Source organism: Mauremys mutica, chromosome 4, assembly GCF_020497125.1.
Source record: "Mauremys mutica isolate MM-2020 ecotype Southern chromosome 4, ASM2049712v1, whole genome shotgun sequence".
In the NCBI taxonomy this organism is placed as follows: Eukaryota; Metazoa; Chordata; order Testudines; family Geoemydidae; genus Mauremys; species Mauremys mutica.
The window spans coordinates 19,258,809-19,330,897 of NC_059075.1; the positions used below are offsets into that span (position 1 = coordinate 19,258,809).

Below are 72,089 nucleotides of genomic sequence, written 5' to 3' on the forward strand. Positions count from 1 at the left end.
ATAAACACATGGTGCTGAATTAATGGCCAATATGGTTAGGAAACTGCCTGAAATGGGGCAAAAGGGAAACATGGACTAAGGAAAATAGGACAAAATATGTCACCATGTCTCAGTTCTTTGTAGAATCAGCAGGATAGGGAACTGCTCCTATCTTCTACTGGAAGCTATGTCAAGGCACTTGGTATTCTGCTCTAAGTCTTTTTCTTCAACAGCAGTCCAGTCACCATGAACATTTTTCAATTTTTATTCCAAGCATTTTATCAGTTTGGTATTGTTGTACCTTCTTTTTGAGTGCAACAGCATCAGCAAAATAAAGAATGCAAATAATTTTCCTGACCTAGCAACAGCAGCAGCCAAATAGATCACTGTCTCCTTTCATTTAAACTGCATATTTATGCTTTGAATTTTAAATTTCATTTCCCCATCACTTTTCAATAAATGTGTTATTCCTTTCTCCCCCCTCTCTGCCCCCAGATGATTCTTGAGCCTTGACTTTACAATACTGGAGTTAAAAGGGACTGTCTCATTTCCAGCTGGAGACAATTTACTTTAGAATGCTCCAATCGCACAGTGCAAACTCTGGCTGGCCATACAAGTCACCGTTTTGCCAAGAGATAATCAAGTTGAAGCCAACCTTTTTGCCGGCTGATTTTTGGTTATCATTGTGCATCGGTTAAGACCTGAGGTAGAAGATGATGTCTGTGCAGAAGCATGATACAAAAACAAAACAAAAAAAACACGCCCTAAAATTTAGTGAGATCTGTAAGTAGCTTCAAGTGAAAATATGTTTTCATCACAACATCAGACTGGTGTATTTTGTCTGTCAGAGAAAAGAGGTTATTCACTAAGCGTTTCACGGACTGTTACAATAAACTGGATGAAAGCAAGCAATGGAGAATATGCTACAGGGAACAATCACAAACCAGCCAGGGGATGGTCTAATGACCTTTCAGTCTCTGATTCCTATCAGATAGATCATGAGCCCCTTATTCACATTGGTGAGCGACGACTCACCAATGCAGTGTGATTGAAACCTATGTAAATAAGGTCAACATCATCTGACCCTATGATTCTGTACAGTCCTTTTCTATCTAGGTACTTATATTGTTCTCATCACCATAGTATCTAAACACCTCACAATCATTAAACACTCCTGTGAAATAGGGAAGGATTATCCCCATTTTCCATATGGGAAACTGAAGCATAAGGTAGATTAAATGATTTGCCCAAGGTGATACAAGAAGTCTGGGACTGAACGCAAGTCTCCTGAGTCCTAGTCCTATCACTTAGTCTACCCTTCTACAATGTTTTTTATTCACCACCAGGGTTTCCCAAGAATTTAATCTCAGGACCTCAGACACCAGATATACCCTTAGGTCACCAATCCACCTGAGCGAATAAACAGTAGGTTCAAATTGTTGTAGGAGTGTCTACATCTCTACACAAAAACAACGAGGAATCCGGTGGCACCTTAAAGACTAACAGATTTAGTTAGGCATAAGCTTTTGTGGGTAAAAAACACTTCTTCAGATGCATGTAGTGAAAATTACAGATGCAGGCATTATTATACTGACACACGAAGAGAAGGGAGTTACCTTACAAACTACATTTATACAGTTCCATTTGGGTGCTTCATTATTGTTAGATGATGAGCTCTTTGAAATGCTGCCTGTTATACCATTCCAAAAGGGTTCTTTTCCTGAAATTTGGTGTATTATATGTTAACATATCAGTATCATACAGTGAAATGGAAAGGCCTTTAGTACTCATATTTAATACTCTCATTTTCTGTAGGTTAAAGCAAATCAGAAATCAGGACGAGAAAGGACATTTAAAAATGGTGACTTCCTTATATTCTTCTTCCTTCTGCTGTAGTTTTCTGTTTTGAGACTGGAGAAGGCGGGCCAGGCAGAGTTACTCCTAACTAAGGTGACCAGATGTCCCGATTTTATAGGGGCAGTCGTGATTTTTGGGTCTTTTTCTTATATAGGCTCCTATTACCCCGCACCCCTTGTCCCGATTTTTCACACTTGCTGTCTGGTCACCCTGCTCCTAATGGTCAAAGACAATTGAGCCAAAGTTCATTCATCTGGACACTGAAAGGGCACATAGAGAAGCATGAAGAAAAAGAAAGATATAAGGGCTCTTACCATGGAGGAGTTCAAAATCCGGAACTGCTGGCAGAAGAACTAGGGTTTTTCAAACAAGTCCATGGCTAGATTGGAATGAAAGGCTACAGTTATGGTTACTTCTAATTAGAGTTGGGTGAAATATTAGGCCAAAACTTTTTTGGGAGAAGGGTGGAGAGGCAAAAATGCAGATTTCCCTGCACCGAAACATTTTGTTGGGGGAAAAAAAAATCTGAAAAGTCAACAAATTTTATTTAAATTTTATTTAAATTGTTTATTTTTAAAAGTCTCAATTTTGTAATTCAAAATTATTCTTGTTTCAATGTTTCCTTCAATTTTATTTTAAAAAAATAAAATGATTAAAATAATACTTAAAATCTACAAGTATCGGCGGGGTAGCCGTGTTAGTCTGGATTTTTCCACCACTTGCATCCGACGAAGTGGGTATTCTCCCACGAAAGCTCATGCTGCAAAACGTCTGTTAGTCTCTTTCTACCTGAAATAATTTTTTTAAACTTTTCACCAAAAATTTAAATGGTTTCCCCCCCTAGTTTTCAGAATTGACAGCAAACCAAAACCCCCATCTTTTTGCTCACATCTCCTCCTAACACAGAGAGTTGGGACTAGAGGGCCACATTTTCAGTTGGCATAAGTGGGCATCATTTCATTGACTTCAGTGGAGCTACAGTGAATTACACCAGCTGGAAACCTAGTCCCCATACTCCACTTGGCTGGTTGCACGAAGAAATGTTTCAAAGGTTTGGGTTTCAAAATCAAGTTACGGTTATTTCAAACCTATAAAATGGATTTATTCTTTATGTGTTTGTGAGAGTGGAGTTTATCATCTAGTCCTGCAGTCTCTACTTTTAGACAAAAGCTCCCGATGATGTTAATGGAAGGGCTGGTCTACACTGGGTGCAGGGTGGTCGATCTAAGATACGCAATTTCAGCTACGCTATTCGCGTAGCTAAAGTCAAAGTATCTTAGTTTGACTTACTTGGCCATCCTCACAGCGGCAAGTCGACTGCTGCGGCTCCCCCGTCAACTCCACTTACTCCACCTGCTGAGGTGGAGTACAGGAGTCGATTCAGGGATCGATTTATCACGTCTAGATGAGAGACAATAAATTGATCCCCAATAGATCGATTACTACCTGCCAATCCGGCGGGTAGGGTAGATGTGGCCGAAGTGCTTGCTGAGTAGAGGACTCCAGATGAGACTCATTGGGCTACATTCACAAAAAGACTTAGGCATGTAACTACCACTTTAGGCATCTAAATTCTTGATTTAGGTGCCAGTGGCATTTGCAAAACCCCTGCTCAGCTGACACCCAACCTTGTAGGTGCCTAACCTCACACAGCACTTATGATTTTGCCTAGAGGCCTATTTTTCTGCCTCTGGGCATGTGCACTGCTGCCTCCCTCTAGGCATCTAGATAGATAAGCCCCAGTGTGATCCACAAACAGGGGGAAGATAGGCACTCCTCCACCTAACTCATCTGTGGTGCCCAGTCCAGTTCAGAGGCTGCCTCACTCTTCCTCCTCCGCTCCCCTCTGGTCTTAGGTGCCTGACTCCAGTATCGGGAGCCTAAGAACTTAGCCCAGGGTTTGTGAATCGCAATGGTTTTCCAGGTGCCTAAAAGGAGGCATTGCAATCCCTAGGTCCCCTTGTGAATCTAGCCCATGGTCTTTCAAATTTTCATTTTTAGCCAATATTTTAAAATGTGACAGTTAAGATCATAGGAACAAAATAGCATCACCGGAATTATAATAAGTAAATTGTGTAAATTTCATTAATGTAATTATTTCCATAGAACATAATCAAAACCTACATATCTTACAAAATGAAACTGTGTGTATTAGATGAAGGAAAATGCACTAAGGTTAAATTTCCAAGATTATAAAGTTTGCGATATTAAAATTACTATGGTGAAATAAATCCTATGGAATTTTCTGGCTTATGCTACAAAGTTGCCTTATCTTTAACTTCACTGTTTTTTCAACTGTGTCCTGTTTTCTGTTTCAGTGACACCTCGGTTCACACCTAATCAGATAACATTAATGTCTGCATTGGAGGCTCATCCAACAAAAGCTTAAATTCTTAAGTCTCTGTTTGCTTTGCATCATTTAGAATTTTCGGCACTTGCACATTATTCCAGTCTTAGAGCAGATTTTATTATTTTATTTTGCCGTTTTAAAAGAATTTATATTGGTAATTCATGACACACACACCGAACATCTGGCAAGGTGTCATTTGAAACACTGGAATTCATAGCCCTGACCTTATGACATGTTTGCCAACTAGATGAGTGGCTAAAATCAGTAGAAATGGATTGAAAAGGGCATTAGGTCATGCTGAGAAATCAAGAACTTGATAGAGTCTGTAAAAATGGCATTTAGCCTAGCCTTACACCTTCAAAGTACTATAAACTGGAAATAAAGCATTTACACGTTTCTCTATAAAATGTGTCCCTGTGGAATTGCACATTTATGAATAATTGTATTATTGGTCATAGGAAACAAAATCTGTTTTTGTAAAAACGATTGCCTCATTTTTCAATTGAAAGTGAGCCAAAATTGTTTCTATGTGGAAATTAGGAAACATATCTGGCTTTTCATGGGGGTCTGAGAGCATTCTTCATTAACATTTCCTTCAGCTGTTGCTGATACAGATTTTTAAAGTGATGTTTCATGCCCTCTTTCAGACTGTGCATGCTTCCAAACCTATGTCATAGTATCAAGAAACTAGCAGGAAGGAGGAGCCTGATGAAAATGTGAATGTTTTATAGCCTGGAGGCAGCTGGTCTTAGGATACTTGGACTGGCTGAGGCTAGCGGTGAAGAAAAGATCCCAGCTATCATAATGGCCTGATCCAGAAACCATTTAAGTCAATGGAAAGATTCCCATCAATTTAGCTTTGAATCAGGCCCTAAAACAGGTTATGATAGAGGGTTTAGGTGCAATTTTGGAAAGCCATCCCTGTGAATGTTAGTTAAACAAACAGCTTCTATCATAGATACTAGTGTGAATCCCTTGTTTCCATACGCTAACATCCAGGATTGCACTGATTGCAGGTCCTCCCTTTTGAAGATCCTCACCACAGAAGTGGAGTTTCTGGCATCAGTCCTGCAGAGCTCTTAGGATCCACATGGAGCAATCTAAGCTCTGCAAAACAGGGATCTTTCGCAACATTGTTTCCCCAAATCTTAGAAGCTCTACAAGGTTGTTGCTTCCAGATATATAAGAACTCATAATTGTATGAACGGTTTAGATGTTCTACAACATCTTTGCAAAAGTAGGGTTTTGTACTATGGCGATGGGCATAAAGAGATGCAGATAAAAATATTAATTCTGTATCAAAAATGTTAATATTTCTTAACAGCTAGTCCCAGATCAATCATGGAAGAAACTATTCTCCCAACAGCAACAGCGGCACCCCACTGCAGAGAGAATGCTAAAATTTTAGCCACTAAAAGAAGAGGGATGGAGTGGAGTTAAAAATGTGTCAGACATGGAAAATGGAAGCCCAGTTGGAAAAGGTAGACAAAAGACATAGCAACCTCACTCAGAACATGCCTAGCCCCTAACGCTCAAATCAGCTGAACCCTGCACTCACATAGAACTCATCGCAGCTTTGGGGCCTTAGGTGCTGATTCAAAGCCCACTCTGGCCCTATCTGACCACCTTGTGAAGCTCAGACCTTCTGAACCAGAGTCATACAAACTCTTCTCTATACAATTGGAAGGAGAGCCCAATAATGAATGCTTGGCCTCCCTTGAGTGCACTTTAAAAAAATAAACATGTACGAAACAAGGATTATATGTGTACTTGGAAATAGCTTTTTTATTATTTTTTGAAGTTTAGAGAGCCTGGATCGAGGTTTAATATAATAAAGGATAAACCTGGTTGCTATGTAATTAACTCTAAATTTAACGAGCAATAAAAATACAATTATGCTCTTGTAATGCATTATGCCTATATTCCTTCTCAATACATTTGAAAGGGCTCTCTAGGTGTTCACTTGGCATATAACAAGGTAAAGAAATTATGTTTATTACATGTAAATGTATATTTTTAGCAACTGATATCTAATTTCCTAGGACAATCTTGCCAAACTCAATTAAGTGCACAAATGTGATTATGTATTTAATATTTCTATAATTATGAGACTAAATTATCTCTTACATACAGGGCTGACAATTCAAAGGTTTCCTATTATCTCCATAAACAGCAGAAACGAACATAGAACACTCTACTCTGTTAACAGTGCAGGAAATTGTTATGCTGCATTAGCAGCAAATTTGGAAATCCCTCCACGTTGTGTGTAATCCTCGGTAGGTGTTTTTCTTTCATTGTTTTGATATTTAATTAGCATTCAATTACTGCTTTATCAAACCTATATTAGTCTTATTACACTGGCACACCAATGTTTTTTCTGGAGGTTAATGAACCTGCCTATAAAAATATACTCTGAGCCAAAATTCGACCTATAGTGGGGGAACAGTAAAGCAAATCCCATCTCAATACTCAGTAGAATATGTTATAGGATGTACCAGCTAGAGGAGTTCATTATTATTTGTAACTGAGGCCTGGTTTACACCTGGGGCGAGGGGGAGATTGATCTAAGTTACACAACTTCAGCTATGTGAATAACGTAGCTGAAGTCGACGCACTTAGATGTACTCACCACGGTGTCTTCACTGCAGTGAGTCGACTGCTGCCAGTCCCCCATCGACTCTGCCTGCTTCTCTCCCGGCGGTGGAGTACAGGAGTCAACAGGAGAGCACTTGGGGGTTGATTTATCGCATCTAGACTAGACGCGATAAATCAACCCCCACTGGATCGATCACTGCCCGCCAATCCAGGGGGTAGTATAGACAGACCCTCAGATCAGAGTTCTATTATGCTAGGCACTGTATAAACACATAGGAGGAGACTGTCCTTGCGCCCAAGAGTTTCCAGTCTAAACAGATAAAGGAAGTATTAGTCTCCTAATTTTCCAGATGGGGAAATGAAGCACACATAGGTTACATGACTTGCCCAGGTTACACAGGAAGTCTGTGACAGAGCCAATAACTCAGTTAATTTGCATCCTAGCTTAACTGCAAGACCATCCTTCATCTCTGCTGCACAAAACACTACAAAGGGAAACATCAGGACCAAAACTGATGTATGCTGGGACGATGCATATTGAATAGCTCAAAAGTAATCTGCATCTAATAACTGAGATGAAATTTTGGTTTACCATGTTTTAATCATTATCTTAGTCTAAAATAACAGAGAAGGCTTTTATAAAAAAAAAACGCCAAATTATTAGAGCTGGTAGAAAATTCTCTGATGGAACAGTTTCCCATTGGGAAAATGCATCTTTCCCTCAGAAAATGCAGATTTTAGGAAATGTTTGCAGGAACATATGAATTTTGTCAAAATTTTCAATTAAATGTTATCAGAATGCTGTGTTTCAAGAAGATCAAAGTGCTTTAGTTCAACTTTATCATTTCAACCTATTCTATTCTAGTCTCAAAGTAAAAAAGAAGCATTTTGACCTTATTAAAACAAAACATTTTGAAGAAGTTATTTGATATTTCCCAAACTAAAACTTTTGAAAATTTTGTTTCATGTGAAATTTTGAAATTTAAACTTTTCATTTTGATTCAGGATGAAAGGAAATTTCAAAATGTTAGAATTTTCCATGGAAATGAAATTCCATGTTTCAACAGTCTCTGCAAATTAGACTGGCAAATTCCCTTTTCAATAAAGCAACAGCTGATTAATATTATTAATTTGAAGTACACTTTTAAACCACTGTGTTTGTGTCATTATTACGATGCAAAGTGAAACAACAATTCTGAGCTTTTTAAACCCATCCAATTAAAATGGTTTTTTCAAGTCCTTCTTTTCAATATAGTATTTTTCAAGTATTTAGGAAACATAAAAACTCCTTCGTCTCACATTTTAATATAAACTATTCAGAATGATTGGTTTTCACTTTCTTCATTTCCCAAGTGATCTTCAAAAAAATCACTTCCTACTAAGTGGGCTATTTTGTCTTGCATTAAAATCAAAAGAATCAAAACTTAAAACTGAAAGCATTGCCCAGTTATTAAACTACAACTCACCAGAGAGCTGCAGAATGGCTAAAAGAGACCAAAATGATGAGCAACAAATTCTAGCTCCATTCAGGGGATTTTCTGGACATGATTTATTGAGTGTGTTTCCCAAGTATAATGTGTGTGAGTTTGTTCAATGATATCTTGGGAGTATATTTTTTAAGAGAAAAAGATGGGATATTTACATTTTTATAATGTGCTTGCATCCAGAGCATTACATTTGAATGTTACTAAATTATTGCATATGAATTCTAAAAGATCTTTGTAGTTAAACAACAGAATCCTTGAAATATGTCTCTAGGAAAGTTATCACTAATGGAAAACCTACAGGTTTTGATTTTCATTTACATTCAGTCTGTGGCAGTGCAAAGGGCATTAATACCCACTTCAAGTTATGTAAATGAGAATCAAGCCAACTATGTTTCTATGTATTTTAAAGTCAGAATTAGCTTTATGAATAGTGGCATAATAGTCTACGCTTGCTGCATACTACATCAATGGGTGTCAGAGATAATGCCCTGCAGCTGCGCCTGCTCACTCTCCTGACAGCCTAACGAGTACACTGGGCTACCTCAGCTAGACGGCCAGACAGAAGGCCCTGCCTGATTGGCTGAGGAAACTATCAGTCTTGTTCCTAAGCCCAGCAGCAATTTGCTGCTGCTCAAAGTATTTGCCCACAACGGTGTTAGCTTCTGTGCCTGCTTGTTCCCAAGCCCTGCTCATGCATTAGCTCCAGCCTTGCCTCAGTCCAGGGAACCGAATGTTGACACTTAGCTCTGGCATCCAACCTCTGACCCTCTGCTCCAACTCCAGACTTCTGACTCCAGCTCTGATCCCTGCCTCTGGCCTTCAGCTCCAATTCCTGACTTTGGCTCTGACCCTTAGCTCTGGCACCTGGCCTTTGAATTCAGTTCTAGCCTTTGACCCCGACTCCAGTTCTGGCATCTAGCCACTGACTCCGGGTCTGACCCTGGCTCCTGCACCAACCACTGGGCATGACTACCCATGCCCTGGTCTTTGGCAGTGGGCTGGCACTCTGGTTGGGCTATTGAATTGTTGATATTAAAACGTTTTGAACAGGATGTAATTTGGGGCAAAAATTGGCTGTAAAAGCAGAACAAATACATTTGTTGTATACGAATTCTGACCATTCAACCACATAAGTCTGAAAACACGACTAGAAGTTGCGCACTTCAGCCGCAAATAGGGATCCCATTACGTGTGAAGGAATGGACAGGCCACTCTGAGCCCCTCAGTGCTACACATGCAGAGAAATTAAATCTGCCACGTCTTTAGATTCCTTCCGCTACTTTCATAGAATCATAGAATCTCAGGGTTGGAAGGGACCTCAGGAGATCATCTAGTCCAACCCCCTGCTCAAAGCAGGACCAAACCCAACTAAATCATCCCAGCCAGGGCTTTGTCAAGCCTGACCTTAAAAACCTCTAAGGAAGGAGATTCCAGCACCTCCCTAGGTAACCCATTCCAGTGCTTCACCACCCTACTAGTGAAAAAGTTTTTCCTAATGTCCAACCTAAACCTCCCCCTCTGCAACTTGAGACCATTACTCCTTGTTCTGTCATCTTCTACCACTGAGAACAGTCTAGATCCATCCTCTTTGGAACCCCCTTTCAGGTAGTTGAAAGCAGCTATCAAATCCCCCCTCATTCTTCTCTTCTGCAGGTTAAACAATCTCAATTCCCTCAGCCTCTCCTCATAAGTCATGTGCTCCAGCCCCCTAATCATTTTTGTTGCCCTCTGCTGGACTCTCTCCAATTTATCCACATCCTCCTTGTAGTGTGGGGCCCAAAACTGGACACAGTACTCCAAATGAGGCCTCTTTGTAGCTGTGCTCCTCACTTTAAGTCCTTGCCATACATTTTTGTTTTTCATTTGGGTGTTCGAAATTGCAAGCCGAATAGAAGTCTGTGTATTTGTGTACATAGACTTCTATTCGGCTTGCAATTTCGTTGAATTAACTTAGACTTTATTGGCATGACAAGCTGTCCAAGGGCTTCCAACATGTAAAAAAAGACCCAGACTCAGAGGTCTGGTTTTATCCCTGAGGATAAGGGTAAAAACTATGTTTGGTGTTTGAACCCCAAGTCCATTCCTGCTCCAGAAGTAGGCTCTTACACAGCATGATGACATTCCTGCCATCTCTTTCCTTTCTCCCAAAGTCAGGCACAATCTTTCCTCGTTGCTTTTTAATTAGAAGTATTTTTTATGATCCCTGGTAGTTCAAGGAAATATTTTCCTTGCACCCTTTGTATTTTGAACATGGGGGACGGAGGGGAGCAAGTGTTGTCTGTCTCAACCTCTCCTCTGGCATTGCTCATCTCTGGTTTTGCACCATGCTGTGTGCCTCACAATTTCCCTCCCTAGTTTCTGCTCACTGATTCAGGATATGGTCAGAGATTGTCTTCATTTTCCAGTGCAGAAGTCTGCTAGCGATAGCAGCGTGCCAACTCTCCCTTTCATTTCATAGAAAAAGGTGATTTTCTGGCCCTCATGGTGGTGGGGAGAAAAAAATTGAAAATGTGAACTCTAAATGCTCTCAGACCAGAAGGCATATAACTTCCCTCCTCAAAAAAATATTATATTTGAAATCTCATAATTGGCTTAAAAATCTTATGATTTTTGAAAAACCTTTCTCATGATTTTTAACGCTTGGGGTTGGCAAAACGGTGGGAGCTCTCTGCTAGGCTCTGGAGCATTCAAGGGTGTTGCACATTTTGATTTGTTCTTCAGAGTGTCTCCTATATTGTTTTTTTTAGGTTCTTGTCTAGCATCTCAAGCATTTGTTTGTTTGTTTTGGGAGTGGTTTTCTGTTGCACTGGTCAGATGGCCTTGTCTACACTGGCAAGTTTCTGCACAGTAAAGCAGCTTTCTGCATTGTAATTCCCGAGATGTACACACTGCCAAGACACTTAGTGCCCAGAAACGGTAAAACCCCCCCAATGAGAGGCGTACAGCTTTCTGCGGCAGGGGTACAGCACCGTGGTGCTAGTATAGACACCCTGGTCGATTACAGCGCAGCAATTGGCCCCCAGGTGCTGTCCCACAATGCCTGTTCTCACCTCTCTGGTCATCGGTTTGAACTCTACTGCCCTGCCCTCAGGTGACCAACCATGAGGCCCACCCCTTAAGTTCCTCTGGAATTCTAAAATTCCCCTTCCTGTTTGACCAGTGATGCGTGCATGCACCAGGCAATCCCTCACTTGGAGCAATGCTGAGCTGCTGAACCTCATCAGCATTTGGGGAGAGGAGGCTGTCCAGTCCCAGCTGCGCTCCAGCCATAGGATTTATGATACCTATGGACAGATTTCCTGATGCATGACAGAAAGGGGCCATGACCAGGACACACTTCAGTGCAGAGTCAAAGTGAAGGAGCTGCGGAACACCTACCACAAGGCGTCTGAGGCAAACTGCTGCTCTGGTGCTATGCCCATGAGCTGCCAGTTCTACAAAGAGCAGGACGCAATACTTGGTGGTGACACCACCTCCACTGCGAAGGCACTGTGGATACTTCGGTGGCTCGTGTGCCAGTCGAGAGTGGACCGAGCCAGGAGGAGGAAATCTTGGATGAAGATGTGGAGGGGGAGGGAGACCCAGAGGCAGACGACGACTTGGGGTTCAGAGATGCATGCAGCCAGGAGCTCTTCTCTACCCTGGAGGAGGCTAGCCAGTCACAGAGGTCGGAGCTTGGTGAAGCACAAACAGGGGAGGAGACCCCTGGTAAGGGGCTTTGATTTTGGGAATCACTGGAGTGAGTTGTTGGGGGCAGGAGAATTGCAGAAAGCAGGCTTGTGTCTGTATGATGCATGTACCACCACATGCCTAGTCTGAGTGGCGGAACAGGGTGTTGATTGACTCCCTCATTTCACAGGAATCTGCCTCAGAGATCTCCCGGAAACTCTCCTGGAGATACTGGGCAATCCGCTGCCGCAGATTCTTTGGCAGAGCTGCTTTGTTTCTTGCCCCACTCAGGGTAACTTTCCTGTGCCACTCTGCCATCACTGGGAGGGGCAGGGGGACCATTGCAGCAAACAGGCAAGAGGCATAAGAGCCAGGGCGGAAGCCGCAGTCTTGGAGAAGACCCTCCCTTGATTCCCTGCTTACCCTCAGCAGCGAGATATCTTCCATAATGAACACAGCCTGTGGAAAATATGGGGACAGGAATGATTATAAGACCCCCCTACAGTAGGGTCCAGGAACACTGATTTCCTCTGCCCCTGTGGCTCCTCACCATTTTGGGGGTCTTCTGGCTCATGTGTGCATGCCGGGGGTTAGTCAGTTAGTGATAGGTAAGTGAATAGTGGCTGTGTTTTAAATCACTGAATCAGTGTTCTCTGTGTTGCAAACAATGCTGCTTCCGTAAAATGTTGCATTTTGGCTTCATGGATATGACCTTGGGAACCCAGCCTCCCCCTTTGTTATCGCTGGCTGAATAGCTGTGCAGAATTAGAAAGCGGCCAAGAAGAACTAAAGAGGACTTTCTGCGTGATGTCATGATGCACTCCGCAGCTGAAAAACAAGAATTGAAGGAGTGGCAGGACAGCGAGAAGAGGGACCGAAAGGAGAACGCAGCGCGCCAGAATGAAGCCATGGAGTGGCTCTTAAACATTATGGAGCGCCAAGCGGGCATGCTCCAGGCACTACTAGCACTGCAAGTCGATCAGCTCCGGGCCCGCCCTCCCCTGTCGCAAAACTCTTTCCTATGCGCCCCCACCCCCGACACTGCCAACAAACTCTTAACAACCTCCTGGCTCCAGTCTGTACCCGCTGCATTCCACTCCTGCCCCTGCCCAGTCCAGCCCTGCAGACTCCCACTATCCACTGCACTCAACACCCATCCCTCAGCATTTCAGCCCTGCTGAAGTACAGTGCCCACTGCACTGTACTCCAAAGGACAAGGTTGCATATGATACCTGGACATACACAAATCTTTAACGATCCCGGGACCCCACCTCCTCCTGGGACCCTCCCTTCCATCATCCCCCACAGTGCTAATGGTTTTTTTTGTTTGTTTGTCTCTCTCCTCCAACTGTTGTTTTTTAATAAAAGAATGGTTTTGGTTTGAAAGCAAACAGAGCCCTGCAAAGCAACAGGCAATTTTCTTAAACCTTCACAGTGCATCATCTGCACCAATCACAATCACCTCCTCACATTACAAGCACTGCACTCCCAAGAATAACAACAAATTGCTCCTCAGGGCATCCCTGATCCTTATGGCCCCACGCTGTGCCCCTCTAATAGCACCGGTCTCTGGCTGTTCAAATTCAGCCTCCAGGTGCTGAGCCTCAGTGGTCCAGACCTGAGTGAAGCTTTCACCCTTCCCATCACAAATATTATGGAGTGTACAGCATGCGGTTATAAGCATAGGAATATTGTCATCGGCCAGGTCCAGCCTCCCATATGGGCAGTGCCAGCAGACCTTTAAACAGCCAAAAGCACACTCAACTGTCATTCTGCATTTGCTCAGCCTGTTCTTGAACCACTCCTTGCTGCTGTCAAGGTTCCCCCGTGTATGGCTTCATAAACCACAGTAGGGTCTCCCAGGACCACAATGGGCACTTCGACTTGCCCTACAGTGATCTTCTGGTCCAGGAAGAAAGTCCCTGCTTGCAGCTTCTTGAACAGGTCAGTGTTCTGAAAGATGCATGCATCATGCATCTTTCCGGACCAGTCTGCGTTAATGTCCGTGAAACACCAATGGTGATCCACAAGTGCCTGGAGAACCATAGAGAAATACCCCTTCTGATTAATGGACTTAGTGGCTAGGTGGTCTGGTGCCAGAATAGGAATATGCGTGCCATCTATCATCCCTCCGCAGCTAGGGAACCCCATTGGTGCAAAGCCATCCACAATATCACACACATTGCCCAGAGTCATGGTCTTTTGAAACAGGATGCATTTAATGGCCCTGCACACTTCCATCAACACAAGTCCAACGGTCGACTTTCCCACTCCGAATTGGTTAGCAACCAATCAGTAGCAGTCTGGAATAGCCAGCTTCCATGCACTTCTCCAATGACAGGGCAGCTCTCATTCTCGTGTCCTTGTGCCACAGGGCTGGGGCGAGCTCATCATACAGTCCCATGAATGCGGCTTTCCTCATCCAAAAGTTCTGCAGCCACTGCTCATCCTCCCAGATGTGCATGACGATGTGATCCTACCACTCCGTGCTTGTTTCCTAAGCCCAAAAGCAGCATTCCACTGTGGTCAGCACCTCCATGAATACCAGAAACAATCTCATGTAGTAGCTACTATGCGTGGTGAGATCAATGTCGCACTCCTCTTGCCTTTGTAGTTTAAGGAATAACTCCCCTGTCACTCCTGACATGTTAGTGAGAGCAGGCAGAATATTGGTCAACAATGCGGGATCCATTCCTGCAGATCGAGAGGCAGAGCGTGCAGTACGCAAACTGTTGAAAGATGGCACCAAATGCAGACGGACGTACAGGGATTGCTGGGATGCAAAGCAACGCATCACGGGGCATTGAGACAGGACCCAGGATGCCCTGTCACCCCCTCTGCCTTCCCACAACTCTTAGCAGCATAAGAGGAAGAGATGCTCATGGGATAGCTGCCCAGAATGCACTGCTCTGACTACCAGTGCAAATGACACAAGTGTGAACCTGCTATTGTGCAGGCAGCTGACAGTGTGAACACACAACAGCGATTTCCCTTCAGCACTCTCTGAGTGGCGATGTAACTCTGCCAGTGCAGACGTACCCTTAGCATTATTTGGCCCAGGAACTAATGATATATAGGAGTGGTTCATGCTTCCATTAAGATTTAATTTTTCATCCTCCCATTTCTACTTGGATTGATATAGTACTAGAAGTAGAATCATCTTTTCTATACGTTTCCAGTGCTGGTGAAGACCATGCACTTCTTTCTTTTTCATTCTGATGAACTGTTCTCTCCTTTGAGTCTAAGCCACCAATATGAAGGTGAAACCAGAATGAAACCAAAGTAAAATGCAAAAGCATGGTTAGTGCTTGCAATATTTCCCAAAGAAATAAGCTTCAGAAAGTAAGGATCTTATCTACACCAGTCATGGGTACTTTCATTAAGTCATGTGAGGGCCTTCTCTTTCATATGGATGTACACATGCATGCACACTCTTAGGGTACGTCTATACTACCTGCCAGATCGGCGGGTAGTGTTTGATGTATTGGGGATCGATTTATCGTGTCTGATCTGGACACGATAAATCAATCCGCTAATTGACGCCCGTACTCCACCTTGGCAGGAGGAGTAAGCGGAGTCAACAGGGGAGCCGCAGCAGTCAACTCGCTACTGTGAGGACATGAGGTAAGTCGAACTAAGATACTTCGACTTCGCGTAGCTGAAGTTGCGTATCTTAGTTCGAACCTCGCCGCTAGTGTAGCCCAGGCCTTAGGGTGTGTCTACACTGCAAAAAAGAACTCACAGCAGCAAGTGTCAGAGCCCAGGTCAACTGACTTGGGCTCATGGGGCTCACACTGTGGGTCTAAAGATAGCAGTGTAGACATTCAGGCTCAGGCTGGAGATGTACCCTTATGCTCTTTCCTTTTAACACCCTGGCTAACTCCCTTCTCGTCTTCTCTTTAGTACACATCAGCTTTATCCTCTCACACTCAAACTTGCACTCTGAAAACCCAATATGGGGAAGAAATAAAATTCATATTGACATGTACGCTACTTGAAAAGCAGCCTAACTAGTTCAGGAAGAGCTGATCTGTGCAGGATATTGATTATTCTTGGCTTAATCACCATCTGCAGATCTTGCTATTGATTAAGCAAATGGAGAGGATAGATAGTCTTGGGTTAATAAAGCCTTGGCTTGAAATTCAAAAGATGAGGGCTGAATTTCCAGCTCTGCTGCTAATGTTGTATGTGATCTTGGGCAAGTCACTTAATCTCTCTGTGCCTCAGCTCCCCATCTGGAAAATGGGGATAGAAAGTCTTCTTTTTTCTGGCTTGCCTATTTGGACAGTAAGATCTTCAGGGCTAGAACTGCCTGTACTGTATGTGTAAAGTGCCTAGCACCGTAATGATCTCTCAGTGATACAGTTATCTAAATAATAATGCCTTTTAAAATGGAAACTGGTCAGTAGTGAGAAACTGAAGCACAATGCAATACCTAGAATTCCCAAGGTATTTGCATATTTTGTATAAACCTAATATTGACTCTCCAAGTTGAGCCAAAGCTTGTTCACACAAGTAATTTCCTATTAAAATCTCCTTCTGTTTTTAAAATTCAGATTAGATCATCCTTCTGAATGGCCTTTGTGTACTAGTTGCTGTATCTGCAGCGCTGAGTGCTCATAGCTACAGGTGAGATGAAGTGGCTGCCAGTAGGGTAGGGCAACCGTAAAGCAATCAATTAACAGCAGAGAAAAGCGAAACCTTTATTTCAATGAAGTGATCCAGGCAAGTGCACAGGAGCCCAAACTACCTGACCCATAATCAACATTAAACTGAGGCCTTAGTGATGACATCACAGGCACTCTCATATCTGTAGGTGCCTTTATATTTCTGGTGAATTGCAAGCATGCTGCAGAGATGCTCCCTCCTCTTCTGTGCCTTCCTTTCTCAGATTCACAGGGTTTGGTTCTCTTTCACTTAGAGATGCAGAGGGGAGGTCAGGGACCGGGTTACAGACTGCAGTCTGTGACTTTCCTTACAGTCAGGGTGAAAGGATGGACTTGTGGCCTGTTCTTGGGAAACATACGTTGAAGTCTAAGCTCTGCCACAGATTTCCTGGGCAAGTCATTCCATACCGCGGTTCACCATCTATAAAATGGGTATTATGCTGCTTTACCTTAGAAAATGTTTTGAGACTGCCTCACAACATTAGTGAATGTAATCAGTTATAAGTGTTCAAGGCTATATAAGAACCTAAATAGGTAGCTCTCAAAACCAGGGTCAGACTGAAATAAAAAAACCCCACATATTTGCTTGCCTTTTTTTTTTTTTTTAAGAATACCCTCCAACGTACTGAGCTCTGGTGTCATTTTCACACACTGACCTTTCTATCCATGGCACAGGCATTCTCATTTTAAACATAAAGACACTAAGTGAAATTCCAATCAAGCTGTCAGGCTTCATTTTAATTCTCAGACTGTCCATGTGCGAAAGGGAGAGAGAATCACCATTCACACTGATTCTCATGAAGAGAGGGAGAGCGAGAGAGAATAACAAGCTGTGCTGATATATTAATTATCTATTTATAATATGTAATCTTTTCAACTTCTGTCATGTTAAAATCAACAAAGAATTTAGCTGAAGACAGCCATAAAATGAACTGATTACGGCTTGCTAACAACAGTGATGAAAGAGCAAACGCACACAGCTATGCAAATAGGAAATATGACATGACAGAGAGCACAGCCACCGCGATAACAGCAGGTAACTTCTGGGCTCTCCAGCTTTCCCACCAAACTCACTCTGATGTTCCCTTTGTTCTCAAACTGGCACATTTTTGGCATGTGAGGGTGGGGGTGGGGAGAAGTCAGCCGAAAGTTAGCTCCTACTGAAAGATATTGCACAGAGTAATGGAAGAGTGAAGGCTATACAGTTGGTATGAAACACGTATCCTCATCAGGGAGCTAATGTTGTACCCCGCGAGCACATATGTTGTGATAACTCAACAACTAGTGGCCATCCAAATATGCTGGTTTAGGACATTGTTACCTACGCACATGTATACAATTAGTGGAAAACATGATTTAGCATGAAAAACATTTTTTCTGTATCAAAAAAGTAGAGGGGGGCACAAATGTATCCCAAATATGGTGCACTGTTATCCTGTATAGTTAGGAGGTCTATGTACACATTTGCTTTAGTGAGAGTATCTTCTATTGTATGTATCCCTCGCTAAGCAAGCTGGTTTTTTTCCATAAATATAATTTGTATATGCTAATTAATGCATTTGTGGGGTAATGTACCCCACAAGCATATATGTTGTAATAACTCATGAACTATGGGCTATCCAACAACGCAGTTTTAGAGCACTGCATATGCTAATTGAAAATGCATTGCAGCGACAGTGGTTGCTGCATACAGTCACCCTAAGGTAGAAGGTACAGGGATGTGTGACTATTGCATATAGGCTCACACCAAATGAAACTCCTTCTAGTTCTTTCAGTTTATTAGTTAAATAAAGGGTTTTATCACCTAAAACATCAAAGAATTGTTCTTAAATTCTGAATGCATTTGAGGGACAAACTTTCCCCACAACACAGTTAATGCAACTTTTTTCTCTACACTGGATGTTATTGTTAGAGAAGGGCCCAGTTTTCCCAGGAAAATATCTAAAGCCAGACTGGAGTAATCAGTCTGTACTTTTCTGGAGCTGAGCTTTACACCTTTAGATTTCTAGGTACTTTCAAAAGTGTTGACTTAAGAACCTAAGTCTCAACATTTTAAAAAGTGACTTAAGCTCTTAGGGTCCTAAGTCCTATTGATTTTCAGTGAGAGTTAGGCTCATAACTGATAAATCATGTTTGAAAATGGGACTTAGGCACTTCTGAAAATGTTACCCCTATATCTCTCTGGAACAACAGTGTAATGTTTTAGTTATGCACTGCTGCCTTATAATCGGGAACTGTGATGCTATTATAGAGTACCACACCACACATGTAATAAGCTAGATTCTGGTCCATACAAAGTGATTGAAAAAACTGCCTAACTCGAGTCCCTTCCAGACCAGTGGGGGTCATTTCAGGCTGTGTCACCTTTGCCTACTGCCCATCACAATGTGAGAGCTGGCCAATAGTTCTACATATCTCCACAGAAATCCTGTTAAGTAGCCTCACACCTTATTCTCAACTGTCCGAAATGGGCCGCCTTGATTATCACTACAAAAGTTTTTTTTTCTCCTGCTGATAATAGCTCATCTTAATTAATTAGCCTCTTGAGTTGGTATGGCAACTTCCACCTTTTCATGTTCTCTGTATGTATATATATATCTTCTTACTATATGTTCCATTCTATGCATCTGATGAAGTGGGCTGTAGCCCACGGAAGCTTATGCTTAAATAAATTTGCTAGTCTCTAAGGTGCCACAAGTACTCCTGTTCTTTTTCCAAAGATGCAGTCCTTCAGTATCACTTCACTTCAAGGGAGAGTGGCTACGAACAATGATAAAGCCCAATGAATCCTGGACAGGGGAAAGAGAAAAGGGAAAAATAAAGATAATAGGAACAGCCATACTGGGTCAGCCCAGTATCCTGTTGTGACACTCTGTACCTCAAGGTAGCATCATGGAGCCCCCTTATTTACCATTATAATATTATTATGATATGTTTTGTAGAAAGTATGCCTTGTGAGGTATCATTGTAAAAGTCTTGATCTGTTGAACATTAATATCCTGTTGGATTATATGTGCTATCATTGTATATGAAGTTATGAAGTATTGTTATATGTGTTGCGGAAATATGTTGTGAGGTTGGGAACACCCACAACCAGTCTTTCAGTTACAACAAAGGAGTAGCTATCAATAGCCAGATGGGTGATTAATGGCTCATCAACACCCAATCCACTATCCCACAGACTTCTAGGAGAAGGCAGGTATGCTATGGGGGCGGGCACACATCACAGCAAAGATTTTTCCAGCAAACTGAAGAAAAGTATAAAAAAGAGACAGTGACATCATCACTTGGCCTCCCCTTCCCTCCCCCCCCCCCGCCCATCTCAACACCTGGAGGAACATCTGGAGGAAAAAGACTTTGAACTGGGGAAGAGTGATCTCAGGCTGAAAAAGGAGTCCAGCCTGTATATTAAGGAACTGTAACCTGCTTGTCCCATCTGTCAGGGTGAGAAAAGCTCTTTGATTCCTCCCTTGCTTAGATTAAAAGTTTAGGATTTAGAATGCTTGTTTCTATTTTTATTTCTTAGGTTAACTGCTTCTGACCTTTACACTTACCTCTTATAATCACTTACAATCTATCTTTCTATAGTTAATACACTTATTTTAAAGTTTAACCTTACCAGGAGTTTGTCTAAACTGCTTGGGAAATTTGCTCAGGTTAAAAAGGTGGGTGTATATACACTTTCTTATGAAGAAGTGGTGAACTAAGTAAAATGAACTTACACTGATCAGCCTTCTGATCAGTGCAAAATGGTACAGTTTTGAGGAGCAAGACTGGGGAGCTGGCAGGGATAGGGGATTGGCTAGAGCCTCTCTATTGATGCTTCATGAGTGGCTGAGAGATCATTCATGTAACACACTTGGGTGAGTCCTTGCCTGTGGATGTCTGTAAGTGCAGTGCTTAGCAGAGGTTTGTAGCTTGATGTCAAAATCACAATATGAAAGATAGTATTGGGGGTAGCCATGTTAGTCTGTATCCACAAAAACAACTAGGAGTCTGGTGGCGCCTTAAAGACTAACATTTATTTGGGCATAAGCTTTCATGGGTAAAAAACCCACTTCTTCAGATGCATGGAGTCCATGAGAGATAATCCAGGTTGGTGGGACAGAGTGCTCTGTGGCTGCACAGTCTAGGTTGCACCCCAGGGACCATGTCACACCTGTCTTCAAACAGTGGCCAATGCCAGGTGCTTCAAGAACAGTGCGCTCCGAGTGATGCATTCCCTGTTATCCACTCCCAGGTTCTGGCAATCAGAGGCTAGGGAAACTGAAAGCCTGGGGTTCCATCCCTGATCATCTTGGCTAAAAGCCATTGATGGACCTATCCTCCATGAACTTATCTAGTTCTTGTTTGAACTCAGTATCCCCTGGCAATGAGTTCCAAAGACTGATTGTGTTGTGTGAAGAAGTACTTCTTTTGTTTGTTTTAAACCTGCTCCCTCTTAATTTCATTGGACTAGGAGTTCTGGTGTTATGTGAAGGAGTAAATAATATTTTCGTATTCATTTTCTCCACACCATTCATGATTTACAGACCTCTATCATATCCCCTATTAGTCATCTCTTTTCAAAGCTGAAAAGTCTCAGTCTTTTTAATCTCTCCTCATACAGAAGCTGTTTCATACCCTTAATAATTTTTGTTGCCCTTCTCTGTACCTTTTCCAATTCACATATATCTTTTTTGAGATGGGGTGACCACACCTGCACGCACTATTCAAGCTGCCGGTATACTATGGATTTATATGGTGTCATTATGATATTTTCTGTCTTCTTATCTATCGCTTTCCTGATGGTTCATAACATTGTTAGCTTGTTTGACTGCTGCTGCATGTTGAGCTGATGTTATCAGAGAACTATCCACAATGAGTACAAGATCTCTTTTTTGAGTAGTAACACCCAATTTAGATCCCATCATTTTGTATATATAGTTGAGATTATGTTTTCCAGTGTGCACTACTTTACATTTGTCAACATTGAATATCATCTGCCATTTTGTTGCTCCGTCACAGTTTACTGAGATCCCGTTGTAACTCTTCAGTCTGCTTTGGACTTAACTATCTTGAGTAATTTTGTATTGTCTACAAATTTCCCCACCTCACTGTTTACCCCTTTTTTTCTGGATCATTTATAAATATGTTGAACAGCACTGGTCCCAGTACAGATTCTTGGGGGACACCACTATTTACCCCTCTATTCTGAAAACTGACCATTTATTCCTACCCTTTGTTTCCAGTCTTTTAACCAGTTCCTGATCCATGAGAGGACCTTCCCTCTTATTACCTGACTGCTTACTTTGCTTAAGAGCCTTTGCTGAAGGACTTTGTCAAAGGCTTCCTGAGAGTCCAAGTACATGATATCAACTGGATCACCTTTGTCCACATGTTTTTGACCCCCCCTCAAAGAATTCCAGTAGATCGGTTAGGCATGATTTCCCTTTACAAAAGCCATGTTGACTCTTCCACAACAAATCATGTTAATCTATGTGTCTGAAATTACTGTTCTTTACTATAATTTCAACCAATTTGCCTGGTACTGAAGTTAGGCTTACTGGCCTGTAATTGCCAGGATTGCTCCTGGAGCCTTTTTTTAAAAATTGGTATCATATTAGGTATGCTCCTGTCATCTGGTACAGAGGCTGATTTAAGTGATAGTTACATACCGCAGCTCTGCAATTTCATATTTGAGTTCCTTCAGAACTCTTGGGTGAATACCATCTGCTCCTGATGACTTATTTTAATTTTTAAATAATTAAATAGATATAAAATAAACAATTAAATATATAAAAATAAATAACAAATTAAAAATGCAACCGTTTAATTTATCAACTTTTTTCCAAAATCTCCTCTATGGATACCTCAGTCTGGGACAGTTGCTCAGATTTGTCACCTAAAAGGAATGGCTCAGGTATGGGAATCTGCCTGACATCCTCTGCAGTGAAGACCAATACAAAGAATTAATTTAGCTTCTCCACAATGGCCTTATCTTCCCTGAGTGCTCCTTTAGCACCTCAATCATCTGGTGGCCCTACTGATTGGCAGACTTCCTGCTTCTGATATACTTAAAACTTTTTTTGCTGTTAAAGGGCTTGGCTACACTTACAAATTTGCAGCGCTGCAGCAGGGTGTGAAAACACACCCTCTCCAGCGCTGCAAATTGCGGCGCTGCAAAGCGCCAGTGTGGTCAAAGCCCCAGCGCTGGGAGCGCGGCTCCCAGCGCTGTCCGTTATTCCCCACAGGGAGGTGGAGTACGGACAGCGCTGGGAGAGCTTTCTCCCAGCGCTGGCGCTTTGACTACACTTAGCGCTTCAAAGCGCTGCCGCGGCAGCGCTACCGTGGCAGCGCTTTGAAGTGCTAAGTGTAGCCACAGACCCTTGGTGAGTTGCTCTTAAATATTTTTGTTTGCCTATCTGATTATAAGATCTATTATTATAAATGCTTCACACAGTCCCAGAATGTCCTAGTTTGTAACAGACTTAAGTTTTGTCTTTGATTAGTCACCAGTTTCCCCCACCCAACTATCAATTAAATTTTAAGCAATTCCAAGTGACATGGAAACCTAACAGGAATATAATGAAATACTGGTTCAAACATTTTGATACCACAACACATTCAGTTCTTAAGTTATCCCTGTTTAATTAAAAATTTGTTACTGCGACATCAACCTCATTGTATAGAGCCTAGACCCTGCATAAATTACCAGTGATTTGCTACTTTGATAAATAAACATTAAATGCATGTCAAGGCCTCTTGCTATCAAGCATGAAGTAATTCCTGTGATAAAAAAGTGAAAATCTTTTAATTACAAAATTCATTGAAATCAATCTAAAATAAAACGCTTTGCATTTCTAATGTTAAATGATGAAAGTGCCCAATGAACCACAGCTAAACAACCACAATGCATTTTGTGAAAATGTTTCAACCTGAAAAAAGAGCAGTTTAATTTACTGAACAAATACTGCAAATACTAGAGATAGGGTCAAGTACAAACTATGGATCCAAAGCCAAGATTCCAAACCCTCAAAGTTCACAGGGGTTCAGATCTTGAGGTTTGGTTTTGTTCATTATAAGGCTAGGAGCCATTTGTAAAATCCAGATCTGGGTCCCAGATCATATTTTAATCAAAGCTTAAACTGTAGGGGTGTTCAGATCTGGGATTTCAAGTCAGGCCCTCATATTTCTTACACCTTATCTCTTCCATTTTCTAATGGTCCAGATTCAACAAAGCACTTAAGCATGTACTTAACTTTCAGAAATTGACTAGTCCCATTGAAATCAATAGGATTAGTCTCCTGCTGAAAGTTAAGTACTTGTTTAATGTCAAAGTTTTTAATCATGTGCTTAACTTTAATGATTGGAATAGACCCATTTCAATGGGAATAAGGCCATGCTTAAAGTTAAGCACATGGCTAAGCACTTCCCAGTCAATGACAGTGGCCAGTAGTAGATGCCTCAGAAGAAATAGCAAGAACCCTCTTTGTGGACAGTTATGGAGTAACCTACCCACCAGGGAAGCTATTCCTAATCCCCAGATCGTAGCAGCTGACATATGTCCTGAATCATGAGGATTACATCCTTTCCGTTTTTGTCCAATTGAAGTTCATATAAATGTCTAATCCTTATTGGTTCTGGACTTAATGGATTTCAATGGAGTGAAACTATTAGACTGGAGTAATATTGTGGTGAACCAGGCACATTATCTGCTGGACAAACCAGTATGGAGTTCATGCCTATGTTCACTTTTTCCTGCTACTGCAGTTATTATAATTACCAAAGACTTTCTCCACCTCATCATTTTTCTGACCTTTCAGGTCATTCCTTTAAAGCTCCTTCTAAGAATAGACTTCATGCTCCTCAATTCATTATAATAAATGAAACCACATGAAAGCATTTATTTTAGCCTTTATTTTAGAAGGACTTTCATAGACTCATAGAATATCAGGGTTGGAAGGGACCTCAGGAGGTCATCTAGTCCAACCCCCAGCTCAAAGCAGGACCTAATCCCCAACTAAATCATCTCAGCCAGGGCTTTGTCAACCTGACCTTAAAAACCTTTAAGGAAGGGGATTCCACCACCTCCCCAGGTAACCCATTCAAGTGCTTCACCACCCTCCTAGTGAAAAAGTTTTTCCTAATATCCAACCTAAACCTTCCCCACTGCAACTTGAGACCATTACTCCTTGTTCTGTCATCTGCTACCACTGAGAACAGTCTAGATCTATCCTCTTTGGAACCCCCTTTTAGGTAGTTGAAAGCAGCTATCAAATCCCACCTTATTCTTCTCTTCTGCAGACTAAACAATCCCAGTTCCCTCAGCCTCTCCTCATAAATCATGTGCTCCAGCCCTCTCATCATTTTTGTTGCCCTCCGCTGGACTCTTTCCAGTTTTTCCACATCCTTCTTGTAATGTGGGGCCCAAAACTGGACACAGTACTCCAGATGAGGCCTCACAAATGCTGAATAGAGGGGAATGATCACGTCTCTTGATCTGCTGGCAGTGCTCCTACTTATACAGCCCAAAATGCCATTAGTCTTCTTCGCAAAAAGGGCACACTGTCGACTCATATCCAGCTTCTCGTCCACTGTAATCCCTAGGTGCTTTTCTGCAGAACTGCTGCCTAGCCACTTGGTCCCCAGTCTGTAGTAGTGCATGGGATTCTTCCTTCCTAAGTGCAGGACTCCGCACTTGTCCTTGTTGAACCTCATCAGATTTGTTTAGGTCCCTCTGTACCCTATACCTACCCTCCAGCGTATCTACCACTCCTCCCAGTTTAGTGTCATCTGCAAACTTGCTGAGGGTGCAATCCACACCATCCTCCAGATCATTAATGAAGATATTAAACAAAACCGGCCCCAGGACTGCCCCTGGGAGCACTCCGCTTGACACCAGCTTCCAACTAGACATGGAGCCTTTGATCACTACCCGTTTAGCCTGATGATCTAGCAAGTAATAAGAAATAATTTTAGTAGTATTTAATTTCAAAAAGAGAAACTACATAAAAATGAGAAAGCTAGTAAAATGGAAGTTAAAAGGAACAGTCACAAGGGTGAAATGCCTTCAAATTGCATGGAAGCTATTTTAAAACACCACTGTAGAGGCTCAAACTAAATGTATACCCCAGATCAAAAAAAAGTAAGATGACCAAAAAATACCACTATGTCTAAACAGAGTAAAAGAGGTGGTTATAAGGAGATTATTTTAAACAAAAGGAACAAGCCTGGGTTGCTGTGTCAGCAGAAAATTATCATAAATACACACTGAAAATACATAAAGACAGCAATGCTGTTTGACTGCAAGGATTGCTTCAGGAATGGACATCAGGGTACAGTAGCCTAAATGATAAGCAAACCATGCCCCTATTTCCCAGCCTGCAAGCATGTACAATAGACCATTAAGTCAACATGTACAGGGGTGACAGACAATGACTGTGCAGTCCCAAGGGAATTTCACAACATTTTGAGGGTAATTTTTGTGATTTGGCACTATAACTATTTTCCCCCATTGAGGAATATGGATTTATAATGAATGCCCACTGTAAATCTCTCAATCTCTCCTGTTTAGAGCTTTGAAGAATTATTCACACTGAACAATTTATAAGAAGAACTTACCCTTTTTTCCTTCTCAGGAATTATGTGCTATTGAGTCATGATTGTTATTCACAATGTTCAATGAATAACTTCTGCAAACAAATTTAAGCTGGTGGATTGTTCATAAAATGTTCATTTTCTCTGTTCCAACCACCATTCATACTATGATTGGTCCCTTCCCCGTAAGTCATATTGGTATTGCTTCTTTTCCCTCATGGAATTACTTTAGATTTATAAACAAGAAGAGTCTTTTTATGTTCATGTTTTCTCCTAATTGTTCAATTAAACTATTGCATGAATAATAAAAAAGACTTTCCAAATGTCCATGAAAGTGAGTAGACAACAGGAATATTCTCATGCTTAATGTGAAGCAGCTGGGGGACTGATCCAGAATTCACTTAAGTCCATGCAAAGACTCCTGTTGACTTCAGCGGCTGTTGGATGAGGCCTATGCTGAAGCAATTTGCTGAATCAGGGCCTAAGTGAATGTCACGCTCTGCCTGTAAAAGCAGCAAAGAGTCTTGTGGCACCTTATAGACTAACAGACGTTTGGGAGCATGAGCTTTCGTGGGTGAATACCCACTTCGTCGGATGCAGTAGTGGAAATTTCCAGGGGCAGGTATATATAAGCAAGCAAGAAGCAGGCTAGAGATAACGAGGTTAGTTCAATCAGGGAGGATGAGGCCCTGTTCCAGCAGCTGAGGTGTGAAAACCAAGAGAGGAGAAACTGGTTTTGTAGTTGGTTTTGTAGTTTCTTCCAACCTGCCTGGGTGCAGGTTGGAAGAAACTAAAATAACCCAGGTTTGAATGTAGCGGGCACATCCCCATTCTTCACATTGGTGGGCCTTACCCTTTTCAGTTGCAAGTCATTGGGAGGGAGAGCTGTAGTTAGTCATTTTTAATTTTTTTAATGTACTTACCTTAGAAATGTGGTATCGTGACTTACATAGCACCAGAAAAGGAGAACTTGTGTGGGGACACAGAAATTAAGAAGCAAGAAGGCTCAAATCACTTCTGTTTCTAATGATTGTGTTGTCCTTTCCTATGGGACAAGGACTTTAACTGTGAAAGTAAAAATAATGGAGGCAGAAGTCCAGGAGCAGAGTGGGGGCTATCCAGTTTATTGCACTGAATGCAACGTGTCTGATTACCTGCCTTGTGAGCAGGTAGTGTATGTGTGCATTCGGTGCAATCAGCTCATAGAGCTCAAAGACTGAGTACAGGCTCTTGAGGCCAGAGTGACTGAACTGGAGGAGCTAAGGGAAACAGAGAGGTACATAGATGAGACTTTCAGAAACACAGAGCGATCCCACCCCCAGTCTGACAGCCTCTATGCTGTTGAAGAAGATGAAAGCCTCAGGGAAGGAGAACATCAAGCTGGAATGGAGGGAAAGGATTCCATAGTTGGGGCCCTCCTTCCAGATAATGTCACAGTTTCCTCCTGTACTGAGGATATCCTTTTGGGGGAGGAGAGCCCAGTTATTAGGAAGAGAGATACTAGTAATATGGGATTCATTTATGAGAAATATGGATAGTTGAGCTTGTGACAACTGGGAGTGTCGCATGGTGAGTTGCCTGCAGGATGCAAAGGTTGTGGACTTCTAAAGACATTTAGGCAGAGGTATGTGCAGTGCTGAAAGGAGCCAGTGGTCGTGGTACACGTTGGTACCGATGACATAAGGAAAGATAGGAAAGACATCTTGGAAGCCAAATTTAGGCTTCTACAAAGGAGATTAAAGTCCAGAACCTCCAGGGTAACATTCTCTGAAATGTTTCCAGTTCCATGGTCAGGGCCAGTTAGACAGACAGAATAACAGGATCTCAATGCGTGATGAGGCAATGTTGTTCAGAGGAGAGATTTAGCTTTATTAGGAACTGGATAACCTTTTTGGAAAGGAGGAGCCTATACAGAAAGGATGGGCTCCCACCTAAACCAAAACAGAACCAGACTGCTGGCATGTAAAATTAAAAAGGTCATAGAGGAATTTTTTCACCTAAGGGCTGAGGGGAAAGCTGACAGGTGCTGAGGAGCACACAGTTGGACACACACATCCTATAGAGGAGGATCTATTAAAGAGATACTCAAGAGGAGAGGATAGAAATTGATAATGTACAGGTAGGAACTGAATTTAAACAGTCAAACAAAAGAGAGTCTCATTCAATTCATCACATGGCGGCAGACAACTATAAAATTTATCAATAAGTGCTTGTATACAAATCCTAGAAGTCTAAATACTAAGAGGAGTGAAATTGAGTGCCCGGTAAGAAATGAGTATATTGATGGAATAAGTATCACAGAAACTTGGTGGAACAATAACAATCAATGGGACAAGGTAATACCAGGGAACAAAATATGTAGAAATGACAGAATAGGCTGTACTGGTTGGGGAGTGGTACTATATGTGAAAGAAAGCATAGACTCAAATATAGTAAATAATCCTACTGTACCACAGAATCACTATAGATAGAAATACCATGCTCGAACAATAAGAGTAGAGCAGTGGGAATATACACTGAACACTTGGCCAGAATGGTCACAGTGATTGTGAAATCTTCAGGGAGATTAAAGAGGCTACAAAAACAGAAAATAATAATGGGGGATTTCAACTATGCCCATACTGACTGGATACATATCACCTAAGGACAGGAGGCAGAGATAAAATTTCTGGATACCATTATTGACGGCTTCTTGGAGCACCTAGTCCTGGAATCCTCAAGAGGAGAGGCAATTCTTGATTTAGTCCTAAGTGAAGCACAGAATGTGCTCCAAGTAGTAAATATAGCTGAACCGCTCAGTAATAGTGACTATAGTGTAATTAAATTTAACATCCTTGTAGAGGGGAAAATACCAAAGAAACCTACCATAGTAATGTTTAATTTCAAAAAGAGAAACTACATGAAAATGAGGAAGCTAGTAAAATGGAAGCTAAAAGAAACAGTCACATGGGTGAATTGCCTTCAAATTGCATGGAAGCTATTTAAAAACACCATAGTAGAGGCTCAAACTAAATGTATACCCCAGATCAAAAAAAAGTAAGATGACCAAAAAATGCCACTATGGCTGAACAGAGTAAAAGAGGTGGTTAGAAGCAAAAAGACACCCTTTGAAAATTGAAAGTCAGATCCTCCCAAGGAAAATAAAATGGAGCATAAACTCTGGCAAGTCAAGTGTAAAAGTATAATTAGGCAGTCCAAAAAATAATTTGAAGAGCAACTAGCAAAAGACAAAAAGTACCAGCAATTTTTTAAGTATATCAGAAGCAGGAAACTTGACAAGCTATCAATAGGACCACTGGACAATCAAGGTGCTAAAAGGAGCACTCAAAGAAGACAAGGTCATTGCAGAGAAGTTAAATAAATTCCTTGCATTGGTCTTCACTGCAGATGATGACAGGGAGACTCCCACACTTGAGCCATTATTTTTAGGTGACAAATCTGAGGAAGTGTCCCAGACTGAGGTGTCATTAGTGAAGGTTTTGGAACAAATTGGTTAAACAGTAAAAATACACCAGGACAAGATGATTTTCATCCAAAAGTTCTGAAGGAACTCATATATGAAATTGCAGAACTATCAGCTGTAGTATGTAACCAATTGCTTAAATCAGCCTCTGTACCAGATGACTGGAGGATAGCTAACGTAATGCTAATTTAAAACAAAACAAACAAACAAACAAATTAATAGTCAGCAAATTTAAAACAAATGTAAGGAAGTATTTCTTCACATAACACACAGTCAATCCATGGAACTCCTGCCAGGGAATGTTGTAAAAGCCAAGTGTATAACTGGGTTCAAAAAAGAATTAGATACAATAATTGAGGATAGATCAATCAATGGCTATTAGTCAAGATGGTCAGGGACACACTACCATGCTCTGGGTGTCCCTAAACCTCGGATTGCCAAAAGCTGGGACTGGTTGATAGGAGGGATCAGTCAATAATTAACCTGTTCTGCTCATTCCCTCTGAAACACCTGACTAGAACCTGACTTCACAAATAGTCCCATTCATTTTAGTGAGACTATTCCTGGAGCTAGAACTTATTGTGAGTAAAGTTAGCAGAATCTAGCCCTTAATGTCAAATTCTATCTTTGGATGCAAATGGACAACTCCCGGTAACTTTGGTAGGAACTGTCTAAATATATCTCAGGACAAAATTTGGCCATGATCATCTCTTTCACTGATATTTGATAATATTGTTTTGTCAATCTACAATATGTTTTTACCAATTATGAAGAGAGCATTCAATTATTCAGCTATGTGCATGTCCCCCATCACGACAGTATCTGAGCACCTCACAGATAGTAATAAGTTATCTTACAACCACTCATGTGAAGTAGAGAAGTAGAATTGCCATTTTACAGATGGAGAATGGAGGCGCTGATTGACTAAGGATTTGTCTACACAAGAAAATTAATCTGGAATAAATTAGGGTGCATTTAAAGCAGACTACTTATTTCTGATTAACTCCATGTGTGGATGCTCTTATTCTGGAATAAGAACCTTATTCTGAATAAGCTTCATCCATTCAACTAGCATGGAATAAGGCAGTCTTATTCCAGAATAAAATTGTCTACACATGGATATATTCAGGAGTAGCTCCACATGTAGACAATCCTTTAGTGACTTGCCCAACATCATACAGGCAATTTGTGGCTGGGCCAAGAACTGAACACAGGTTTTTTGAGATTCCATTCTGTGCCTTAATCACAAGACCATCCTTCATCTTATTAGAAATGGTCTTTCACGGTTATACGTATTTTTAGTGTGGCACTGTGATTCTTTGACATATGAAAGTTCAAGGAAGTTCTAAAATAATTCACCACTGTTTAAAGGATCAGATACTTCTCATTCTTTTCTAGACAAAATTCAAACCCTGTGGTGTGCAGCCATTTGGAAAGTTAGATCATGGTTTTCTTCCTTTTTTTCTTGTGTGCCACATATGATATCTCCATATTTGTATTTTGGAAAATTTAAAACTTGCTAATTTGCCTTTCATAGTTCTCTTAATTAAAAATTAATATGTTTTTAAAATCAGCTCTTTTACACTTCTCTAATTAAATTTCCACAGGATATTTTTTTTTTGTGGGAGAATTCAATTAGGTTTCAATTTTAGTAATCAAAAAAGCACTGGTGCTTTGAGTATTTGATTTTTAATTTAAAAATTTGACATGGCATTCCAATTAAAATGTTCAACAGTTGCATCGTAGCATAAAAAGTCCATTACATCTGGTAATCAGTAGAATCCGATGACCATAAAAAATGCAAGCAACACTTTGAGGAACCCCCAGGTAATTGCCATACTTAGCAAATACTAAAATACTTCAATTACAACTGCTTGCAGGATCTCTGATCTTTTTAGAATTGCATGGCAGTGTTAAGCAAGCTGAAGCAACTAGCTCACCCTTAGATAAGATTGTGCTTTGGAAACATCTTCTAAACTTGAGTGCCAGAAACACTCAAAGCTATGAGGGGCACTATCAGAAAGAAAGTGCTGATTCTTTCCACTTATTTGGTGATGCAGACTTTTTTTTTCCCCAGGTCAATAAAGCTAACTCACACCATATCTTCTTCATAGAAAATAAAGAATGCTGTTTGGCAATCTGAAGTATTATCATGGTCTGTTCATTATCCTATTTTCCTGACCACACAAGACTCTCAGTCCTGTAAAGTGCTCAGTGTCTCCTGCGAGGTGCGGTGCACCTATAATGGGTATTGATGGCACCCTATTTGCATATGGTAGGATTGGTTCCTTAAGCATGTCACCACTAGAGCTGTTTGGGACAGAATTTGAGATTTTTTTTTTTAAAATCTACACAATGGAAAATATTAATTTCTAGAGGACACACCAGCAACTTGTGTAATTTGTTGACTAATGGAACAAAAATAAAAAAACTTATGGCTTAAGACAAGCTTGACTGGAGACTGCTTACAGATAAAATGTATATCTGTACCACACCTGTAATCCACAGTGAGACAGGTTCTATATACAGAGTAATAGGAACATAGGAATTGTCATAGTGGATCACATCATGGTTTTAGCTAGTCTAATGTGCTTCCTCTGGCATAGTCTAATGTGCTTCCTCATAATGTGCTTCCTCATAGTCTAATGTGCTTCTCTGATGCCTCAGAGAAAGACAAAATATATTTACTTTGCACCTAGCTAATGGTATAATGTTTAGGGGAAGTTGTATCTATTTCTGTAGGTATGTATACGGCCTCCATTACTATATAATATAACATCCCACGTGTTAAATATTTCTATTTTGTCTTAAATGCACTGCCTTTCAGCTTCATTAAATATTCATTAATCATATTATTATGTATTATTTATTGGGTGCCATAGCAGTGCAGGACATTGCGCAGTACAGATCATGGAATTACACCAGTGTAAAACCAATGGTTGTGAGAGAATTATTAAGTTTTACTGCAGTGGTATCTAAAGACTCCGAATGAAATCAGTGCCCCACTGTGACAAGCATGGTGCAACTACATAGGAAGAGCCAGTCAATGGCCCAAAGAGTTTATAATCTAATTAGTCAAAAGAGAAAAAAAGTGGGTGAGGAAACAGAGGCATGGAGAGAAATGACTTACCTAGGCTCAAAGTTCAAGGTTGAACTGGAGACTGAATTCACATCTTCTAGGTCCTAACCCTGTGCCCTTTTCACTAGACCACATTGCCTCCAAAGAGTTAGGCTTCTGTGCCCAAGAGAGTCAGAAATTAATATTTAAAGAAAATACAAAAAGGAATAAAATGGCAAAGCCCATTTAAAACAACAGAGACCAAGAAGATTAAATAAAAGGAAAAAAACAACTTTCAAAAAAAAAAAAAGGACCAAGTGAAGGAATCATTTACAAACCAAATGAAGAGGGGAAAAGATAAACTCGGAATGTCAATGAGCAACCAGAAGGAGAAAAAAACAAAAACGGGACTATTTTACCACAGGCAAAATAATGTACAATTTTTCAGGCTCTCCAGTTAAATTACAGAAGAAAAAGAAACCTTGATACAGCATCAGCCTGTAAGTATCTCTCTCCAAGCCACCCACGTGCTGACTGCTATGGAGACGAATAGACACAGTAATGTGCATAAAGTGAAGTAATACCAACAATTCCATAAAGTTTGATTCTCCTTTTGTGGGCTTTAAGGGCGGTATGTGATAAGCAGCAAGTAACAGCAAAATTAAAGAAGCAGAACAGCCAGCAGAGCAATTTTAAAGAACGTGAAAATGCATTTCAGGCTGCTCTGCGCACCAGTTTTTCCTCAGGTTAGGTACAGAATGTGCAGGAAAGGTGCTAACTAGAATTTGTGAGGTGTTTCGATATGTTCAGACAGAAAGCTCACTCCGTTTTGCTGCCAGCGCTACCTCACACATGAATGACAATGAAGAGCAGTCTTATGTTCAGATTCCAGAGTGAGAAGCTGCACTTCATTGTTGGAATGTGGCAGAGAGGCTCTGAGAGAAATAATGTGACTTTGAATAAAATGGTTTCATTTTTGTCCCCTCGTTTTTGTTTTTTATTTTGTCATTAAAATGTTTTTTAATGGTGGCACAGGGCACCTGGAGGTTGCCTCTCTTTCAAACCAGAGGCTCTTCCATTTGCAGTTCCACCAGGCTGGACAGAGCATTGTAAAGAAAACCCTTCAGCCCGACATCTAAACTGCTCACAAGGCACTCTATAGTTCTAAGAGTTATTAGTGAATATGATGCCATGGGGGCATAAGATAGAACTGAATAGGACTTATGTGGAAAGCCTTTGATGCCCTGTGCAGAGTCTCTATGAACCATTTGATATGTAAATCATGGCAGTGCCCATTATAAAGAAAGGGGGGTAGGGAAGATAACATTTCTTCTGTAATGAATGTTTAGTTTCATGGAGGTATTTGTCCAAATCGCGTTCTTTTTCTAGATCATTCAGTTATACCCACGCCGTGTTGCTGCAATGTTTCTTGCTGGACAGCCTAGTTATTCCTCACTGTAAGAGAAGGTGTCTCATTCCTTCTCTGTCAGAATGGAACACTGGCGATAAAGAGAATATCATCATCAGAGGCTGTTTACTGGCCTCCTCCATTTAAAGAGTCTCATCGTGGAAGGGCAGGTTTTCTTACCCCAGAATATCCATATCTATCACATCACAATCTAGCAGAGGCAAAACATGAGCAGTCATGCATTGTATGCTTTACAGGAAATATCTATATTCTTTTGAGCATACTAAAATTATCTTGCAGTGTTTCCAGTACTCTGAACAGCTTTACCTTCTGACTTAAGGGAATTACAAATTAGTAATGTCAGTTAGCCTCTAAGAAGTATTCCCCCAAGGAATAAACATTTGTCTCATACGGCTCCATCCAGTAGCTAATAGCACCATAATGATTCAATCCCTGGAGTCCCTTTGGCTGGAAACTGATACCTTAATCTCTATAGTGCATAACGTTTTATCAGTCTTCTTTGCTCTTATGTGGCTCAAATAGTTTCTTTATATCATGGATTGCCCAGGCAATGAACTGCTGTCTCTTAGACTCTGGTTATCTCTGTCATGAATTACCTTTCCCTGACTTCTCATACTTCTTCATCACAGGACATTTCCTTTGAACGACTTGCTGGGTGCTCTGCACATTCTCCTGGCTCGATCTTCTGTTACAGAAGCCCATGTAAAGGCACTGTTCTGTTTGAACTAATTATACTCTAATTTTGCCCAGCTCTTTCCTTTAGCTGATACCATGCTGGAGTATCTGATTTGCACTTGACTCAGTGATGTGAGACACTCACAGAAATCAGTTCTGATGCAAACCTGAAGTCACCTAATGCTGATCAATATAGATGTACAAATTAAGAACTGACATGACACTTCTCCTGAATCTCAAGTGGCCCTAAACTTCACACTGTCCCACCAAGATCTAATGGGACCAGAAGTGGAAGTGAAAAAAATACCACAACAAAGGTTGATTCTGTGGCATTTCCAGTCAATACGAGGAAGTCCCAGAGATCTTACAAGAAAAGTATTTTCATGAGAGTTCCAGCCTAGCATTGCAAAATGCCAGGACATTCAGATAAAGTTGATTTTCCATATCCAAACTTTCGTTCGCCTTATCTGAACTGAACCAAAACATTGCATCTCTTTAGATGTTTGCCCATCATGATCATTAATACACAAACTCCTTTGTTTCTGAAAGAGTGAAAACTCAGACACACCTGATACAAAATCACAAAAGCCACCATTAAAAACTGAGCCAACTAACAGCACATACCATCCATTCCTCCATCCCCAAGCACTTACCTTGCCATTACCACATATCACAGAGCACAAAACAGCTTCAGCTGTTTCCTCTTATGAATATACCCCTTTCTCAAACTAGCAGCTTCCAGCACACTTAGTTGAGGATATCTGGTATTGTCACTTGGTATGTGGGGAGGGATTGGCTTGATAACAGGCATGATGAAACGTTGGCATTCCCCAGGACACAGCACCAGCTTAGGGCTTGTCTACACTGGCACTTTACAGCACTGCAACTATCTCACTCACGGGTGTGAAAAAACACCCCCCTGAGCAGTGCAAAGTCCAGCAGTGTCAAGTGCCATTGTAGACCGTGCCCCAGCGCTGGGAGCATATTTATTCTCCTCGTGGAGGTGGGTTTTTAGAGTGCTGGGAGAGAGCTATGCTGAGACTACACAAACCACGCTAAAGCGCTGCCATGGCTGGGCTTTAAAAGTTGCCAGTAAAGAGGTGCCCGGAGATGCACTGCAGACAGCCCGCAGCTGCAGCAAGTTAATTCTTGTAGCGTAGGTGAGCCCCAACCAGTAAGAAGGGTGTCTTTAACCAAACATTTCGGAACCTCTAATAAGGGATAGTTTGATGGACGGGCAAAGGTTCAATTTGATTTTTTGTTAATTTACTCCCTAATTCAAGTATAATTTCCATGCAGCCATTAGGGTGACCATATTTTCCCAAAGGGAAAATGGGACACTACACGTGATCGGCCTGAGACCCATTCTCCTCAACCCCTGTGCGTGGGGCTGGCCCCAGCTCTCCCAACCTCCCACTCGTGCAAGGCTGGCCCAAGCCCTCGCCTGGGGCCAATCCAAGCGGTCCACCCACACAGGACCAACCTGAGCCACCACCCCCCCCTGCCCCCGCTGCTCACCTGCGTGAGGCCAGCCCGAGGCCTCCCCTTCCACCCCACGCGCGGGACTGGCCTGAGCCTTCCCTGCTTCCCGCCCGAGGCTGGCCTGGCCCGTGTCGTTCTCCAAAGCCCTCCCTCCTGCGTGGGGCTGACGTTGCTGCCTCCTCTCCCCCATGCATGTTCCTCTGCACCCCACTAGGGGTTGCACCCCACTTTTTTGGCAAAACTGTGCATTTGTCCCGTTTGCTTTTGCCAACTGATCATCAGTTGGCAAGAGAAAACAGAACAGATGTGCAGTTTTGCCAAAAAAAAGTCGGGATGGCCAGGGTTAAAAAAGGGTCTGTCCCGGCCAAAACAGGACATATGGTTACCCTGTGCAGCCTCATTCACGGCGGATTCAGGTTTTATCATTTAAAACATATAATGCATAGCAAGTTTAAGGTGAGGTTGGTTGGTTGGTTTTTGTCTGTTTTTTAATAAATAATGAAGATTCTCTTCTCTCTTAAAATTTCATTTGAAGTTTAGTAGGTTTTGATTTTCCTGGCATACATAAGTGAAATCATTCTTCTAGGTCTCTTTAATGTAACTACACGCTGAACCAGATATACAGCTGCCTTTGCCCCTCACTGTGCCATCTTCACCATCCCTCTTCTATGCCCCTCTCCAACAGCATAGATTTGCTAATGCTCAGCCTTGTCTAAAAGGAAACAAACTCAACAAAGATTTCTAACGGAAGCACAAAGCTTTACAAAGACCATGAATGAGTCACAGTTCAGTCAGTGACATTGTCCAGAAATGTAGATAGCTGCCCGATAAAAGGTTTCAAGGCATTCCTCCTTGTTTTGCCTCAAAAGGAAATGTACTCTGAAGACAAAAAAAAAAGCAGGTTTATAGAGACTACTGGCCCAATGCAAGTTGCGAAGCTTGTGGAAGACTTCCCTAGAATACAAAGCAAGCTGCTGTGTATGGCTCAGCCAGGCGCATGTAATTTCTGCCTACGTCTATGCCATTCTTATATCAGCTAGAGGAAAGTAGAAATCCGCAGTATATGATGGATGATTTCCTGTAATTGTTGCACACAATTTAAGACAATATTTTTCCACATTGTGGAAAAGTAAATCTATCCCATACCCTTTATATAATAGATATCAGACTACCTTCTGCCTTGGGAGAAGCAGAATCAACTCTGTTGGAGTCCATGGGTTACATCAGTACTGAGGTTGGCCTTTTTTTCTGATTTTTCTTGCCTTTGGGGAAGAAAAAAAACAAAATAATTTCATCAAAAGGACACTATCAGAATCAAATTTGGTCCCAAATCTGGCCCCCGACAAGTTATTAGAAAACATAAGAACAGGAGTATTCTATGAATATAAACACACAAGACTCTCACCCAGATATTTCTTCAGCCCTGCCTTAAACCTCAACTACTGCAGTGTCTGAGAGCCAAAAAATGAAACTGACTGGGTCTAAAAAAAACCGAACCAGACTGGTTTATTTCTGCTGCCCAGACTGAGAGAATTGCAAAGAGTAAAGAGCAGCGGAACTAATGAAAAATAAGTGAAACGTTTAAAGTTAATTCTGTTTAAATAATGGCAGGTGTTACTCATTAGTAGCAAATGAGGGGAAAAAAATTAATTACATTGTGTTCTTTCAATGGGATAGTAGACCTAGAGGAGATATTGGGCTTGATTCTGCGCAACATTGGATGTTGTGCTGTTGTTTACACATGTGCAAAGTTAATACAATGCTTCCATTCCGATTTGGAGAGGGGAAAATTCCAAGTTCTTTCATACCCTGGAAAAAGTTTAGTTCGAGTTTTGAACAGAGATTTGCCTTGCTTCTTAGTTTAGCCAGGTCCATTTGCTCAAACTTTGTGTGCTTTCTGAGGCAGATATTTACAAACAATCCAGAGGTTCTGAGCAGCTTAATTCCCCTTATTTCGTTCCCGTGTGCCTTTTCTCTCCACCCTGGTGGTATTTTTGTTCTTAGTATTACAGTCACACATCAGGCTAAAGCCTAGATTGTGCTGGGCATTGTGAACACTCATAATAAGACACAGTCACTGCCTGAAGAGCTCTCTAATTAGACAATGCAGTCTGGGACACACCAGGTACTTATGGTGGTATGTAGAATCCAGATACTGCACACTCAGCTAGCACAGGTGTAAATAACAGTGTAGACCATGAGGCATAGCATCTGTTTCCTCTCTTATGCATATACCGCTTTCCCCACCACTGGGAAAGGCTCTGGCAGGGGGAAGTGGTGGGGAAAGGCTCCAGCAGTTTCCCATTGCCAGAGCCTTTCATCACCGCCTCCCCTTTGCCAGGGCCATTCACTGCTGCATGTAGCTACACACTACAGTGACAAGTGTGGATGCCCCCTGCTTTTCACTCCAAAGCGTAGCTCCACGTGTAGTGTCTGTACCCCACACGCCATCATAAGTGTAGACAAGGCTACAGCCAGACAAAGGACATGTCTACACTGCAATGTGAGGTGTGGCTGTCCCATGTATTGCCATTCCTGAGATAGCTTTGATCTAGCTACTTTAAATAATGATAGCAGTGGTGTTGAGGCAACGTGGACTTCAGCATGGTCTAGCCCCCTGAGTAGGAATATAGGTCCCAGGAATCCATGGGTGTGCAGCCCATGCTGAAGCAACTTTACTGCTATGGATAATTGCACTAGCTAGATTTAAGCAAGTTTGGGAATGTCTACATGCGCAGCAATCACACCTCTGATAACCATGTAGACAAACCCAAAGTGACTTGCCCAAGGGCATACAGCAGGTCAGTGGGAAAGCCTGAAATAGAATCCAGGTCTTCTGACTTCCAGGGCAGGGCCCTGATCACTAGACCATGCTGCCTTCCATTTTCATCATGTTTGCAGAAAATAAAGAATTCCATTATTACAACAAATGTGAAGCTTTTTGCTTTTGGCCAGAGCAGTTTGTATAACGCAATTCAGCACAACACTATGAGAACGTGTGTTTGGAAGGGTGTGTGGGAAGGGAGAAAATTGGAAAGGAAACCACGGGTGGTAGAGGAAATGGAAAAAAAAACAAGACACCGCTGGGAGGTTCGCAGTGGGCATAATCATTATACAACACCCACATGCTGTTGGGCAGGGTGTATACTCAAGGTGTGGCAAATCCCGGAAGGGCTATAGGACCATGTTGATTTGCATTGTGTGCTTTCCCCATGCAGTTCATTTCAGCTCTGACGCCTGACGAAATGAAGCACAGTGGCTTATATGGCATATTGCTGCCCTTTTCCGCTGTTCTGATACAGCAGCCTAGTCTCCTGCTACTATAGCACAATGGTTTACATTTCCGTGTGTGTGTGTGTGTGTGTGTGTGTGTGTGTGTATGTGAGAGAGAGAGAGAGAATTAAATATGGGCTTAAATGAGAGTCTAGCTGAACATCCATCCCAAGAAATAGGAAGGTACCAGGCTAATACTCCCCTTCCCATGCATGTGGGCAAGGACAGGATGGATCCCTAGCTCTAAACCCCACAGTGCAGTGCAGCAGGTGCAGAGGGAATAGTAATGCCATTAATATTAGATGAGCTGGCCAAAAAATGAATTGCAGAAAATTCCAGTTTTTTAATGGACATTTGAATAATGAAAACATTCAGCCAAACCCTATAATGTAACCATTTGAAAATGCAGTCATGGTGCCTCATGGGAGTTGTAGCTTGGCTGTCTCATGCTCCCATTCTCTTCTATAGGCCAGGCTGCCTGGTCAGTATCTTCTATGCTGCATTATGGTCTCCTTTCTTGGAGAGGGGAGGCGATGCCTCCTGGGAGTCCCTGGCCAGGGTGTATCATGCCAGATGTAGTCCAGTCAGGGAGCCTGGCCCATAGAGGAGCACAGAGACATGAGGCACCTCAGCAGAGTTTCCAAATAAAAATATTTCAGTTGTTGGCCAAAATATTTCAGTTTTCAAGCAGTTGGTTTTTCAACAATAATTGACATTGGCCATGGAAAGCAGACATTTTGCAAAATATTTTGTTTAATCAAAAACACAGTCTCCTGTCCAAAAAGTTGACTTTTTTTTTTACTAGTCCTAATGGGGTTTCCTTTATGTCTCAGATCTTGAAAGCAAATAAATTAACACCCTTCCTGTGCACAGATCACTTTAAAGCATATTAATATTCTTTATTAAAAGTATAAATATAAGATGTTATACAATGAAACTTGTTTATTACAAGGACTTTGGAAAGAGTGAAACTTTGGATTAGAGTCTTATAGATTATATACAGTTATAGACTTACAAACTATATATTTTCCCCAAATTGTAGGAGTGAATTGACACCTTGCAATACAATTATGAGTTTCTTTGGAATGAAATCAGACTATAAGTCCTCATGCAGTAAATGAAAAAGTGCCCTCTCTTCATAAAGGGGAACAATGAACCAGAATTAGTCAGTCATAGAGCTTCCATTCCTGCTATGGGAATTGTGCCAGATCAGTTTGGGGCCCTCAGATGTTTTCTTGCTGCTTACTATATGCACTCCTTAACAATCCTGCACTGGGAGTTTGCCCAGCAGCGGGGTTCTGATGGTATGTCAGACATATGCACTATATTGAATGAAGTGTAATAAACAGAGATTGTAGAAGCCTCAAAGGAATCAGAGGCAGAACCAAAGTAAATAGAAAGATTTGCTATTCTGTGCCCCTACATCTGCAAGTGACTACAGTTTCTTTAACCAATTAAAGGGACAGAGTAATATCAAATGTGAGTCAACATTTAGGTTTTCTAACAATCAGCTTGTCCAAAATAAATGTTCTATTAAAGTACTGTTTTCATTGGAATTAACAAAATTATGGGAAATCTCCCCCTGCAGTGCTTACAACTCAAATACTGAAGTATTTGTCTAGCACACAAGAACTTGCAAGTGAAACTGACTAGAAATTGGCTATAAACAAAAGTGAAACAAATTACTCTATTTTTGTTTTCATTTCAAGAACCCAGAAATCTCAAAGAGTAGTCAGATGCCATAGACAATGGAAAGTAATGGAAATGGAAAGTACATTGACACTGTAATAATTAGTAATTAGTAAGGAAATATCATGTGTTAACACCATTCCTGAAAGTTTAAAATAATCGTTGTGTTTAAATTCAGGTGCAGTTCAACATTAGGGATTCTGACAAGCACAAAAGTCAATAAGACTTAAATACTTTGCTGAATCACAGCCAGAATGGGGCACGGGTTTAAACCTGAATCACCACACCATTTTCTCCAGCACTTCCACGTTTCCTAGAAGTCTCCTCTCCAAGCAATGAAGATACTATGCCTAGCTGAGCTTTGTGACATTTGGCAGGACCACAAGAAATGGGGAGTCAAACTGCAAATGTATTTCCTTGCCCACAATTAGAATAAGCAGCTCCAGGTTGTGTATGAGGCTGATGTCACACTTCGTGTATTGTGCTGCTTTTTTTGTGATCTTTATAATTCACTAACTAAATTATTTGTACAGAAGACTCATTTTGTTATGGGAACCTCCCTGTTTGCAAAGAAAATGAACACTTAATTTGCCCTTACTGTGTTGTTTATTACACTTAATTTGCCCTTACTTACTGTTTATTACATCTGTGTGTCCCCTTCAAACCCCCAGTCCTAGGTCTTATTTTGGTGTGCATTTAATTTGATAAAAGATTGTCAGAATTGGGTTAAGCTACTAGGAGAAGGAAGGACTGAAATGAATCTTCTGAGATATTGTTTTTATTGTACTTAGATTTTAGCAAGAGGAACCACATTACTTTCAGCTGCTGAAGAGAAAATTAAGGGATTTGAACACTTACTGATTGTTGTCTTGCTTTTTCTTAGAGCATTACAAATCGAGAGGACCCAAGTTGCAATGATCTGAACTTCACGAGACTTTGGATTCATTTTGGATCTGGGTTTTAGTTCAGTTTAGTTTTTAGTTATGAAAAAATGAAGTTTGATCCAGTCCTGAATCCTGATTCAGGCAAGAATTTCCCCCAATAGTTTACATTTGTTCATAGAAGGAAGTTTGATTTGGGCCAGCCTTTGATGAGGTCTGAATATAAACACATTTTGTCTGACCTAGTCAGCTCCTACATTATCACTTTGTGTAAACTAATCTATATTATTATGCAGTATTTGATTAGTACCAACTGTGTGTTCAGTACTGTACAATACACACAAATATAGACAGTCCCTGCCCCCAAGAGGTTACAATCTAAAAGAGAACCACTGAAAAGACATGGCACACTTGGAAATCTAGAGGTAGGAATTGCTTAACAGGTATTATTTTTCTTTATAATTAAAACTCACTTCTCGTGAGCCTTTCAAAAGAAGTGGGGTTTGTAGAGGGTTTTGAGGGACTGGTGATGGTGCCTATTTTTATAATGTCAAACTCTTAATCAGCTGCTCTCACTTGATGGAAAACTATGGCAAACATTATTGTACAGTGTTTTTCCCCCTTCATTCATATTTTAATACAAGAGACATGAGGATGAAAATAGAACCTTATTTTATTTAAGAGCTATTTTTCCTGCTGTTTTTCCCCCTACTTAAAACCTTTATCCTTTAAGGGTGACAAGATAATTATTTCCACAGCAACCAATTGTGATGTCACAAAGAGGATTATGATTTCAGCAACAGAAGCAGAAAAAAAACCCTTAAAACAAAGAACTGGGTGTTATGCAAATAATACATAGCAAAAAAAGTGAGTAGAAGAAAGGCAGAATCCATGTGCTATGTGGGCAGAGCTCTCTCTCTGAATGTTTCCTAGAAATGTCAGACATCTGTATCATCAGTGTTGCAAATCTACAGATCTACAGCAGCAGAATTATCCTTGTGGCTTTGATCATTTGCCTCTCAAAGAACTGACTGGAATACAACCCGTTTTGTTCCCCCATGGTTCAAGCGGGTCTCAAATTTGGGAAAGCAAGTTCCTGCATCTCTGATCTGAGACTACTTCTCATGACCCCTAAATATTGGCTATTTATTTTCCTACCTAACAGAACAAAATGAATAGCCACTGCAACTCCTATGTGGACATTGGGTTATAAAAGCAGGGCTCTTGGAAACGCACATTCCCAAATCTAATTGATCCTTAATAAGGACGTATAGTTAAAGAGTAAATACAGTAGAACCTCAGAGTTATGGACACCTCGGGAATGGAGGTTGTCCGTAACTCTGAAATGTTTGTAACTCTGAACAAAGTGCAGTTCGGACTCCAAATCCCGCAGCTGACACTCCAAGCCAGGCTTCAGCAGCAGCTGAGCTCCCTACTCAGCGCAGGCATGAGTTTGCAAGATTGTCCCACTCCTGGAGGGGGGGCGGTGTGTGTGGGCTCACAGCCCCAGCATCTTTCTATAAGTGGCTGCCCTGTGTGTTGGGGTTGGGGGGGACAGGCAACCCAGATCTGCCTACCTTTAAGATTCAATACAGGTACAATACTGTATTTGCTTGGGGGGTTGGTCTTTTTTGTCTCTGCTGCTGCCAGATTGGTTACTTCTGGTTTCACATGGTGTCCAGTTGACCAGTCAGTCCATACCTCTGGTATTCATAACTTGAGGTTCTAATGTATTTCCTTAGTAATCAACCCTATGAAAGCTCCGTTACCATAAAAAGTACCAATTATTTACATTGCATGTTTGTGATGGAGTAGTGAGCGAGCATGGAGGAAGGATTGTGAAAGGGTTAGATGAGTAACATACATTATTTGTATTCAAATTCCTTCATGTGCTCCAGGGAGTAGGCAGGATGACCTGTTAGACAAGATCCTGGACTGGGTAACATGAGACCTGCAGACCTCCAACTCAACTCAGAGATTTCCTGTGTGACTTTAAACAAGTCACTTTGGCCCAGGTCCTCAAAGGTATTTAGGCACCTATTCCCCATAGGTATTAAGTATCTGAATACTTTTGAGGATCTGGGCCTTAATCTTTTTATGGATCAATTCCCCCATATTAAAATAGGGAATTTTTATGCTTTCCTTACCCTTATAAGGGTGTGGTGCAGATAAAATTCATTAAGGATTGTGGGGTGCTCAGCTACTGTGGTGTTGGTGTCCTCTGATGGGGTGCATTAAGCTCTCCTGTGTGCCTCCTGTCAGCAATCCTGCACTCGTTCCTTTACTCCCAGCACTCTCTGTGGGTTGTTGACCTCGTTAGTTGGGTCTTTAGTGGCTCAGCCCTCTGGCTAAATCACACTGTTCAAAAACAGATGAACCCTTTCTAGGATATTTAAATCCAAAACAATCACAAACAAAAAAAGTCCTTCAATTCCTCTGCTAAAGCTGGTCTCAACCCCTCCTTCCTGAGGGAACCTTCTCTCTTCAACTCCTCTTAGGCTCCTTTAAATCCAGTTCTCTAGTCAGATTTCTACAGGAAACTTATCCCCTTCTCAGGGCTTAGTAAAAAGTCCTCACTGGGACTGTCTGTCTACCCTCACCAGGGTCTTCAGCCTTATCTCTGAGCCCTTTTAAATCCAGCCCCTTTCCTTCGGTTTTTAAACTAGCGGTTCTCCCTTTCTGGGGCCCAGGGACCCAATGAACAACAGTCACACTCTGCTCCCTTTAACTCTATCAGTTAGATGCTGTGGTTTTTCCTGGGCTTTTTCCCCACTCAATCCATCACCTTCACCTGTTTTCTTAGGGTTGAGTTCTCCCTGCCTTATCCCTGTCTGAGCAGGGTCTCTCTGTCTTCCAGCCCTCCCTCATCCTCCTGGTCTAAGCCAGTAACTAGACAGTTCAACCCCTGTAGCACCTTTTAATTGAGCCTGCTGGGCCCTGATTGGCCGCTTTCCTGCAGCCTTTCTAGGCAGACCTAGAGGACCCTACTTCACTGCTCCTTTTCTGGGGCAGGGTGAGGTAGGACCGCAAGGCCTCCAGCAGAGGACTCAAAGGGCCTGGTTTACCTCCCCTGCTGGAGGAGGCCACAGGCTCTGCTGAGTCTTCAGTCTGGTCCAGGTGGAAGGGGCTGATTGGTCCAAATGTATTATGGGCAGGGTTAAGGGTCTACAAAGCTGGTTTGTAGCCCTGAGAAGCTCACTCCAGCTTGGAAGCTGAGTCTATTCAGAAGTCTGCTCCAGAGCTAAGGTGCTCACACTAATTTGAGGGGTTAATATAGATCAGAGTCTCATTTCAATCTGGGAGCCTGGTATGGTTCAAAAGCTGACAGCACTTTAGAAGCTTATTATAGTTCAGAAGCTTGCTCCATTTTAGCATAGTTCAGGAGTCTGTTCTAGCTTTTGGTGCTAACTCCAGTCACAAGAGACCACTATAGCTTCTGAAGCTTAGTTGGGTTAGGACCTAGAGATGGCAGGTTTTAGTTCAGGGTTTCTGCTAGATATCTTTGTGTCTTAAAGTTAGATTTATAAATGGGGGAGGGGGAGTACTATTGTCATTTTGTAAGTTAAATGAACATACTCCTTATGGGATAGTAACATTAAAATCCATTCTTTTTTAGAGCCGGCTGAAAATGGGATGTAACTTGTGAAAAATTTATCTCCTTGAAAATTGAATTTTTGAAAATTCTCACCAACTCTGTGTCATCCATATTTTAATAGACTCCTGGCTCTTTTCCCATGTCACTGGATGTTTGAGTCAATGACCCACAGCTCACAACTGTAATGTGATGGTTTTCAAAAGTTCAAGTCTAAGCTTTGTGTGTGTGTGTGTGTGTGTGTGTGTGTGTGTGTGTGTGTGTGTGTGTGTGTGTGACTAGGGTCAGTGGTGACACTGTAGACTAATACTGTGCAGTGCATTGACCAGAAGATACTTAATCAAAGTGTGATTCTAGTCCATAAAAGGGTTGTCATTTGATTTTCTGCAGTCTTAACAATATACCTCTCCTCTTCTTAAAAAACAAAAATACTGACAGTAACATACCAAAGATATAAGACAAAAAGAGCAGCATATATCTATGAGAGTGTAGTGCATGGATTTCACGTTCTATAACAGCAGATGACAATACGGTTCCCAATATCCCAATGAACAAAAAAACTGAATGAGTTCATAGCTTTCCGTAAAATGATTCAAATCTTCAAATGGTGGATATTTTTTACCACACAAACTTGTGAGTGAATATTTTAAAAAAAGCAAAAATTGAAAACACAGGGAGCACAAAAGATTGCCATAATCATTCCTGGTGAAAACTATTAGAATGTGGTTTGTGCAGATAGTGAAATAACCCCATGCTGGTAGCTCAGAGACATCTGCAGATTGAATTCTGTCAGATCAATATAAGAAATGTTTTTTCTATACTATGGCTGTGCTTTCAATACAGGATCAACACTTACTGTAATAGGCAGCAAAATGCAGCTTCCATGTCTTGTTCTGTATCACCATTTCAGACCTGAGTTAAAATATGTAAAATATTTTTAGCCATGTCACAAAGGAGGGATATATTTCATATCACTCCACCCACCTGCTTCCATTTTTGTGCCTTGTAAAGTCTAATTCTAAAGAATAAAGCCTCCAGCAACTTTTTAGTGGGTGCTTCTGGTCTGAAACTGAGGATTTATTTTATATAAACAGACCATTAAACTCTTTCATATATTCTGAGAAAGGAAAGAAGACCTGATCCAGCCATCTTCCTTACTATGCTTGTTCTCACTAGAATGGATGGCTCCTCTCTTTGGAAGAGACTAGATATGGTAGAAATACTGTTGAAACTAGCAAAAGTAATTAAACTGATTTCAAAACTAAGACATCTACAAAGTGATCTTCAAGGCTAAAATGTAAAGGTTCTGTATGTTGAAAGACTTGCTATCTTCTGTACTGGTCTTGAAAGTACATAACCAAACCCCCTCTGGTGAGGAAACATACTACTTTGTTAAGATGCTACACTCTTTGACCTATGTTCGCCTCACCAGATCACAAATATAGGAAAGCCTTTAAAAGACAGGTTGTTCTTACTCTGAAAAATAAAAACAGAATGTCAGCAGTTTTTATTATTATAGCTCTAGGGAACTAAATTGGAATTTTTTTAAGGTAAAGGCATCAGACCATTAAAGCGTATCTGTTTATGGTTATAGAAAATGGAATAGAAGATCTTTAGCATATACTGTATTCATAGTGTCATCAAAACATTCATTTCAGGTCTGGGAGGTTTATTAAGTTGCCTTTATAGGTTGAGGGTGTATATACAGGTTTCAGAAATAAGGTCATTTCAGAAGTCAAACTACTCGGGGGAATGGTGACACTCCAAGACAAGCTTTTTTAAAGAATATTTAATTGTGGTTGTTTCTCTTCCCACGTAGACAGTGGCTTGGAGAAACCACTTTTTCATGAAAATAAATTTGCTCTATTCCCAAATGCAGTTAGACATCATCCAGCAAATCCGTGTGTTACCTCATAGCTAATCCATTTATCTTCATGAGCAAAAAAAAAAAAAAAAGGCCATACAGAGAACTTTCCCCCTTTTTTTAATACTCAGCCTTGGTGATCTGGAAACGGAGCCAGAGCCACAAATTAATCATACCTAGCATCCTGATGTTGCAACACATGGATTGATGTCATCTTGAATTGATGCCACATCTGGATGTAAACCTCACAGGCCACGTCAGGAAGTCATGCCACAGCTATTTTGTGGTTATCTTCAACTCTGCTTGACAGCATCTTCTCTTTCCTCCCCTTTGCATCCCTTCCTGGATGCTGGGAGAGACGAGCCTTATTTCTCTTTCCTCTCATTTCTCCTCTCCAGCCCTTTTTCGCTGTTGGATGGGGATACCAGCATCTCCTATTAGTCTGCTCTGAAGGTGAGCCCAAGCTGCAGAGATCATATCTGGATCTTATCTTTGACAAAATTCCAAGGTGTTTATTGGAAGTTTTTGTTCAGGCTCTTCTCTAATTTGCTCACCTCCTAACATCTAAGTGAGTGTCAGGGGCCATGGGACAGGCTAGGTGACTGATGTTGTGTTTGTTTTCTCTAGCCATGCAATAAGAACCACAGAAAACAAGACAGCCACACGTGTAAGCTCCGAGAGTAGGTATCCTACCACTACCGTGGAGTCGCGGCCCCAGGGCTGGGAGAGAGCTCTCTCAGCGCTGTAAACAAACCACCCCCACAAAGGGAGCAGCTACCAGTGCTGGGAGCGCTGGTGCACTGTCTACACTGCCAATTTACAGCGCTGAAACTTGCAGCGCTCAGGGGGGTGTTTTTCCAACCCCTCCCCCCCAAGTTAAAAATTTTGCAGCGCTGTTAAGTGGCACTGTAGACAAGGCCTTTCTCTGCCTTTTAACTCACTACGGAACTTGCAAATTAGAATTAGGCCAAAACCAGTTAAATTAAAATGAGAGCCAACCCGAAACTTTGCCCAAAATTGAAACCAGGCCCAAAAGTTTTTTTGAGTTTGAGAAACTTTGATTAACTTAAAGAATTCTGGCTTTCCTATTAATGCAAGGAAGGCTGATCTCATGGTATTTCTAAACTCACAAAAATCATTGGAAAACTCATAAAAATGTTTTTTCCTCAAGGCAGTGGGCATTCTAAGTAATGATCCTGGGATCTAGACACACATAGTTAAGTGGCTAGAGTAGACGGCTGGATAGGTACATGGATGGGTAGATTGGACAGATAAATTAACATCCAGCTCAAATGTGTAGACTCAAGAGGTTCCAGTAGTTCACATAAGGAACATAGAAGCATCCAATGAGTTGCTAAACCCTAAAATGTTATCTACTTACCAACTGGAAGTCTGCAATACAGGCTAACCTCCAATACTGTACCAACTCTACAACAAAATTAGAAATCGTTTCTTGTAAAGATCACTCAGATTCAGGAGTATGACATGTCTGTGGCACTGATGTTACTGAATTTTATTTGAGACATAATTTTAATTTTAACTACCGCTTTGTCAAACTAATTCCAAACATTCTTCCAGAATACACTGGATGCTAAATAGCCTCATGTGCATAATGCACAGCTGTAGTAAAACTGCTTAATTATGGGTTGTTTCATGCTGTTTATTGCATGCCCATCAGTTTTTGGATTGCCATTAGTGAGCTGCATTTTGAAGTTGCATGCTAAATTTTGCTGTGGCAAATTAGAATCTACCAAGAACATATTAGCAAATAAAGGAGTACATCTGTTTCAAACAGGGGATTTTCTTTATATAATGAAGATTGAAAGACTCGACTGTAATAAAGGAAATGCTATATATACTAGATCCCCAATATAAAGCTGTTATAAATAATCTCACTATCTAATAAACATTAGGGTCAGGTAGATGCTCTACACTTTATGTAGGGGCAGCATTGACTAGGGCCTTGGGGGCAGGATCCAAACACTTTATTTAGCTCATGTGAGGACAGCAATGCTATAAATATTCAAGAGCATCTCAAGCAGAAAGAGTTCTCCAACTCTCCTGCCAATACTGTTATTCTTTGTCCAGTTTCAGCTACCCCAGTGGTTCTTATTGTCCTGATTCCTAGGCTCTGGTTAGTTCCCCTTGTCTCCCCCATATTATAAAATCAGTTCCAGATCCAAGAACATGAAGGTCCTTTGATGATTGTTACAGCAAAACTTCAAGAAAAATCGCTCCAAGATAGTGATACCAGCATATGGAAACCATTGGCTTTAGGGCTCATTTTTCATAGTAGTGTGATTATTTTATAGGGCTGTATCTCATCTACTGTCTGACTAGGCACTGAGTTGTGTCTCATTCAAATGAAAGGTTTCTCAAGGTTACTATTGAATGGGAGCTGTAATGCTGTTTCTTGTTTCCGATGTAGAGGAAAGACATGATTTTGGTAAGATGAGTGTTTGTTTAACATTACTGAGCAATGAATAAGGCCTCCCTTGATCTTCCTGGACCTTTCCCATGTTGTAGACTGTTCAGTTAGGAACACAAGTGGTGATATATATGTCTGAGTAACATGATTTTTTTTCCCTCTGAGCTGGTGTCGTAACAATTCAAGCATCTTTTGTGGTTAAAACGAGGAGTCCTTGTGGCGCCTTAGAGACTAACAAATTTATTGGGCATAAGCTTTTGTGGGCTAGAGCCCACTTCATCAGATGCATGAAGTGAAAAATACAGGAGCAGGTATAAATACATGAAAGGATGGGGGTTGCTTTACCAAGTGTGAGGTCAGTCTAACGAGATAAATTAATTAACAGTAGGATACCAAGGGAGGAAAAATAACTTTTGAAGTGGTAACGAGAGTGGCCCATTACAGACAGCTGACAAGAAGGTGTGAGTAACAGTAGGGAGAAATTAGTATTGGGGAAATTAAGTTTAGGTTTTGTAATAACGCAACAACTCCCAGTCTTTATTCAGGCCTAAGCCATATTCACATACCCTTGGCAGATTCATTGTGTTATAAAAACATAACTTGTTTGCAATAAACATATAATCAAGTATGTTTTTAAAAGGGTAGGTTGGGCAGCACTAGACGCCGCAAGACGGGCACCAGATAAACAATTTACATTAGGAATAGTTTTATTGGTAATGCACTGAAAAAGAGGAAATGTGCCAAATTTTACAAATAAAGCAGAACAGCATTCTGGAGTGAGGATGTTGATAAATGTAGAAAGGATTATATATTGTGAGAGCAAAAAGAAAGTGGGGTTTTATCATGAGGTACGGTCTCTGTTCTGGGATTTTTATGATTAATGGGGATAATACCTCTATATATTTTACTGTGTAATGATACCCTTTATAAATTGTCCTTTGACTAAGTTTGTAATAATACTTCAATAGCTGACATGCTGGAGGCTTGGGTTTGAGGAGTTTTATGGTCTGAGCTCTACCTCTTCTGACAAGTGTGAAGTGCAGGCATGAAGCTGGTGATTGGGAAGTCCTATACAGCCATTGAATGCTACAATTAGCTATTTGAATTTGATGTCCTGTTAACCTTTGACTCACCAAGACATGATTTGCCCACTGTAGTAGGAAGAGGGCCCGAGACATAAACCTTTGTGTCAGAGGCCTGACCCCAAAGATAACAGGAACACATTGACCCATCCTAGCGCTAAGGTCAGGATGACAGCATGACGGATAGAGATGTTTTGATCGGACAAACATGTACAAGGTAATGGGTGGCACCTAACAACGTCAGAGGGGCCATACATAACTTGTTTGTATCGGTGTATCTGAGGGGGTGTCGGGGGTCTAGTCAAGGGGACAGTGGAAAGTCCCAATTCTGACTGAGCTGGCCCATTGTCACGGGCATACATGTGTTCACGTATCTGTAACCATTGTACTGTGGCATTAGCACTGTGCTTCATCAGCAATAAACCTGAGCAAGTTCCTTCACTGAAAACTGAGTCTGTGAATTTCTTGGGCAGTTCAATTAAAGTCTGCGCAGAGCTGGGACAGCATGCTGAAAGAACACACACACAGACGATATCTGACCACACCCACCTGTGGAAACATTTGATGCATTGGCATGCTCATACTAGTATATGCACCAAAAACATCTTTTGGATAAAAATGTCAATAACAATAATACCTATCTCTTATATAGTGCTTTCATTAGTAGGTCTCAAAGCACTATACACAGGAGGCCAATATCATTATCTATGTTTTGCAGATGGGGAAACTGAGGCACATGGGGTGAGCTGGCTTGCCCAACGTCACCCAATAGGCCAGTGACAGAACACAGATCTAAGTCCCTGTCACTGTCCAGTGTGCTGTCTGCTAAACAAAAACTTTGTATTTGAACTTTGACCTCCACTCCCATTGATTTCAGTGGAAGTTAGGTACCTAAATACCATTGAGGATTTGGGCCCTTAATCTCTGGGTCTAATTTTCTCATCTGCAGATGAGGATAAAAATATTTTGTCTGTCTCAGATATTTAAATTATAAGATCTTCAGAGCAGAGATTGTCTTTTACTACGTGTTTGGACCAAGCATTATATGTTACTGTAATACAAATAACAGCTATAAGGTGTTATTTCATAAACCATCAATCCATTTTGCATCACCTACAGAGTTTTCCCCACCAAAGTAAGTAATGAAGCAGGTAGCAAAATTGTCCCCTATCTATAAAGATTCCCCATGTTCGACGCTTCCAGCTCTCATTTTCTCATTTCTTTTTTATCCACATAAAGATTTGGAAGCAAGATACTATGTTTCCATTAACTGAGCAAAGCTGCCACCTGACTAAGGAAGGGTTAAAGAAATAAATAGCCCCTCAAGAAATTCCATGAAAAACACTGAAGATAAGCACATGGAAAACTCAGACAGCAGGCCTTCTGTTAAGTATGTGACAGAAATTTCTGTGCTTCAGGTAAGGAAGATAGAGACTCTGTTAAATTATATTCCCTGTGAGTGTTGCTAAGGCATACTTGCACATATTATATGAGGTAGAAAATTAGTACTTTGAATTGTTATGGTTACATTTGCAGTAAAATGTAAGTGTTTGCAGTTTTTCAGAAGTTTGCCTAGGGTTGGTCATGCAGTTCACCCACCGAGAAGAAAATTTACTCACTGTAAAGTGATGAAGCAGATTAACGGTTATAAGGAAAACTACTGCAAATTCTAACTAACAAACTGGTTTTGTTCGAGGGGATTAACCTAGAGATGAACAGGCTTTAGTGCCAGCTCTTGGCTCTAAGTTTAAGCTCTGAAGGGACCCCCAGATCATCTGGCTTGACTTCCTGTATATCACAGGCCACCACCACCACCCACATCCACACATTAAACCCAACAACTGAAATTAGCCCCAGTGGTGAGCTGGAGCTGGTTCGCACCAGTTCATGAGAACCTGTTGTTAAATTTTGAAGCAGTTTTAGAACTGGTTGTTAACCCGCTTCCCTGCCAGGGGGCGCTGCAGCTTTGATGGGCTCTGGCTGGGAAGTGATGTAATTCCTCCTCCAGCCACCGGGGCGCTGCACTGCAGGAGCCATGTAGGCTGCCACCTGGCCCTGGGCACAGGCCCTGTTGCTGCTGCTGTTCCCCTGACCCCTGGCCCTGGGGCTCCCGCTGCTGCCTGGTGGGTCCCTGGCTGCTCTGCTGGGCCTGGGCTGCATCCTGCTACTCGGGCTGCTCCAAGCCGCTCTCCCCATGAGTATCTGCCACCCCCTGCCCGCAGCCAGCCCCTGCCACACCCCCTGCCTTGCCCGCACCAGCCCCGCACCCCCTGCCCTGCCTGCAGCCAGTCCCACAATCCCTGCCCTGACCACACCACCTCGCACCCCCGCCCACAACCAGCCCCTGCCGCACCCCCTGCCCTGCCTGCAGCCAGCCCCGCACCCCCTGCCAGCAGCCAGCCCCTGCCACACCCCCTGCCCTGCCCGCACCAGCCCCGCACCCCCTGCCCTGCCTGCAGCCAGTCCCACAATCCCTGCCCTGACCACACCACCTCGCACCCCCGCCCACAACCAGCCCCTGCTGCACCCCCTGCCCTGCCTGCAGCCAGCCCCGCACCCCCTGCCTGCAGCCAGCCCCTGCCACACCCCCTGTCCTGCCCACACCAGCCCCGCACCCCCTGCCTGCACCAGCCCCGCACCCCGTCCTGCCCGCACCAGCCCCGCACCCTCTGCCCTGCCTGCACCAGCCCCGCACCCCCTGCCCACAGTCAGCCCCTGCCACACCCCCTGTCCTGCCCGCACCCCCTGCCCTGCCTGCAGCCAGTCCCACAACCCCTGTCCTGCCTGCACCAGCCTCGCACCCCCTGCCCACAGCCAGCCCCTGTATCCAGCCAGCCCCACACCCCTGCCTGCATCCAGCCCCTGCCACACCCCCTGCCCTGCCCGCACCAGCCCCGCACCCCCTGCCCTGCCCGCAGCCAGCCCCACAACCCCTTCCCTGCCTGCACCAGCCCCACACACACCCCCTGCCCTGCCCACACCTGCCCCGCACCCCCCCCTGCCCTGCCCGCACCAGCCCCACACACCCTGCCTGCAGCCAGCCCTGCTGCACCGCCTGCCCTGCCCGCACCAGCCCCGCACCCCCCTGCCCGTGCCAGCCCCGCACCCCCTGTCCGCAGCCAGCCCCTGCTGCACCCCCTCCCTGCCCGCACCAGCCCCGCACCCCCCTGCCCTGCCCATACCAGCCCCGCACCCCCCGCCCCGCGCCAGCCCCGCACCCCCCTGCCCTGCCCATTCCAGCCCCGCACACCGCTGGCCGTGGCAGCCCCGCACCCGCTGTCCGCATCCAGCCCCTGCTGCACCCCCTCCCTGCCCGCACCAGCCCCGCACCCCCCTGCCCTGCCCATACCAGCCCCGCACCCCCCTGCCCGTGCCAGCCCCGCACCCCCCTGCCCTGCCCATACCAGCCCCGCACCCCCCTGCCCGTGCCAGCCCCGCACCCCCTGTCCGCAGCCAGCCCCTGCTGCACCCCCTGCCCTGCCCGCACCAGCCCTGCACCCCCCTGCCCTGCCCATACCAGCCCCGCACCCCCCTGCCCTGCCCGTACCAGCCCCGCACCCCCCTGCCCTGCCCGTACCAGCCCCGCACCCCCTGCCCGCAGCCAGCCCCTGCTGCACCCCCTGCCCTGTCTCCAGCCAACCCCTGCCACACACCCCCTGCGGCCCTGCCCGAAGCCAGCCAGCCCCACACACCCCTGTCTCCAGCCAGCTCCGCACCCACTGCCCTGCCCACAGCCAGCCCCGCACCCCCTGCCTCCAGCTAGCCCTGTCCCACGCCACACCCCTGTCTGCAGCCGGCCCCATGTCCACTGGTGCCCCGAAGTTCCCAGGACAGTAACCCTGCCAATGAGGGGAGCAGGGAGCAGCTGGGACCCACAAATGTGCACACCCTAGGGTGACCAGCAAGTGTGAAAAATCAGGACGGGGTGGGGGGTAATAGGAGCCTATATAAGAAAAAGCCCCAGAAATCGGGACTGTCCCTATAAAATTGGGACATCCGGTCACCCTAGCACACCCCCAGGGAGTGGCGGGGACCCACACATGTGAAACGGAGCTCATTTCTAGATCAGGCCCATCTTTTTTAAAAAGAACTTTAGGTGGGATTAACATACATCCATATTTTCCCGGACATGTCAGGCTGTTTGGTTCTTAAATCGCCGTCTGGCAGGAATTTTTCAATTCCTCCTGGGAAAATACGGACGTATTTTTTCTTGTTAAGCATGACTCCCAATGACTCAATGCATTGCCACATCTTATGGCGAAAGGTACAAAAAGTACATACTGTGGTACATCCCTTAAATCCGAACTTTTTATAGGGAACCGGATGTTAAGATTTTGGCAGCTCATCACTGATTAGCCCAAAGTATTACAGCCCGTAGGAGACTAAACGGTTACTAGCCACAGGCAGAAAATAGGAGAGTCTGAGGCGCACCAGTGCCAAAAACCCTTGCAATGGCAGGGAACTGATTGAATGAGATATACTTCGATGATCCTGGCACGTGACCCACACCCCATTAGTTGTATAGGAAGGAAAAAACCCCCAGTGTCACTGCCAATCTGACCTGGGGGAAAATTCCTTCCACACTCCACATATCGTGATCAGTTAGACCCTGAGCATGTGAGCACGAGCACGTCCATGAACCAGCCAGCCAAGCAGTTCAGAGAGTGAATTTTCAGTGCCACCTCAGAGCAACAACCCCCGCTTCCCCATTCAGTGAACCATCTGCAGCTGTGGCATTTTCAGATGCTGCAAAGGAAGGAGACAAAAATAAAACATCCCGCACCTCTCAAGAAAATATTTCAGGGAAAACATCTCTTCCTGACCCCTGCAGGCTGAAAGCCTGAAGCATGAGATTAATAAAGATTTGGGGTGTGATCCTCCATATACTTTGAGCCAGTGTAAACCAAGAGCAACACAATTAAAGTCAGTCATTACGTGGGTGTAAAACTGGTGTTTGTGAGAAGAAAATCAGGGCCTCTGATCAGGCCAACTGATTTGGGTGGGGCGGTGTTGTCTTTCCTAATGAGGAGTGTGGGCTATGATGTGCTGATCTAGTTACTATAGCAGTTAGAAAGGATTTTTAATAGGATAAGTAACTCTCGTATTTTCAAGGAATTACATGCTTTTTCTGTATGTATACCATATGCATGCCAACAAAAAAACATACACATGTGACTTAGGTAAAGTGCTCTTTTACAGATGAGGAACTGAGGCACAGAGAGACTAAGGGAGTTGACCAAGGCCATCCAGAAAATCTCTGCCAGAGCACAGAATTAAACATGGATCTCCTGGATCCCAGGCTAGTGCCCTAATGACCGGACTCATCTTCCTCTCAGTAGCTGCACTGTCCAAAGCTTCAATAAACCTCATTTCCTGTATCTGCCAGACAGCATGTTGCATGAACCACTTATGTTACCACATGTGCGGGATGTTGTTACCATTTCCCTTTTCTGTAACAGTGTATGTGCACCAGAGAAAACTACCTTGCTGAATGACCAAGTTGGGCCTTTTCTTGGGTTTTCCATGCCCAAGCCATATGGTGTGGGGAAATACTTCTGTACAGGGAAACGGTTACATTCCAAAATATTTTTCAGTGGCTGCCGCATTTCTGTGAGTGAAGGTCATGGGAAATCTGTGGATGCATGTCAGAATCACTCAGTGACCAAAGAAACAAGAGAGGAGCTTTTCACTTAAAGCCCAACACTCATTCTAATTGCTTTCATAGGGCCCGGTCCTGCCGCATGCTGAGAGCCTTCAACTCCCATTGGGCCAAATCCACAGCTGATGCAAATCAGTGTAGTTTTACTGGCTTCCTTGGATGTATGTTAATTTACAACAGCTGAACATCTGGCCTCATCTCAGTCAGGTGCTCAGGAACACTATTTAGGAAATGACTTTATGTATGTATACAGTATTTATGCCAGCCTAGAGAGAGACTGAGATTAAATGTTTCCTTCAGCATATGACTGAAAGCCAGGATTTCTGGGTTCTATTCCTAGCTTTTACACTGAATCTCTGACCTGTGTGACCTTACAAATCACTTAGAACCAGATTGTGCCTGATAGATATTGGTACATGTTGGATATAGGCTAGGCCAGAGCCACTCCCCACACTGGGTGGAGGGCTCAGAGGGAAAACTTTTGATGAAAAATGCTGATGCAAACATTTTTATTTTCTGCTTTTGTTAACTTTTCTTCTAAATCATCCAGGTATTTGATGTGGTGGGGTTGCTAAAAAACTTGAAAATTTGCCATGAAAACAAAAGCTTTCTGTTGTGTGGTACAAGCATTTTCCAGTGGGTGGAGGGACATTTTTATGAACATTTTCCACTGGCTCTAGTGCTCAGCCTTTCTCAGAAGGTGTCCAACACCTCCAAAAATTGAGTGGCTAGCAAAGAATATTCCAATATTTTGGAAAAGAATCTATTCACAGATGGGCTGGGGAGAAACCATTATGAAAGCAGCATTCAATTTCTCAGTTATTTGCCTGGTAAATGTATTTGACTCTTATTTTGTATGTTTAGGGTAAAGACAGAAGTTCTGAGCTTTAAAATATGTGTTTGACTTCTGCTAGACACCCAAAAGAAAGATCTCTTTATGTACCAATAGGGCTCCCTCTCAGTTGGAGTTTGGAATGTGATGTTTAAACTGCTCAGAACAGGATGCTTTATGGAGTAAAATCATTTACTGAGAGAGAAAGGTGAGAAGTGGGTCCCTTATTTCCATATAAAAATAGCCTGGAAGCACACGTGGGAATGTGTTAAAGAGATAACGATGCCCGGGGGGGGCATGTTTGAGTTCCAATGATACTACTCCACAGCAGAGTATTGGCCCAAAATTGAACATCTCCTTTTATGGCAGCAGTAAGAGAGTGAATCTGTCTCTGCAAAACAGCACAGAGATGAGGTGATGAGGGGAGTGATTAAAAGGTGAACCCAGTGTTGCCTTGTAAGCCCGGAAGCTGCTCCATGAACTGAAGTTACTCATTTTCCTTTAAAACAATCACCCTCAACCACAAAGTGGAGGCTCTCCTAAAGGTTACCTCATTATGGCTTAGATAATAAACATTCACTGTTTAAATTTAATCAGAATAAAAATTATAGGGGCACTTGTCCAGATTGTCATGTACAATATTCTCATGCTGAGCTATTAGTTAAAAACAAAGGTCACCATTACCTCTTTGTTGCCTGCTAATATGATTTTGAATATTACTGCTTTCCACCTATTACTATTTACACTGGGAGATTGGCTAGGCTCATTAATGTGAATGAATGCCAGGAGATGACATCATTTACATTTAATTGTCTTGTTTATCAGCCGTGTCTACATAGTTGTTTTAATAAAGGGCAGAGAAAGATAAAGGGTACATTTGCATTCTCTCAGGAGCTTCTGACAAGGGTCTAGAATGTTGTTGACATTTATTGTTTGCAAACGCGATAATCAAATAACAGTTCTATTAGCAATTGTTGCTCTGGGTTTTTTTTGCTTTTATTTTTTCCATTAGGAGACATTATTTTTTTCTTGGCTCCTGGGCTATTAATGGCAGTATATGCTTCCAGAAAGCCCTTGAGCATGTGCTCAACTTTGACTTCATTGTGGCTTAAGTAGGGGGCTTAAAAGCTAAGCACGTGCTAAATGTTTTATTTTGTGAATCGGGGCCTCTAAGACTCAATACTACGTAAACTGGTCAGATTTTTTGCTTTAAAGAAGATAACTGAGCAATATAAATGAAGCACACAATGAATTGCTAATTTTTCAACCTTCTTTTAGTCACATCTGTGATTAAAATACAGATTCATATATGCAGAGTGCCATCAGGGGCGGCTCTAGCCATTTTGCCACCCCAAGCACAGCGGCACGCCACCGGGGGTGCTCTGCTGGTCGCTGGTCCCGCGGCTCCGGTGGACCTCCCGCAGGCGTGCCTGCGGATGCTCCACCGAAGCCGCGGGGCCAGCAGACCCTCCGCAGGCACGTCTGCGGGAGGTCCACTGGAGCCGCCTGCCGCCCTCCCGGCGACCGGCAGAGCGCTTGGCGTGCTGGGCCTGGAGCCGCCCCCGAGTGCCATAATCCCTCCATGTGTGACTCTCACAATCCCTCCATGCGTGACCTGATCTATGTCAGTCCATGGCGGCCAGCTCTCCTGCTCTTCCCGCCTTCATGCCTCATTCACAGGTCATCTTCCTACTTATTTTCTAACATTTAACTCCCTTGAGGGTGCAGCTGTTAATTGCTTTTTGCACTTATGTATTAGTCGTGAAGCGCTACCTTTGACCAATAGTATACCTTCAGTCATGCAGTTTTCACCTATGGAGTTCTGTGTTCACCTATTTGAATAATAAGGGTTTTACAGTGGGTTCTAGTGCCTGAGAAATGTCAGCCCATTTTCTTTTCTATACAGAGTAATGGTATGACTGACAGTTTGGAAAACAGGATCACACTTCATTGTCTTCGTTAGGTTGCTCAATTTAATGAGCTACGCCAGTATCAAACCTGCACATTCAGGACAGAGGGAGTACATTAGGCACACAGGAGCTGGAGCAGACTGGTGAGTCATCAATCTCTAATGGTGGCCATCAAAAGAAGGTGAAGAACCCTGCAATAGGCAGTTATGGGAAAACCTGCCAACAACAGAAGTTTGTTTTCTTCCTGACTCTCTAAGTTACAGGTTGACGTATACCCTGAAGCATAAGGGTAAACAACCCTTCCAAAATTCTTGAGGGTTTTGTTTTAAAACTTAATATTGAGGGGATAGTTCCTGATAAACCGAGTGAAAAGACTTATCATTTGGTCATGTAAGTGCAAATCTGGTGGCCTTCTTATCCAATCCTTAGTAGACATTGGTTCACCATACAGTTTGGTATATATCAGTCTAATGGTCTCTGCTTCTGAGATACCCATGATTGGGATAGCAGGGTTGCTGCTGGTCAGGCCTGAAAAGAATACTTTGATATGCTGTGTTGTGTGGTTGGATTTAGTACTTGTGAAAATTAAGTGGTTAATAGAACTGGTTAGAGCCAGACATGTGGCTGGCAGGTTCTGTGCAAGTGCCATTAAACAACTTAGGCTTTATTCTCTACTTCATTACACTGGTTTTGTGCCAATGTGAATTGCACGACTGGAGTTGGCTTCAATGAAGCTGCATTGGCAAAAAAAACAGTGTGCCACAGTGAAAATCAGACCCTTTGTTTTCATTAATACGAAATCCAGCCACAATATGTAAAAATGTATTCTGTGTCCTTAAACAACCAACAACATATCTCTGGTGGAAAATGGTCGCGTGGCTTGAACTTGCTGGTAAAATCAGTTTTCAGAGTGCCAAAGAGCTATTCCCAAGAGCCTTCTATATTTGGGGTGATCTCAAAATAACCCATAATTGCTTAACTACTATTATGACACAGTAGCAAGAAAAATAAGTGTAGTAGTGTCTAATTACCCTAGCAGGCAAAGGTGTGAAATCATTAGCCAGTAACATATGGGCTTGAGCTTGGGTAAATTCCCAGTGAGAATTCTTTTTATTCCAAGCACATTTTATCATTTAATTTGAGAGTGTTAATCCATGGGTGAGCCTCTGTCTGTCGCTCTCTCACTTGCTTTCTCTCTTATACAAACATATTCCTCAGCTTAATCATGATTCTCCTGATCACATGGAAATACTGTAAGACCCTAGCATGATACTGATGACATGGTGAGTGGGGAGTAGTATTGGGATGTAAAGCCTGCTCCTCATATGGCAGCAGTAAAACTGAGAAATTACTGTTTGGGTATTACAAGAGGCCTTGACGATGCTGATCTTATCTATCAGGGTACGTCTACACTACGGGATTATTCCGAATTTACATAAACCGGTTTAGCAAAACAGATTGTATAAAATCGAGTGCGCGCGGCCACACTAAACACATTAAATCGGTGGTGTGCGTCCATGGTCCGAGGCTAGCGTCGATTTCTGGAGCGTTGCACTGTGGGTAGCTATTCCGTAGCTATCCCATAGTTCCCGCAGCCTACCCCGCCCCTTGGAATTTCCGGGTTGAGATCCCAGTGCCTGATGGGGCAAAAATCATTGTCGCAGGTGGTTCTGGGTAAATGTCGTCAGTCACTCCTTCCTCTGGGAAAGCAACGGCAGACAAGCATTTCACGCCTTTTTTCCCTGGATTGCCCTGGCAGATGCCATAGCATGGCAATCATGGAGCCTGTTTTGCCTTTTGTGACTGTCACCGTATGTGTACTAGATGCCTCTCACAGAGGCGATTCAGCAGCGCTACACAGAAGCATGCTTTTGCTTTTGCATGACAGCAGAGATGGTTACCAGCCATACTGTACCATCTACCATACCATAAATTGGTAATAAGATGATCATGGTTACCAGTCCTTTTGCACCATTTGCTGCTGTCATAAGTGCCCCTGGCTAAGATCAGCCGGGGCGTAAAAGCCAAAATTGGGAATGACTCCCTGAGTCAATCCCTCCTTTTTGGTATCTAAAAATAGAATCAGTCCTGCCTAGAATATGGGCAAGTGTACTAGAGAACCACTGTATCATAGAACCAGAGAGCACAGCTGCTCTGTGTCAGATCCTGCAGAAATTATGAGCTGTATGCTATTCACAGGAGATGCTCCTGCAACAGCCCCACCTGTTGATTCCGTTCTTCCCCCAGCCTTCCTGGGCTACCGTAGCATTGTCCCCCCACTTGTGTGATGAAGTAATAAAGAATGCAGGAATAAGACACACTGACTGGTTAGTGAGAAATGAGTGGAAGGCAGCCTCCAGTTGCTATGATAGTCCAGACAGGACAGTAAGGAGTGTGGAGGAGAGGAGCCCAGCATCCCTCTGCTAGTCCAGGGACAATTGAATCTTTTTTTTACACATGAAGGGTGGGGGCTGACGGAGCTCAGCCCCCTGTTGCTATGATGACGATAGTTGTATGATGACGTACTGTACCATCTACCAGGAAAAATTAGGGCCAGGCACCCTTGATCGACCTGACAGATGCTAGTCAGCATGGTTACCAGCCCTTTTGCACTGCCCCATGTGCCAATAGGCTGATGATGAGGACGGGTACCAGTCATTTTGCACCATCAGCCACCCATGGCAGGGGGGAGCAAGGATGTTGGTGTTGAGTGCTGCAGCATCGCGTCTATCTGCAGCATTCAGTAAAGATAGGGTGACATGTAAAAGAGTCAAGAGAGGATTGTTTTCCCTTTCACTTCTGGGGCTGGGTGGGGGGTTGCGTAAATTGCTGAGCTATGCCCTGACCCACCGCGGACACTGTGTTTGACCCTAGAAGCATTTGGAGCTCAGCCAAGAATGCAAATGCTTTTCAGAGAGACTGCAGGAACTGTGGGATAGCTTGAGTCCTCCAGTCCATGAGCATCCATTTGATTCCTTGGCTTTCTGTTACGATTGTCACGCAGCAGTGCGCTGAGTCCCTGCTATGGCGTCTGTCTGGAGATTTTTAAAAAATGTTTTTTAATTCGTCTTCTGTAACGGAGCGCTGATAGAACAGATTTGCCTGCCCTTACAGCGATCACGTCCGCATGGTCCATGCGGGAGCTCTTTCTTTATTTTGATTTTTAACTGCATCTCCACACGTGCTGATCGGAGCTCCACGCTGGGCAAACAGGAAATATTCAAAAGTTCGTGGGGCTTTTCCTGTCTACCTGGCCACTGCATCCGAGTTCAGATTGCTGTCCAGAGCGGTCAGTGGTGCACTGTGGGATACCGCCCGGAGGCCAATACCGTCGATCTGCGGCCACACTAACCCTAATCCGATATGGTAATACCGATATTAGCGCTACTCCTCTCGTTAGGGAGGAGTACAGAAACCGGTTTAAAGAGCCCTTTATACCGATATAAAGGGCCTCTTAGTGTGGACAGGTGTGGCGTTAAATCGGTTTAATGCTCCTAAAACCGGTTTAAACGCATAGTGTAGACCAGGCCTTAGTCTCATAATGAAAAGAAGATCTCCTGGAAACCAGCATTTACGTTCAGTTGCTTCCTATAGGTCTTTTCTCAGAGCGTGACAGTCTTAGGTGCTGTGAATAGAATCATGTGTATATTGCTGTTCCTTGAAGAGAGAAGAACCCTCTCAAGGTTGCTAAATGTAGGCAGTGTGAGAAGACACACCCAGGCAAATGAAATTTTTCAGTTCTACTTTAGTACAGACATTCTCCAGCAGATATATTTAGCATATATTTTAGGTGTCTAAAATATTTGTGTGAAAATAAGTTTACGCATGTATTCTCTTTATCTAGCCACTCAAGACTGCAAACACACATTGCACTGCTCAGCTGCATAACAAACAACTTGGTACGTGCTCACTCATTTAATCCTCTGATATGTTATTTCTGTGCATTTGAGCTATGTAGTCAGTTAACAGACAGGGCTCCATTTTCAAACATGGGGAACTTAATCCCACATCTGGATGCTCAAATTGCTACTTAGCCATGTAAATGCATGGTTTATGCACCTAAGTGCCAATTTGAGTGTCCAAATGCATGACTTGGACATTACATTAAGGCACCCACTGGATTATATTGCTTGCTTTATCTAACTGAATGCACATTATGCACTGTGCATAATTATGTTCTGTTCCAAATAAGTAAAACAATTCATTTTGAGCAGATTTCCAGAGGAAAGTGACACCAATATGGCAAGTACTTGCAGTAAATATTACAAACACCTTGTCGTATCTGTAAATGCCACACATACCTAGCCAGCTCCCCAAGTGCCAAATAAACTGCTGATCCCCGAGTGTCTCATTTGTAATCATTTCTAAAAGAAGCATAATACGAGCATGGGAGTTTTGGACCCACACCAGTGCTGCTGGGTCTAGGGGTGGTGGAATACGTTGTGATCCCTAAAGCTCAGCTGATTATGTGGAGGTGCGTTCAAAGCTATGCCCAGCTCCCCGGAGAAATGCAGCGCCCGCAGTGTCACAGAATCCAGACATTTCTCGCTCCTGAGATTCCAGGTCTCTAATGGAAATCTTAAAATAGGATTTCATTTTTCTCAAACCTGTGTTTAAGGGGCATTAGAAAATGAGACTAGATAATACCCCAGGCATTCTTCACTGCAGCTTCTTAAAATGCTATAGTCAGGCAGGCTCAGGCAGAGGCCACTTTAACCCAAGTCTTTTTGGACTAACAGCGTCTAATGTCCCTTGCACATCACAGCACAGATTCCAAAATGAGGCCAAATGTGTAGCTTTGAGAAAGTGGGAAAAAGAACAACCAAAAATTGGTAGCTGCTGCCCTTGCTGTGCTAGAATTTCCAGCTGGATGTGGCCTAAGCCTCAGTGGCCTCCTAACAATATTGGAAGATCAGGATCTTTCCTTTGTTTCCCTACACTTTTTGTTTCTTTCTTTTCTCCCTCCCCACCCCCACTTATCTCAATTACACTGTCACGTATTTATTTTGTTTGATTAAAATTGCCCCTTTGAAATTTATAAGGGAAGAAACACTTGAGAATTCTCCAAAATTAGAGCTAGGCAAACCATGCCCACATTTTTTTGCTTGCAGGTTTGCTCGAATGTCAACATTAATTTGCTTTTGCTTTCCACAGATCAAGCTCCACTCACCCAAATGCTCGCAGAAAGAGAACTGCAAGCTCACCCACTTGAATATTCACACTCCAACTGGTGTATATTACACGAGACAGACACTGCTTGTGACCTCACCAGACATGCCAAACCCACGAAAAAACGCAGAAATTGGGCTTGTTTTTGGCTTAATTCATAGAATCATAGAATCTCAGGGTTGGAAGGGACCTCAGGAGGTCATCTAGTCCAACCCCCTGCTCAAAGCAGGACCAAACCCAACTAAATCATCCCAGCCAGGGCTTTGTCAAGCCTGACCTTAAAAACCTCTAAGGAAGGAGATTCCACCACCTCCCTAGGTAACCCATTCCAGTTCCTCACCACCCTACTAGTGAAAAAGTTTTTCCTAATGTCCAACCTAAACCTCCCCCTCTGCAACTTGAGACCATTACTCCTTGTTCTGTCATCTTCTACCACTGAGAACAGTCTAGATCCATCCTCTTTGGAACCCCCTTTCAGGTAGTTGAAGGCTGCTATCAAATCCCCCCCCATTCTTCTCTTCTGCAGGCTAAACAATCTCAGTTCCCTCAGCCTCTCCTCGTAAGTCATGTGCTCCAGCCCCCTAATCATTTTTGTTGCCCTCCGCTGAACTCTCTCCAATTTATCCACATCCTTCTTGTAGTGTGGGGCCCAAAACTGGACACAGTACTCCAAATGAGGCCTCACCAGTGCTGAATAGAGGGGAATGATCACATCCCTCGATCTGCTGGAAATGCCCCTACTTATACAACCCAAAATGCCATTAGCCTTCTTGGCAACAAGGGCACACTGTTGACTCATATTCAGCTTTTCGTCCACTGTAACCCCTAGGTCCCTTTCTGCAGAACTGCTGCCCAGCCATTCGGTCCCTAGTCTATAGCAATGCATGGGATTCTTCCGTCCTAAATGCAGGACTCTGCACTTGTCCTTGTTGAACCTCATCATATTTCTTTTGGCCCAATCCTCTAATGTGTCTAGGTCCCTCTGTATCCTATCCCTACCCTCCAGCGTATCAACCACTCCTCCCAGTTTAGTGTCATCTGCAAACTTGCTAAGGGTGCAGTCCACACCATCCTCCAGATCGTTAATGAAGATATTGAACAAAACCGGCCCCAGCACCGACCCTTGGGGCACTCCACTTGATACCGGCTGCCAACTAGACATGGAACCATTGATCACTACCCGTTGAGCCTGACCATCTAGCCAGTTTTCTATCCACCTTACCGTCCATTCATCCAGCCCATACTTCTTTAACTTGCTGGCAAGAATACTGTGGGAGACTGTATCAAAAGCTTTGCTAAAGTCCAGAAATAGCACATCCACTGCTTTCCCCTCATCCACAGAGCCAGTTATCTCATCATAGAAGGCAATTAGGTTAGTCAGGCATGACTTGCCCTTGGTGAATCCATGCTGACTGTTCCTGATCACTTTCCCCTCCTTTAAGTGGTTCAGAATTGATTCCTTGAGGACCTGTTCCATGATTTTTCCAGGGACTGAGGTGAGACTGACTGGCCTGTAGTTCCCTGGATCTTCCTTCTTCCCTTTTTTAAAGATGGGCACTACATTAGCTTTTTTCCAGTCATCCGGGACCTCCCCCGATCACCATGATTTTTCAAAGATAATGGCCAATGGCTGTGCAATCTCATCGGCCAACTCCTTTAGCACCCTCGGATGCAGCGCATCCGGCCCCATGGACTTGTGCTCGTCCAGCTTTTCTAAATAGTCCCGAACTACTTCTTTCTCCACAGAGAGCTGGTCACCTCCTCCCCATACCGTGCTGCAGAGTGCAGCTGTCTGGGAGCTGACCTTGTCTGTGAAGACAGAGGCAAAAAAAGCATTGAGTGCACTAGCTTTCTCCTCATCCTCTGTCACTAGGTTCCCTCCCTCATTCAGCAAGGGGCCCACACTTTCCTTGACTTTCTTCTTGTTGCTAACATACCTGAAGAAACCCTTCTTGTTACTCCTAACATCTCCGGCTAGCTGCAACTCCAAGTGTGATTTGGCCTTCCTAATTTCACTCCTGCATACCTGAGCAATACTTTTATACTCCTCCCTGGTTATTTGATCGAATCTTCAACTTCTTGTAAGCTGTTTTTTTGTGTTTAAGACGAGCAAGGATTTCACTGTTAAGCCAAGTTGGTCGCCTGCCATATTTACTTTTCTTCCTACACATCGGGATGGTTTGTTCCTGCAAAATACAGCCAGCTTTCCTCGACTCCTTTCCCCATCATGTTATTCTCCCAGGGGACCTTGCCCATCAGTTCCCTGAGGGAGTCGAAGTCTGCTTTTCTGAAGTCCAGGGTCTCTGTTCTACTGCTCTTCTTTCTTCCTTGTATCAGGATCCTGAACTCGACCATCTCATGGTCACTGCCTCCCAGGTTCCCATCCACTATTGCTTCCTCTACTATTTCTTCCCTGTTTGTGAGCAGCAGGTCAAGAAGAGCTTTTCCCCTAGTTGGTTCCTCCAGCACTTGCACCAGGAAATTGTCCCCTACACTTTCCAGAAACTTCCTGGATTGTCTGTGCACTGCTGTATTGCTCTCCCAGCAGATATCAGGGTGATTAAAGTCACCCATGAGAACCAGGGCCTGTGATCTAGCAACTTCTGTTAGTTGCTGGAAGAAAGCCTCGTCCACCTCATCCCCCTGGTCTGGTGGTCTGTAGCAGACTCCCACCACGACATCACCCTTGTTGTTCATACTTCTAAATTTAATTCAGAGACTCTCAGGTTTTTCTGCAGTTTCATACTGGAGCTCTGAGCAGTCATACTGCTCTCTTACATACAATGCAACTCCCCCACCTTTTCTGCCCTGCCTATCCTTCCTGAACAGTTTATATCCATCCATGACAGTACTCCAATCATGTGCGTTATCCCACCAAGTCTCTGTTATTCCAATTACATCATAATTCCTTGACTGTGCCAGGACTTCTAGTTCTCCCTGCTTGTTCCCCAGGCTTCTTGCATTTGTGTATAGGCATGTAAGATAACTCACTGATCGTCCTGGTGTCCCAGTATGGGGCTGGAGCCCTCCCCACTTGACTTGTTGGCTAGCTTTAAGCAAAACGATGTTAAGCGAATCCAATATCCCCATAAGAATTAATGTAAATGAGGGGGGGTAGATTCCAGGGAAATTTTTTTCACCAGACAAAAGACGATATTATATATATATATATACACACACAGTATAAGTTTTAAACAAACAATTTAATACTGTACACAGCAATGATGATTGTGAAGCTTGGTTGAAGTGGTGGAGTCAGAGGGTGGGATATTTCCCAGAGAATGCCTTACTGCTAAATGATGAACTAGCACTGGACTGAGCCCTCAAGGGTTAACACATTGTTGTTAATGTAGCCTCATATTCTACAAGGCAGCATGAATGGAGGGAGGGGAGACAGCATGGCAGACAGAGACTTCTAAATTTAATCCAGAGACTCTCAGGTTTTTCTGCAGTTTCATACTGGAGCTCTGAGCAGTCATACTGCTCTCTTACATACAACGCAACTCCCCCACCTTTTCTGCCCTGCCTATCCTTCCTGAACAGTTTATATCCATCCATGACAGTACTCCAATCATGTGCGTTATCCCACCAAGTCTCTGTTAGAGAGACATGCTCGTTGCCCCTTTCAGTACGCTGATCCCACTCTAAGTACATTGCCTTTTTAAGTAGATCATTAAGTTGAGACAGCAGCTGCTCCCAGCAAGCTCCCTCGGTCCTGAGCCCTGTCGTGTCCTCCCTCCCCCCCCCCCCGGCTCTATGGAGATGGGGTAAACTGGGGACAGGATCAGGGGGGAGGGGGACACCCTGATATTAGCCTCCTCTCCCCTCCTCCCCCCCGCATAGCAAGCAGGAGGCTCCCAGGAGCAGCTCCAAGGCAGAGGGCAGGAGCAGCACATGGCAGTGGGGGGAGGGACAGCTGAACTGCTGGCAATTGATAGCCTGCTGGGTGGCTGCCGCACAGGGAACTTAGGGGAGCGGGGAGCTGAGGGGGGACTGCCAGTCCACCCTGGTTCCAAGCCCCCACCAGCTAGCTCCAACAGGCTGCTCTTCCAGCAAGCAGTGGACAAAGCAGGCGACTGCCAAATAACGTAATAAGGGAGCATTGCACAACTTTAAATGAGCATGTTCTCTAATTGATCAGCAACGTAACAACGAAACAACGTTAACCAGGATGACTATAAGCAGGGGAGGCTCCAGGCACCAGCATGCCAAGTGCATGCTTGGGGTGGCAAGCCGCGAGGGGTGCTCTGCCGGTCGCCGCGAGGGCGGCAGGCAGGTTGCCTTCGGCGGCATGCCTGCGGAAGGTCTGCTGGTCCCACAGCTTCGGCGGACCTCCTGCAGGCTGCATCTGAATCCACAGGACCGGGGACCTCCTGCGGGCAAGCCGCCGAAAGCAACCTGCCTGCCGCGCTTGGGGCGGCAAAATACCTAGAGCCACCCCTGACTATAAATGAGGAGTTACTTTACCTGTGTGACATGGTTCCCATTCCCAAAGTTCTTCACCAGAGCCTAGCTAGGAAGTGCAAGATACTTCACAATTAGAGCTGCAAACACGTGTGCCATTACTTTGTGTGAACAGGATAAGCTCAAATTACTTTTAAACTCTGCTCTCAGCCAATAAATCTTAGTCACCTAATATTTATTCCTGGAGTAAGTCCTGTGTTACCCAGAAAGGAAAAGGTATAAAATTGTCTAAAATCCCCTAATCCTGCTTTATCCCCTACCTCTCCCTGAGAGATTCAAAGGGCCAAATTCCTTCAAGCCATTCTCCTGAGTATAAGAGCTGTGTTCTTCCAATCAAGAAAAAAGAATCAATACCATGTGGCTTATGTGACTGGTCACAAGAAACCAACACAGATTTAATTTTGATTATTGATATTCGTAGCAAACTGATTACACTCAATCCATAGAGAAAGAAAGCTTGCAAAAATGTGTAGAGTTATTTCAAATAATAAATTCACAGACATTTCAATCCGCTCATGGAAGTCTTCATCAAAGGTAAAGGAGACTATATTTGTCAGGTAAACTATTTTCTATGAAATACTCTCTCATATCCACTTCAAACATTCCATTACAGAACTTTCTTCATTGCAACGAAGGTAAAACTGAATTGATTCATAGTCCCTAAAATTACAATGTCAAAAATTCACTGTAAATTGCGTTCCACATAGAGCCACAGAGGAGTAGCCCAGTAACTACAGCAACCTAATTAAGATTTTTCTTAGATAACCTGAAGGAAAAATCAGAAGTTTATTGAGGACATGACTTGGTATAAAATTACTGGTTGGACGGCAGAATTTTCAGCTATGAGCCTACCTCTGGAAACATTTGTATTCATAATGCTGATAAACAAATCAGGCAGCTTAGCAAAGGAAGTCAGAAAAGAAATGTGTGTCTTTCGTCAAATGATTAGCACATATACAGTTTTCCCTCTGCAAAATGTAAATCATCCTCTTTATCTGGAAATTGAAATGGTTATTTTAATCAAGTAACAAAACACCCCTTTTTATACACAGCGGTTGAAAAGCTTGATCCACAGCCAGTGAAAGTCATTGGGGTTTTTCCATTAACTAGAATGGGCTTTGGATCAGGCACCAAAAAGCATGAACACAAAACCTAAAAAGCCAGAATGTCTCATAGACTTTAACCTGCGTTTTTTTCTGAGATACACACCAAATAATTGGAAATAGAGATTTGAAAGTGTACAAACTGAAAATAATTGCTCTTGGCTACATAAAAAGAGTTGAGATTTATTTGCCAGAGTTTCAGACTTGCATTTCATGTAAGAATTTAAGAACACTATGTTTTCTGACTGATTTACTGAAACACAGGAGAAGAATTTGGTAGTGCCTGACATTTCTGCAGGGATGGACTTGGAAACTGAGGAACAGTAATGAGAAACCGTAACACAAAATTTATCTTAACAGAATTTTCTGATATCCCTGAGCTAATAAAAAGGGCAAGCAGTGTTTTCAAGAGTTATGTCAACTTCTACAAAAGGGCAATCCTAAACATGGAACATATGTAGAGAGGCTTTTGATTATACAACTGAATATCATTCCTTGTGTTGGTGGCAAGAGTTGCATTTCCCTTTGGAAAAGCTGGCGCATTTATTAACTTGTTCAAGGCCAAAAATTAGTCATTGGGTAAATTAGATTAAACTCACTTGAAATGGAATTAAAATGATGGAAAACTGCTGAATATAGTTTTTGTAACAATTAGAGTTGCTACAGGAACATTAATGAAAAGCTCCATCTTAATCAACTTGTACTCCTGTCAGTGTCCCTCTTTGTCATTTCCCATTGTCATTTAATTAGCAAATCTTTTCTTTTCATTTGCATAGCACAGTTTCTACTTCCACAACAACTAGCTCTGGTTTGCCTCCAAGTCCTAGGATACTTAATTAAATAGTTAGGAAACCCACCAAATTTAGGTTTCCTGTGAATGAAGAAAAAGCAGATATGCTCATCAAAACCAGAAAACTTGATAAATGAGTTCCAGGGCTATTTTTCTACAATCATAAATAGTAGAGATGGAGAAGACCTATTAGGTCATCTTGTCAATACCTTTGCCAGTGCAGAACTGCTCACTACAGTATATTTTATATGGGGTTTTAAATCTAATCTAGTTTTAGAATTCCCAGGAGTGAGGTTTCTGCAGTATTATTAATTTCATCTGATTACTCCTATCTATGTATCATATGCTACATTCAATAATTCCTCTCCATCCTCCCATTCCCTTTTTTACATATCATGAAGCTAGAAGTATGGTATGGATCCCTGTATATCTTGAGAAATGTGCATGCGTGTGTGTGAGTGAGAGAGAGAGAAGGGGAGGTGTCTGAGCTAGCTGTCAGTGAGTGCCACACATCAGAGATTTTTAATCTCGCTCTTAATTAGTGTGATTTTTACTACGCACTCAGGAGTCAGGTGTGCTGAGAGAGAGGCACAACTACATGAGCAGTCTGAGGCCGTACAAAGTTAAGTCGACGTTATATAAATTGACATTGAGCCTCCAATTTAAGCAAGTCAATCTTGCATGTCCCCACTATGTTCATCATGTCGGCAGAGTGAATCCTCAATAGCAGAGCTTGCATTGACACATGGAGCACGGCACTGTGAGTAGCTATCCCATAGTGCATGCACCAACATCAATGTACGATGGTCGGGAAAGGTGCATGATGCGCGCATCTTTAGGAACACAGGTCTGTTCAGAAAGCTGCAAGCAGGGACTTTTTTTCCAGATGGCAAAATAACCATTGGTGATGTTGAAATGCCTGTCATGATCATGGGAGACCCAACCTATCCTTTGCTCCCATGGCTCATGAAGCCCTACACCGGCAGCGTGAACAGCAGTAAGGACAGGTTCGACCATAGGCTGAGCAAGTGCAGAAAGGTGAAGGAATGTGCCTTTGGACATT

At 42.9% G+C, this 72,089-nt stretch overlaps 1 long non-coding RNA gene across 1 annotated transcript; it reads left to right on the top strand.

Annotated features, from left to right (window-relative positions):
• The first annotated feature begins 5,530 nt into the window (after positions 1–5,530).
• Positions 5,531–56,420, top strand: LOC123370471. Its single transcript, XR_006579423.1, has 5 exons — positions 5,531–5,667; positions 6,320–6,462; positions 17,508–17,640; positions 52,339–52,517; positions 56,299–56,420. It is a non-coding gene; the product is annotated as an uncharacterized LOC123370471 (long non-coding RNA).
• Positions 56,421–72,089: the final 15,669 nt, after the last annotated feature.